The sequence below is a fragment of the Carassius gibelio genome, chromosome A1 (assembly GCF_023724105.1).
Source record: "Carassius gibelio isolate Cgi1373 ecotype wild population from Czech Republic chromosome A1, carGib1.2-hapl.c, whole genome shotgun sequence".
Taxonomy (NCBI): Eukaryota; Metazoa; Chordata; class Actinopteri; order Cypriniformes; family Cyprinidae; genus Carassius; species Carassius gibelio.
This window is the reverse complement of record NC_068371.1, coordinates 27,339,832-27,411,920: the sequence shown is the minus strand read 5'-3', so window position 1 is coordinate 27,411,920 and position 72,089 is coordinate 27,339,832. Positions and strand designations below refer to the sequence as shown.

Sequence of the window (72,089 nt, the reverse complement as noted above, 5' to 3'; positions counted from 1 at the left end):
TTCGTTCTTTGCCTTTAGTTTGAGATCTAATGGACATTTTCCTCTATTTCCCTCTGCTTTGTTAAATTTGGAATATGCATATCGCATAATTTAACTTTCTGCCGTACTTACTAAGCCTGTTTCCATACTCAGATTAACAAAGTTGTGATTGGTGTACAGCTCTTTCCTAAGGCAAATGTCAATGTCAGTATGAGCAGCTCAAGTCTTATAATATGGACTTTAGCACTGTATGATGCCTGCTTGTGTAATATTGTGGGTATCGTGTGCAAATATTTTTTTTTTTTTGGTTAATTTATTGGGTCAGTGATCCTGCAAAAAAGTGAACTGAAAGAAATAGAATTGGAAAATGTGCATTCCTTTATTTAGTGCAATTAATTATTTAAAAACAAGTGTTAGAAAATGCATTTAGCCAATGCTTCCTCAACCCAATGACAGTCAATGCACCTTGCCGAAAATTAATACAAATTGATGCTAAGTATCATCTTAGCTCTGGGGAATCTATCCATTTGGATTATATGAACTCAGACAGATTAATTATTTTCATAAACCTCTCTGTTTGTGTTCCTCTAAAGAAAAGAAGTCATATGCATATAGGACGGCATGAGGGTGAGTAAATGATCAGAATATTATGGGTGAAATATCCAGCTTGGATATCATGCCACCATAAGTAGTGTATCTGACAAACTAATAATAATCAAAAGCAGGGTTTTATTTGAGACATTCGAGCCAAAGTAAGATAACTGTCATTGCAGATAACTGGAGCAATTGAGTGACATTGTGCACATTTTATAAACTAAACCCATGGTGACTGGTTTCTCTCCACCCCCATGTTTGTTCTTTGTTTTTTTGTCAGTCAGTGGCTAGTAATAACCAAGAAACCAGCCTTTCTTCCCAACTCATTTTCTTCCTCAGCTAACACATCTAGTGATCTGAAATTGGTGGGAAACAGTTCCCCTTCTGCTATCCCTCATATGGTTTCCTGTCTTTCTTTCCTTCTCTGTACACCCACCATCCCCTTCCCTCATTATTTTTAAAGAAGATGGTTCAGCATCAAAACCCTCTCCAGTGGATGGAGTTTTCACTTCAAAGTACAGTACCTCCTATCCCTTAACCTGAACACTCATCCTAAACAAACAGTATCAAATTAAGCATTCAAGATTACCCAAAAATGAAAAACAATTTCATCATGTACTCACGTTGTTAAACTGTGTTACTCTCTTGCCTCTCGAGACCACTAAAGGAGATGGGATGTTCATTCTGCTCTTTTCCATATAATTACAGTGAATGGTGAGTAAAAAGCTCTGTGAGAGGAGAAAATGTAAATTTAAAGGGGTACTTCAATTCTTCTGCTCAACCCAAAAAATGTTTTGTTTTTTTTTAAAAAATGTGGGTAACCTTACCTGTTTCTGTTTTTCAATGACTTTCATAGTATGTTTTTCCCCCATATCCACATAGCCCTTACATTTTTTTTTTTTCTTCTGTTCAAGATAAGAAATAAACTCGAGGGTGAGTAAATAACACAATTTTATTTTCTAGGTAAACTATCTCTGGTTAGACAGTCCTTTCTTTCCTCTATAACTCTCTAATTTGTGTGACTGAATATGTGCATACGCTAATGTGCCATATTGTTAAAGTTATAAGACATGAGAACCAATGACATTTGTCATCATTGATGTTAAACCTGCTGTGACACAATTTGCTGTGCCATATCTGAATACTGTAACAACATGAGAAATTGATGACAGAATATTCCTTTAAGAAAAGGAGTAGGCGATAAATAATAGACATTAATACTCATTTCATTCACACTAACAGATATACATTTGTCAAGCTGTTAAATGTAATTTGCCTGTGGAAATGTAATTTCCCTTGAGAGACTTCATTGCTGAATATTGGTGTTGGCTCTTTAGCATATGTGAGCAAATTATGGTCTTCAATAAGGTTGTGTGCTCCATATGGCTCAATATAATATCACATCTCTGTTATAGTGGCAATTTTTTAAAGTAATGTCATAAAAATGTCATGTTAACATTCATCTGAAGACCTATATAAAATGACAAATATAAAATGTGTGGATCTTATCTTATCACAAGTTTGAAAGCCCATTGTTATGTTTGCAAATTGTATAAATGCAACCGAAAACAATAACTACATTATTTCCTGTTTTTATTCCATCTCAGACAAGCACTGTTAGACCAATGAGGTAGATCAGGTTAAAAATGCTACTTTTAAAACATTTTGTCACCCTAACAATAAACAAAACAGTAATATTTAGCAAATTTCTATATTTTTTATTAAGTATTATAAAGTTTTTATGAATATGGAAAATACTAGTTTATATATGAAGTTACTGGAATCTTAAAGGGTAGATAATGTTATTAAAAGAAAGAAAATCTTAAATATATTAAAGAGGGATAATATTCAAATTGCTTTTTTACAATAGACTCATCTAAATAATTTAGTCCTTTGCAGGGACTGGGCTGGGCAGATCTAATATATATATTTTTTTTCTCTGCATAAACTTGTGGTGTTTGTATACTGTTACGGAAAAACTTTCTGTTTACATTAATAACACAAGATTAATTTACATTTAATCATTTAGCAGACGCTTTCATCCAAATTGACTTACAAATGAAAACAATAGAAGCAATCAGACCAACAAGAGAAAACAGTATATAAGTGCCATGACAACTCTCAGTTAGTCTAGTACAGAACAAGTACCCAGGTTTTTTTTTTTTTTTTTTGAAGAATATGATAGACAAGAAAAGGTAAGTGCTAGTATTAGTTGGTTAAGTGCTGGCAAAAAAGATGGGTCTTTAGATGTTTTTTGAAAATGAGTAAAGAATGGGAAGTCATTCCACCAGCTGAGCACAGTCCAGGAATAGGTCCGTTAGAGCAGGGACGTATTAAGACAGTGTGGTGCCCCTGGGCACTATACCTCAAAAGCTCAACCCCCCCAACTTTAACTTCAGTTGTAAACAGGGAGAGTGCAGTCAATCGCTTCTGTGTCATTGTCGTCCTGAGCTCATTCTTCACTCATTTGAACTAGTGAGTTTAGGTTTATTGGTGCCATGCCAGTGGTCGTCTTGTAGGCAAGCATCATACCTTGAATTTGATGTGAGTGTAACCTGGCTTCTGATTAAGAAGGGCAAATTAGCCTAATAAAGGGTTTACTTTATGGCTATTTTGAGCAGCGACTTTAATTGTTTTATTAATCCTACCATGGATAAATCACCCTTGGTTACTTTAGTTTCTAGTTTGATAAGAGATGCCGGTTATGAACATAGTCTTCTTGATATGGAGGTTCCACAATCCCACTTCTAAAAAAAAATTCTCATCAAAAATCCTCAGATTGATTATATATTTTCAATTAAATTCAATTCAAGTTTATTTGTATAGCGCTTTTTACAAAATAAATCGTTACAAAGCAACTTTACAGAAAATTATGTTTCTACAATATTTAGTAGTAGCTAGTAGTTTGTGCACATTTGACAGGATTTTAGAAAAAATAATAATAATAATACAAGACGTAGTCAGCTAGACGATGAACTATCAATATTATTAAGTTATTATATGATTCAGTCACACATTTAGCAATAATTGTTAGTTCTGTTTGTTAATTCAAGGTTAGCATCATCTGGGGTCCTCTGAGGGTCAGCATCATCTCTTCTCAGGTGTTCTGGATCCAGACTGGAGCTTGTTTAAATCCGAAACATAGAAACAAAATACAGACATCATTAGCATAGCTGCTGATCCAACAAAGTAAAATTAGTTTAACCCAAGCTAATGAATAAAAATGCAACTTTGAACAGATGCAACTACACTCACAATTAAAAAGAAACATTATTCGAATGCTTGGCGAAAGAGATGTGTTTTTAATCTAGATTTAAACAGAGAGAGTGTGTCTGAACCCCGAACATTATCAGGAAGGCTATTCCAGAGTTTGGGAGCCAAATGTGAGAAAGATCTACCTCCTTTAGTGGACTTTGCTATCCTAGGAACGACCAAAAGTCCAGCGTTTTGTGACCTTAGGGTGCGTGATGGGTTGTAACGTGGTAGAAGGCTAGTTAGGTACGCTGGAGCTAAACCATTTAGGGCCTTATAGGTAAGTAATGATAATTTGTAACTGATACGGAACTTAATAGGTAGCCAGTGCAGAGACTGTAAAATTGGGGTAATATGATCATATTTTCTTGACCTCATAAGGACTCTAGCTGCTGCATTTTGGACGACCTGTAGCTTGTTTATTGAAGAAGCAGGACAACCACCTAGAAGTGCATTACAATAGTCCAGTCTAGAGGTCATGAATGCATGAACTAGCTTTTCTGCATCAGAAACAGATAACATGTTTCGTAGCTTGGCAATGTTTCTAAGATGGAAGAATGCAGTTTTTGTAACATTGGAAATATGATTTTCAAAAGACAAATTGCTGTCTAATATAACACCCAGATTTCTGACTGTAGAGGAAGTAACAGTACATCCGTCTAGTTGCAGATTGTAATCTACAAGATTCTGTGTAGTGTTTTTTGGTCCAATAATTAATATCTCTGTCTTATCCGAATTTAATTGGAGAAAATTGTGTGTCATCCAATCTTTTACATTTTTAACACACTCTGTTAGCTTAGATAATTGGGAAGTTTCATCTGGTCTCGTTGAGATATATAGCTGAGTATCATCAGCATAACAGTGGAAGCTAATTCCGTATTTTCTAATAATATTACCAAGGGGCAACATATATATTGAAAATAGAAGGGGACCTAGGACGGATCCTTGTGGCACTCCATATTTTACTGATGATAAATGAGATGACTCCCCATTTAAGTAAACAAAATGGTAGCGATCGGACAGGTAGGATCTAAACCATCTTAGAGCCTGCCCTTGAATACCTGTATAGTTTTGTAATCGATCTATGAGTATGTCATGATCTATGGTGTCGAACGCAGCACTAAGATCAAGTAAGACTAGAAATGAGATGCAGCCTTGCATATTAAATAATATTTATTTCATGTCATATGGCTCATCAGGTCATTCAAGCAAATATTGGAACCATTGCCATCTCTGACCATGACCCGGTTTCTATTTATGTATGCTTAGGTAGTCCAAAAGCTTCTAACTTTTGGAAACTAAGGCCTTATTATTTGATAGATGACCAGTTTATGAAATACCTGAGAGAAGAAACATTTATTATTTCTTCTTTAATGATTTAGAAGAGAATATCCTCAAGTACTATGGGATGCCTGTAAAGCTTATATTAGAGGTATGATAATTACTTATGTAAGCAAAAAGAATAAGGATAACATAGTTAATCAACTTCAATTAGAAAAGCAAATATCTCATTTACAAAGGCAGTGTCATATTTCACAGTCGGAAGATAGACTTACCAAAATAAAGCACTAAACGACTTAATGATATCACAGGCTGAGAGAGAAGCTCTTTTTGTGAGACAATGCTTCTTTTGAGATAAATCACATCGTGTGTTGGCAAAACTTAAAATGAACAGACCAGGTACAAATTTGATTTCAGAGCTGAGAGACAGACAGGGGAGAAGATCTATTGATGATAAAGAAATGTATTTAGACAGTTCTATGTTGCACTTTATTTATTTATTCATCTGAAGATAATTCATAGTCTCTTATATATATATATATATATATATATATATATATATATATATATATATATATATATATATATATTATATATATATTATATATATATATATATATATATATATATATATATATATATATATATATATATATATATATATATATATATATATATATAGTGTTCCCAAGTATAACCACTAGACAGCTCAATTTATTAGGAGCCCCTCTCTCTTTGCTAGAAGTTAAATCTGCTATTTCGTCTTTACAACCAAGGAAACCTCCAGGGGTCTCATTTATAAACGTTGCATACGCAATTTTGTATATGCACATGTCGGGATTTATAAAAAATAAACTTGATGTAAATATGTACACACCTTATGGACATTCTAGACCATGCGTACGCACTCTTTTTCCTGGCATGAGAAAAGGAACGATCTTAAAATCTGTTTTCAATTCAGTATACACATTTACATTAAATACTCCACTCTCATTAATGGAGATAAGCACTGAAAATACATCAAGTCATAACGCAGAAGTTAAACAAAAATTATATGAATTTAGAAATATTTAGTAGATGTGCTTGATCACTTTTCCTGTTGCACGCTGTTTTATTGATGGTGAGGAGTGCTATAGATGCACAATAATTCATCTTTAAACTAAACTGCAGATCTCATGCTATGCAAAACTATTTTAGTGAGAACAATGATGAATGATGTGCACTTACTTCAATATTATGGGGACACTGCTGGATTCAGTGATCCAATGGTCCATCGTCCGGTTTGAATAGGTCCAATGATAATAGCACAACAATAGTACAACCACAGCTGCCCAGAGGTGTTGATGTAGCGTGAAGTCATCTCTACAACATTATGAAAAATGGAACTGTACCTGAAGGATACAACTTGAAGAAAATATTAATTTGCATGTTTTCTTTTTAGAATAGACTACGTTGTCTGTGAATAGCTGAGTCAGACAATTCTATTTACACTGCAAAAAATATAGGCTAAAAATAACTAAAAGATGTTCACCTTATCAGCAAAACTGCATAAATGAAATTTGATTTGAATGGATTAAAACAATTGAAATACTATTTGGCCATGTGGAAAGGAATGAGACCAACTATATTCCAAAATATTTATCTGAGAACTATTTTAAGCAGTTTTGTTTTAGGGATTTTGGTCCCACTTTATATTAGGTGGCCTTAACTACTATGTACTTACATAAAAAAATAAGTACAATGTACTTATTGTGTTCATATTGTATTGTAAAACACTTTTGCTGCTATTGAAGTGGGATAGGGGTAAGGTTAGGGAGAGGGTTGGAGGTATGGGTAAGTTTAAGGGTGGGTTAAAGTGTAAAGTATGGGTCAACAGTGTAATTATAAATGTAATTACAGAAATTAAATACAGATGTAATTACATGTCTTTTTTTTAAATATAAGTACAATGTAAAAACATGTATGTACACAATAAGTACATTGTACTAAATTATTAATTAAAATGTAAGTACATTGTAGTTAAGGCCACTTAATATAAAGTGGTTCCGGGATTTTTATTTTTATTTATTTATGCTAAAACATAACAAGGATAAGGGACCATTTTTAGCAATTCAAATTGTTTATGGCACAAATAGCATTGATAGTCCATATTTCCTTAATGTCTTGTAACTTTAACGGTGTTAAATATGGTGTCACGTGGATGAGAATATACATAGAAATGATATGCAGATGAGGTTATGCATCGTAAAACTAGGCATTGTAAGCTCCATATATGGTGATTTCGGGGTGGAGTGGGGTTGGAGATGTACGTACGCACAATCTTTCCCTGACTGGGATTTATAAAGGGATTTTTGCGCAGGTTCTGGTGTAAAATCTAGCTTTTCTGTATGCGTACACTTTTAGGATGAAATATGGAGAGTTTTATAAATGAGACCCCAGGCCCTGACGGTTTTCCAGTTAAATTGTTTCAGATATTGCATTACAGGCTTGGAAAAGCATTTTGAAATGCATTTTTAAGCCCCTTTCAAAGTAACTTTGAGGCTGACAAAATTTTGCTTTGGAAATAACTTCTTTAAATGGATTAGCTAGTTGTATATGAACCCTGATAATAATGTTGTTTCAGCATCATTTGGTCTTCACAATGGAACACATCAAGGTTATAAGGATTACAACAGAATGAGAAAATTCATGTGTCTATTTGGGGACAAACCAACAAAAATAATGCTTTATGCAGATGTGTAATTCTTGCTCGTAGTCAGCCTGACAATTCTTTGCCGGAAATTATTAAATGTATGGAAAACTGTGGGTCTGTCTCTGGATTTAATATTATACTTTTTTATACCTGGGCATACATATACCACCAACATTTATATCATTATATTCATCAAATATAAAACCATTGATAGCACAGGTTAAGAATGATTTGATATGTTGGTCTAGGATCATTTTAATTAAAATGTTTTGAATCCTATACCATTTTTTTTTTTTTTTTTTTTTGCCTTTTCTTTGTCTTTATGTAATTTTAAAGTAATAATTTATATGGGCAGGCAGGAAGCCTAAGATTAAGCTGGATGTTCTTTCTGAATTGAAGAATTTCTCTCTTATATTTTTCAAGCTTGGTCCGCTATTAAAAGATTTTCTCATTATAGACAATCCTTATCTATTCTCTCCTTGCTGGTAGAAAATCCTGTCTGTGTCCTAAAATAGGAGCATATTTTGTCTCATGGAAACAAGCTCATATCGCTTCTATAAAGGTGAGTTCATGACATTAAATCATGACTTCAATCATCTCTCATTGTCATATTGCACAAATCATTTCTATAAATATTTACATTATGCTAGTTCGGGGAATGGTGAAGATTTTTTTTTTTCCTTTGTAGTGCAGACACTCAAAAGTTTATATCTAAATTGTATTAAATTGTATATGAGCATTATATGAGCATTGAGTATATGAGCAAATGAGCATTTTTTTTTTTTTTTTTTTTTTTTTTTTTTTTTTGGAGTAAAAACTTTGGGGTTGATATTGATACTGTTTCACTGAAAAACATTATTAAACTCCCAGTAATCATTTCTGTCTGCAACAAATTTAGAGAAACGCAGTTTTACTGTATAAAGTGTAAAAATGATCTTGGTACACTTTTGCATTATCCCTGGAAAATTTAATAAGGTGGGAACATTTCTGGCTTTTCATTTGTATGGTAAATTTGTAAGGTTATAAGCCTGGTTTGTAATATGGCTTGTGTGATACTCGCTGATTGATGCGGACATTAAAAAAAAAAAAAAAAAAAAAAAAAAAAAAATATATATATATATATATATATATATATATATATATATATATATATATATATATATATATATATATATATATATATATTAACATAAATATACTGAACATAAATATAGGTGCCTGATAAAAATCCTAATTTTAGATCAACATTTCAGATGGAATATATCTGAAATGTTGATCTAAAATTTGGATTTTTATCAGGCACCTATATTTATGTTCAGTTATTTAACTTTAATAGCCTGGAAAAGGACCTGCACATTGCAATTAAAGTAAAATGACTCAACCTAAGCATAGAAGCTTGATAAAAATCCTTATTTTAGATGAAAATTTCAGATGGCACTTAGAGGCTTTTACATCTGAACTCTTCATTATATATATATATATATATATATATATATATATATATATATATATATATATATATATATATATATATATATATATATATATATATACAAAAATACAAAAACTGTGGAAAATCAAGTGCAGTTGAGCACCATTAAGAATTTCAAAGGATGTGGTGGTTACAGCCCTGGATCATAGTGTGAATATAAATGAGAGATCTATGCCATTACGAAACTGGCAAAAAGTTTTAGATTTCACTGCCCAGTCTCTTTTTTTTTTTTTTTATTATTATTATTTGTTATTTATTTATTTGTTATGTTCAATATAGCATTCAGGGTCAGTTTCACATTAAAAAAAAGAAACAAATATATTTTTTTAAATGATACTGCACATTCCATAATTACAAATAACTTAAAAATTAATTCAAGAAACAGAACTAATGCAGTTTTAACTCAATGTCAGTGACTTAACTAGATTGCTTTGTCATTCAACACAATAATCTTGTTTGTTATTCTAAGTGAGTTTCTTTGGTAGGAGTCCATCTGCAATGACATTAAATTCAGCTGATGCAGCAGAAGAACAAACAAAGACAAACATAAAAACTTGCACATCCATATACAGGCTTCTATTTTACCTTATTTAATAAATGCTTGTATTTAATATTCAATATTCAATTATACTGTCACATATATGATCTGTTTTTGTTTAGTTTTCAGTGTCTCCATTATCCTGCCTAGTTAGTTTCCATGGTTTTTGATCAATTAGCTCCACACCTTTTCTTCTTGATTACGTTCACCATTTATAAGTCCGCTACGTTCTCAAAACTCAGGCAATTTGATAATACCTAGAATATCAAAATCAACTGCGGGCGGCAGATCCTTTTCCTATTTAGCGCCTAAACTCTGGAATAACCTACCTAACATTGTTCGGGAGGCAGACACACTCTTAAATCTAGATTAAAGACCCATCTCTTTAACCTGGCATACACATAACATACTATTATGCTTATCCAAATCCGTTAAAGGATTTTTAGGCTGCATTAATTAGGTAAACCGGAACCGGAAACACTTCACATAACACCGTACTTTCTACATCATTAGAAGAATGGCATCTACGCTAATATTTGTCTGTTTCTCTCTTGTTCCGAGGTCACCGCAGTCACCAGATCCAGTCTGTATCCAGATCAGAGGGTCACTGCAGTCACCCGGATCCGGTACGTATCCAGACCAGATGGTGGATCAGCACCTAGAAAGGACCTCTACTGCCCTGAAAGACAGCGGAGACCAGGACAACTAGAGCCCCAGATACAGATCCCCTGTAAAGACCTTGTCTCAGAGGAGCACCAGGACAAGACCACAGGAAACAGATGATTCTTCTGCACAATTTGACTTTGCTGCAGCCTGGAATTGAACTACTGGTTTCGTCTGGTCAGAGGAGAACTGGCCCCCCAACTGAGCCTGGTTTCTCCCAAGGTTTCTTTCTCCATTCTGTCACCGATGGAGTTTCGGTTCCTTGCCGCTGTTGCCTCTGGCTTGCTTAGTTGGGGTCACTTCATCTATTTAAACTGAACAGAGATGACATAACTGAATTCAATGATGAACTGCCTTTAACTATCATAACTATCATTTTGCATTATTGAGACACTGTTTTCCAAATGAATGTTGTTCAGTGTTTTGACGCAATGTATTTTGTTTAAAGCACTATATAAATAAAGGTGATTGATTGATTGATTGATTTATAAGTCCTTTGTTCTCCCCGGATTCTTTTGTCTGCTATCGTTGGGATTTGTGTTTGGTCGTGCCTTTTCTCTCCTGTTGATTACTAAAAGAACTCTTTGATTATACTCCGTCGTGCACTTTGTTTTGCAAACCAACTCGTGACTTATTAATCAGATTTTTTTTATTTTTGTTTTACAGAATTTATTTATAAAGAAAGAATCAAAGGGTATCTGGTGTTTATTTGATTGTTAACCTAAATATAGTGCAGTATCTATGCATTTTATACCATAAAATCAAAATTATAAAACATTCTCTATATTTCTAGGTAAAAAAAAAAAAAAAAAAAAAGATATTTCCAATGTGGTCTCAAATGCTTGGACCCCACTTGCATGTACATGCAGAGCTACTTTTAGAATCTTTTCAGAGACATGAATGCGAAGAGAGAAAAAAAAGAGAGATGAAGAGAGTGAATAAAAATGACCCCAGGGGACAGTCTGGCAGAGAAAAGAAAAGATCATCATGTTGATCACCAGCACACAGCAGGGAGGACGCAAGAAGTGTGGCAAAGATGACACGCATGAGTACAGGACCCACAGCATATATGAAAAAAATCACCTCAGGAGAAGAAAAAGAAAGTGAGATTTGAAAGAGAGAGAGAGAGGAACAGAGAGCCCTATCGATTTCAGATAGCAGCCAAAGCGAGCAGCTTAGATCCAGATAGCCGCCATCATTAATGTCAGCCCAAAGTTCACACGGATCAATTTTGTAACTAAATAAAAACTGGAGGTAATCTCCCTCAGTGCCCCACTGAACACCATCAACCTCTAGCTAGAGGGCTGTATCAAGGTAACCTTTCATAAACTGTGCCCACAACCATAAGCTGAAAATATAAAGAATTCAACGGACACCTCAGAAGGATCATGTGGTGTTAGGGCTCTTTTGCGCTTTTATTTTGGCATCTGAAATACTGATGTTAAGATAAATGCCCAAAAGAGGCCTAACATCACATGATCACACAGAGGTTATTTTATTCAGGCTATTTTGTTGCACCTTGCACACTGAACTCAATACAAATGTATTGAAAATAAAGAGTAAACATTATTATATATATATATATATATATATATATATATATATATATATATATATATATATATATATATATATTATGCAATATAGGCATATATGAAGTAACACAAAAAAACTGGCGTGAACTACTCCACTATTTACAGTTACTATATGCATCAACAGTAGGTCTCTATTCAGTAAGCCTAAATAAATCCAGATGATTTAAAGGGATATTTCACAAAAAAAGATGAAAATTATGTCCTCATTTCATCACCTTCATGTCGTTCAGCCAGCCACACAATTGCAGTCTTAGCTGCATTACATATGAGCCATGTCTCATTATAAGAGGTTATGGATTTTATTCAGATTTTTGAGTTCCATGCATACACATCAGACATAAAGTTTTATTTAATACAAGGGGTCATCTGAACTGAACAGGTAACCCTCAGGACACAGTCATCAGAGAAACATAAGCAAGACTTTTAATAGTCATAAAAAAGAAATTAAAAACTTCAGGAAAACTTTTTGCCTTATGTTATTAAGTACATTTCCAAGTCTTTATATTATATGGGTAAAATGTTTAAAACATGAAAATGATTCCTAATTTCACAATTAAACAAAGATGAGGGTAAATTAATTTAATTAAAACAAAATCATTTCACTACTTCAGTTTAAGTGGGTATTGCTATTTATGCCATTTACTGTAAATGTCCTTTACATCTAAAAAGTTCTGTTGAAAATATTATTTTAATTGATGATAATTAAGATTCCAGTATCATCTTGTTAGTTGTAAATTAACCAAAAAAAAAAAGTATTATATAGTAAAGTATTATATTATTAATATTTCAATAACAAAATTATCTTTCATTCTAACTCTCAGTTAACTTGAGATCTTTACTTCCATACTGGTAGGCATATTGTTAATATTCTGGCCATTGTGTAAAAAAAGTTACACATTTATGAACTTTGACTGATTGAACAGAGCACGCCTCTTTCAAAAAAAAAAAAAAAGAAAAGAAAAAAGACAAGCAGATTCATTATTTTTTTTTAAGTTAATAAGAGTTCAAATGTTTCTGCAGTTCTATAATTAATTCACTAAACTTTTACATTAAATGACTGGCCTGCTTGTTACATAGGGTTGTTGATTCTAATGACAATGTAGCTCTATATCTTTTTCTTAAACTGGAGTTCTTAGAACTGATTTTGGCAACCTTGAAAATCATTGGTTCTTAACTGACATTTAATGTCATTATACGGAGGACATGTTTTACAAGAAATTAGTTCTAAGATGCACATTTTTATCAGTGAGACCCTGAAGGTGAGCCAAGCAAATATTAAGATAACAAACCGTTTGACAAAGGCCCATCAGAACCATTACTGAGGGGATTACACAGCATGTAAATTATGCCATGCATCGCAGTCGGCAAAGAAGAGCCAGACAGACCAATGACCATTAAGCTGACAGAAACCAAATGAAGAGTAGAAACACCACTGAACTCTACTCGTTTCTCCCCAAGCCAGGTGATTCATATTCCCCCAATGATTCCATCCTCGCTACATCTGATTAAAGGCCACTTTTTAATATCTTAAAACTGTGCCAGAGTCTTTAGAGCAGAAGCTTTAACAATGAGAGCAAACCATCATTAAAATCAGGAAAACCATAAAATATGGCAGGGAGGGAATGTGTTTAATTTCTTACCTAACAGTTAAGTCAGGCTGGATCTTAATAGAGTGTCACTAATTAATCAATGTGTAAATGACAACAAAAGCAGAGACTGATTAGGACAGAGGAATGACCTGGAAATATATTATGTGCCATCTGCATGCAGAAAACAAATAACTATCCACATATCAGAGCAAGCCAAGGAATCTAGCTTGTCAATTTAAATTTACCTTCCAATGACTGTGGCCAGGGTATTTACTTACTTTTTGGGGGGCAGCCTGTGTCTGGATCAGCTGGATTTCTGCAGCAAGACAAACCACAATAAGAATTGATAAAATGGCAGACACCAACATTACTTCATTAAATTAACATTTTACCCCAAGAAATTAAAATGCTGTCCTCATTTGGGAGTATCAGAAAATAATGATTTATGTTTAAGTTATTAAACAGTTTCATAATACTTAGAATAACTTTTTTGCACTTTATAAAGCAGTTTTAGAACCCATTTATTGTATCAAACTATTTTCCTTTTGTGTTCCACCAGTATGAAGGTCGTTAAATAAATGACAGAATTTGTGTGAACTAGAACATTAATTGTCAAAATGATGGCAACTTCAAATATTTTTAAAGAAATAAATACTTTTATTCAGCAAGGATGTATTAGTTTAATCAAAAGTCAAAAGGAAATAATATAAAACAATTATTTTACATTTTAATATTGTTTAAAAATATTACTTTTTATCAAATAAATGCATCATTGTTTAGCATAACAAACTTGTAAAAAACATTTTACAAACCTCAAAAAAAAAAAAATCTTACAAACCTCAAACTTTTGAAAGATAGTGTAACAATCTAAAAACTTCCTAATCATGGGATGGAGGAGGCGGGAACTGGTGGACATTTAAATAAAACTTTAATAACAAAATAAACACAAAACAGCACGACCCACTCATGGACGACTGTCGCGCACAAACAAAAACCAAACACAATATAAAACCCAGGCCTGGTCCTCTCTCATCCTTCACTGTCGTTGCTCCTCTTTTGTATCCTTCCGATCACGGTGGCCGCGGGAACCTGGGGGTAAGGACAGACAGACGAGGTGAGAGAAAAGACGGGAGGATGAGGAGCGACAGAGACGAGAAAAAAAAAAACATTTTTTCCGGTTCCCAGACACACTGCCACTCGGCCCCCCACCAGCCGTGTGAACTCTTCCGTGGTGCCTGGCGGTGGCACTGGATGGCCCTCTGTGGATGGCACGACACTCCTCCGTCGCCCGGTGGACAGCAAAGTCTCCTCCGGTTTTGGGCACCCGGCAGGAGTCCCCTGTTCCCTGGCGAATGGCGCCGACTCCTCTACTCCCTCTTGGAGGGAGTGGACCAAGAGGCTTGCAGGACCACATCGCGGGCAGCTTGCAGCGAGTTCGTCTGTCCCCCCCGGCAACTCACTCCAGCCCACCGCCTCAAGCGTCCATGGCGGCAGACTTGGCGGCGCGGCACGTCCCTCCTTCCTCCCGTGTTTCGGCACCAGTGTAACAATGTAAAAACTTCATAATCACGGGAAGAAGGAGGCGGGAACCGGCGGACATTTAAATAAAACTTTAATAACAAAATAAACACAAAACAGCACGACCCACTCATGGACAACTATCGTGCACAAACAAAACCCAAACACAAAATTTAGTCCAGGCCTGGTCCTCTCTCGTCCTTCACTGTCATCGCTCCTTTGTATCCTTCCGATCTCCTCTGTGGGACTGGAGACTGGAAAGTGAGTGGAGCAGGTGTCGCTCATTTCCAATCAATCCACCGGCATCTATCCGTTCCCTCGGCTCACGGCCCCGCACCACTCGTCACAGATAGTATACATGCACTTTACATTTCTGAAATATATTCTTAATCCAGCTAGACCTGAGGTTCATGCTTCAAACTTGTTGACTGTATTGATTTGTGTGGAAAAAAGATAGCACAGACACTTCAGGGATTTTAGAAACTCATACTGTCAATAGGGCAATCTCAACAAAATATTTATGTACAAACCAGCAAAAACTTGAAGCCAAATTCTGGACTTGCGGTCTATAACCTTTGTGAAATAAATTAGATACTGTCTGCTTCAATATTGTTACTAAACCCTGGCTCAATAAGAATCAATCTTAATTTCCAGGAAGGAAAGGTTTTCTGCATCAATATCGCTCACTCTCTGTGACTTGCATGTTGCTTTTATTTATTTTTTTACACAAGCAAATACAAGTTTCTCCTTCAGCTATGCAGCTGTTTTGTGCACCAGACTGCTCATTCACATTTTGTCTGATTAAAAAATGTCTACCCTCATCTTCACCTTTAAGATTAGCAAAACTTTAAAAGTGGATGCCTTGTAGCAAGTTTGAAGCTCACAACTATGTGTAGTGATAATGAAGTGCATATACACATTGAACAGTGCATTTAAAATTATCCTGGACTTAACTTATGAAATAAGAAAGTTACGATGGAAGTACACAGAGTCAAGCAATAAACATTAAACTGCAAGCTGTTTAAAAAACATAAGCATAGGATCTAAACATAAGAGTAGTTTCATTGAATAATTTGTGAAATGTTTTAACCTATACAATTATTAACATTTATAAATGATTTCATGTGACTAGATTGAAACCATGTCATGTGACTGCAGTTTTACCTATTTCTAAGAGATCAAATAACACATCAAGACCAACTAAATATATCTTATAAATAATTACAAGATTTTAAAAAGATATCACTCAGGTATGAACATCAAAATTTGCAGCAGCTTACTCATTAAACATAATCTTTAAATGACTGGACTGTAAACAAAATATATAATTCAAGATTCAAGATAATAATTAAAAATGTTTAGATAAGGTAACAATTTGATGACTTAGATTTAAGCATGTAAAAATAAAATATAAAACAAGCTTTGGTTTGCCAGAAATGATCATGCAATCATTTTTTTTCCCCCAGACATTATTAGTTATATTACACATAATTTACTGTAAGCATACAATAGCATTAGCACTTCAGAAACATTACAAATGTAGGAGAAGGCTTTTATACTGATAACTGTCTCTCACACAACTGAGAAATGGTAAGATTCACTCACTGAGATAATACTGAGATAAGCTTTTGAGACACAAAGGTCAGTTATTGTATATTTAAAATCAAGAATGGACATTGAAATCCATTACTTTAGCATGTGGTCTGGTCATTTGAGAACTCCAAAATAAGATAAAAAATATATATTCTACAATAGAGTTGATTCAAAGCAATTAAAATACAAAACAGAAGCAAATATGTATATCAATACTCTTTTATCAATTTGTGATAGCAAAGCTTAAGAACCCCCACAAAACTCGGACTCACTCTTTTCAGGTTTTGACTTGCTTTGAGTTAGAATCCATGCCATAGCGAATGTTTTGCTTGTCTCTTTCACTCCATATCGAACTATTTCAGGATATCAGCTCAGTGAGCTGAGAATTCAACTTGGCAGCCCTAAAATTTTACTTTATTTACAAGCAGCCTTTCACTGGCAGTCAAATAAAGGGTCAATTTCACAGAAAAGACAAAGTGGCAGTACGGTGAGACTGCCACACATCAGTATGGATCTCTGTCAGACATCAGTAGAGCTACAGACAGACAAGACCAAAAGTTCAAGAGATGGAAGCATTAACCATTTCTCCGATAAAAATGTCCAACGAGTATGAAAGTGTAAATTCTGAAATTGTTTTAGTCCCTGTCACTGGGGTGACATAATCAATCTAAGCCATCACCAAAAATGATATTTTTGTAAACCATCTGACATACACAAACTTCAATGACAAGCTACTTGAGAGCATAAGGGCAGGAACCAAAACCTGCCTATTTGCTCATCTGGCCGGAAAAAAAAAGAAACTGCTTGAAGTGAAGCCTCAGATGAAAATGTAAAACCTTACGGGCAAGACTCAGCCACTTGACAAATAACTTATTTTGACCATGATAAAATTGGAATAACGGAAATTTAGGCAGTGTAGGGGGTAACGCATTACAAGTAACGCAAGTTATGTAATCAAATTACTTTTTTCAAGTAAGTAGTAAAGTAATGCCTTGCTTTTCTATTTACAAGAAAATATAAATATAATATATTTTCAAAAAAAAGTAACCCTATTTATTGACTGTCCCAACAGTCTCCTGTCCCCATACTGGGAGAAATCGGAAATACAGAGGTGTTGTGTCAGGTTTGAAACAAGTGGAGGTTGAGTAAATGATGACAGCATTTTCATTCTAAAAGTGTATTACTCCTTTAAATATTGGTCTCTTCTTGTTTCCTCACAGTATAACATTGGAATGATTTTATGACACTTCTGTGGTGCTTTTTATTTGAGTTTTTATTCCTTAAAGGAAATCTGCACACAAACACCAAAAATACCTGCTTGGTTTCATAAAAGGCATTTTGCAAAAAAAAAAAAAAAACTTGTGCCTGCTCTGCTACAGATTCATTTTCATGCCTCCATTATATGCAGTTTTTCTTCAATTCTTCAACTTTATTATTTAATTTATTCTTGTGTACTTGAGTACTTACATACCATTATGTGTCTGCGTGTAATAACAGTGTGACTTATATTGTTTCATGACTGTGACAGTTTCTTTGACATGAAAAGGCATCAGTTATTCTCTTTTAAAGACAATGCACTCTGTCTCCCCTCCCAAATCTCTCTAGATATATTTCTCCTCTCTAAACTTTTCCCTTTCAACATTTTCAACTGAACCTTTTCTGCAACTTGCACAAGAAAACGAAAAAAAAAAAAAAAAAAAAAAACTTGTCAATGCATGTTTGCCTTGTAGCTGAGTTGAAGTAGAGGTGATTATAGGACAAAAATACATTCAGAAACTTATTTGAAAATAAGTATGTATATGTAAAATAAAAATGCGGTTCATGACTTGTATGTTTTTGGTTTAGAATAAGGTGTTGCCAATAGACAGTGCTGAGAAATAACATAACTATTTTTAGTAGTCTAAATAGTTTTCAAAATATCCATCTGATCTATTATATATTTGAATGCATCTGAAACTATTGCAAATAGAAGTGTGCTGTTTTTATAATTAATGTAAAATCGTTAACATGATTGTTGTTATATCATATAAATATATTTTCTATAGCATTTGCACTTCAAAAGTGAAAAAGATTTTGATTAAAACTCAATAAATTGTGTCCAGTTAAAGCACAAGGACAATTCTGCCATTATTTACTCACCCTGTTGGTAACCAAACAGTTGATTTTAGGTGAACTATCCCTTTAAAGGACCTAGAGCATACACTTTCCCTAATAAATGCATGGCCTATACATTTTAACCAGAAGTCTATAGACATGTTGTGAGTCAACGGTCCATACAAATAATTATACCTCTAATTAATAGGCCTGCAATGCATAAAAAAGGATTAAGAAAAGATTTTAAAAATACGCAACGGTCAGAAAAAGAATCTTTAAAAAGAAACTCCTAAAATACTTAGACCCAGTTCTTTTTCTCTCCAGGGGTAAAAAAAACACACACACAAAATAAGACTAAATTATGAAGGAGCCCCTGTGGAGTAAACTTCAAAATCAACACAGTCTGCACAGCATAATCAGTCCAAAAAACAAATCTATTGTGGCTGGAATGGTTTCAAAAGCAAAACACAACAACCACCAAGAAACAACACATCATATTCAAGATTCCAAATATGAAATGTAAATATTTCCTTCATAGCACTAATGGAAGCATCATTTCATTTGATGGAAAATGCACCAAAGATACCATTTATTTATTTATTTTATTTCATTTTTTTGATAATGACAAAACTTCCAAACTTAAATGAAAGCGTCTCTCTTGTTTCAGTGTTAAAAGCATCTCACTTTAATAGCTCTCTAAGCAAAGAACTCTTCATTTGACTCTCTAGATCAAAGATACATTTGTGGTTATTTTGACATTGTTGTTGTATTGCTTTTTTGTACAGGGTGAGAAGTTGGCAAGGAAATGGTGCTAATCTAATTTCATGAACTGATGAGATCTGCCTCCCTGCCACATGACTGACGAGCTCATCATGTGGATGGATAAGTGATGGTAAGTAAACTGTATATAATGAAAAACTGTCGCCTTGATGCAATGCTATCGCTTTCTTTTCACGGGCGAACAACAAGCCTTGGGAACCCTCACCAGAACCATGATGAATGGAGATCCCTTAATCATTGACTAGACTGCAAAATGCACCATCAAATTAGCTCAGGATATCACGAGGAGAGAGACGAGGCAAAAAGTGAGAGGGTGAGTAAAAGATGAATGATATCCTTGAGGCAAGATGATGGAAACCCTCTCGCTATTTCATGTTTTCAGAAGTGTCACCTTTGAGAGACAAACCGGTGTTCCTTTTGCATCTTTATTAAATTGCATCCAGGGTGTTTTGCTGCTTGATGAAATCAGCATGGATGTGTGTAGAGGTTAAATTGCATTAGCATGCAGCTGTGCGGGGAACAAGGCGCTTTGAAACAGGATGTGATCAGGCTCTGATGCTTTTGCCACCGATGTAAACGCACATTGGTCTAATCACAGACTGAACTCAGAAACTAACCAGGGAACTCAAGTATAGCCCACAGTGTTTTGAAGTGCAAAAACAGAAAGTATTTAATCTTATTCCAGTGCTAAGTGGGCAGCCAAGGCCGCGTGCTTTATAGCTGTTTTATACAAGCACTTTACTTTTTTTTTTTTTCAATTCCATGAATTCCTAAAGCTTTGAAATAAAAATGGCTGGGGACTTGGGGTAGGAGAGTTTTGAAGCCAGTGCCAGGAGCTGAGCAATGCTTAATGCGAGTAGTTGAAGCATTTTGGCTTTAAGAAAGATGTCAGGCTCATTGCTTGACCAGACCACGGAGGGGAAGACTGTATTTCTCCAGCTCACTGAGGTGAGCACAGCTAAGAAGAGACTAGATGAAGCACTGGATCACAGCACGGCTTGTTGTAGCCTGCAGCTGCTGGTCTAGGGTTGAATATATAAAACAATTTAAAGGAATAATAATTTCATTAGTGACTTTACAGTTTAGTTTGAAGCATAGGTATGCTAGATTTTGTCATGCATGTATATTCCATTTCGTTTTCTAAGTTATGCTTGTAAAATATCATCTACACTTACAGCCTGTTGAAAGGACAGACATTATGATCACTGTTACGTGCTAGCTTTATTTTTCTTTAAAGTCTAGGGGAACTAGGCATAGCAGTAACAAAGTTTTGGAGAGAGAGAGCACAGGTCCTTCTTATCTCTAGTCCCAGTAACACACATCCCAAAACTAGTAAACTTAGAAAAAGTATTTATTGAATCAAAAGAAAAAGGATAAGAGGAAACAAACTTCAGGAGGGGGCAAAGGCCAACAAAACAAACAAAAAGGTTTCTAACTCAGTTTTAACCATAACTTACCTAAACTTTGAAACAAAGAGTAAATAAATAACAAATAATTTTAATAACTACCCATAACCAGGAGAAAAGCAGATTCAAACAAAAATGGCACCCACCTCCCTACAGGTTTCCTTAAAACAAAATCTTAAGTTCTAAACAAAACCATAAATCTCCAACTATATCTACAATTGCCCCAATAGTTAACAGATTTCCACAACATAACAACATGAAGCTATCTGGAACAAGGAGAAAAGAAGTCCATATGGCAAGTTGGCATCTGCAACTCACTCTCACTCACTCTCTCTCTCTCTCTCTCTCTCTCACACTCACTCACTCACTCACTCACTCACTCTCTCACTCTCTCACTCTCTCTCTCTCTCTCTCTCTCTCTCTCTTCTTCTAGAAAGTGCATCCGCCACCACATTGTCTTTTCCACGGATGTGTTGGAGGTTAAGGTTATACTCCTGGATAATTAAGGCCCAGCGCATCAAACACTGATTGGAGTTCGACATGCGGGAGAGAAAAATCAGTGGGTTATGGTCAGTGTACACGTCGATAGGTATGGCACTACTTCCCAAATAAACCTTGAAATGCTGAAGAGCTAGAAGCAAAGCAAGGGCCTCTTTTTCAATTGTGCTATAGCGTTGCTGGCATTTCGAGAACTTTTTGGAGAAGTAGCAGATAGGGTGGTCAATTCCATGGGAGTCCTCCTGCAGCAGAACTCCCGCAGCACCAGTACCACTGGCATCCACTTGGAGTTTGAAAGGCAGATCAAAGTTAGGGCCAGACAACACTGGGGCATAGCAAAGAAGATATTTTGCGGCCTTAAAAGCATGATCACACTCAGTGTTCCACTTAAAACTCTTTGTAGTACTGAGAAGGTCTGTGAGGGGTGACACAACAGTGGAGAAATTACAACAAAATCCCCGATAGTACCGACTCATACCCAACAATCGGCATAACTCACACTTGTTACGGGGTGTAGGAAACTCAAGTATGGCCGCAACCTTGGCCTCAACTGGCTTGACACAACCCTGGCCAACTTGTTTCCCCAGATAGGTTACCACAGCTTTTCCTATCTCACATTTGGCAAGATACAAGGTTAAGGAGGCTAATATAGACTGAATACTAACTTCAAAGTTTTGACGTGATCTTCCCAAGTTTTTGAATAGATGACTAAGTCATCTAAGTACGCATCACAATTTGTACACTCCTGTCAAAACCACCTGCATAATCGCTGTGTTCAGGGGTGTTCAGGGGTGACAAATGCAGAGATCTCAGATGCCCTTGAAGTTAGGGGGAACATGGTTGTTCTACCGGGCACGTCAGAAAAGATTGAAGGATAGTCCTGAACCATTTGAATAATCTGCTCACTCTGTCCTTTTGTCAGGTGTACAAGAAAGCTCTGCAGGTCACTCAATATGGCAGAGTTTTGAAGCCATTTAGCTACAACTTGCACATCCTTCCCAACAAGTTCATCCTCTGGAATCACACCAGCAGTAGAAACAGCCACAGATGGAACAAGGAAAGAAACACATTTCTCCCCACGCACAATAAACTGCTTCAACATATTTATATGGCATACATAATAATTGCTCACTTAGCAACTTCAAAGGACCATGGACAGTGTGCCCAAAAACAAGGTCAGCAGGGCTAAACCCAATACTCTCTTGCTCTGCTTCACGGACAGCAAACAGAAGGTATGGAATTCTGCCTCTACCTCGTTATCCTCCACAAGTTCATCATGCGACACCAAAAACGATTCAGAGAGATCCACCATGTCTCCGAATTTAGCCGACTGGGCACGTGTCACAACGCACGCAGGGAAAGCTGCAGGAAATTGATGGGCTAGGTCAAGTTGATCACACAATTTAGGGGTATGGACCACAATTGGTCGGGGAAAAACTTCGCCCCCAGCTAGGTCATTTCCGACAATCACACCCACTCCCTCGACAGGTAACTGAGAACGTACACCAAGTTTTACAGTACCCGTTACAAGGTCTGATTTCAAGTAGACATTGTGAAGAGGAACATTTATACACTGCATTCCAATTCCACATATAAGCACGTCTGAACCAGAATAAGTCTCGGTAGACCGGGGCAATAATTCTTCTAAGATAAATGACTGAACTGACCCAGTGTCTCGCAAAATGGTGACAGGTTTACACTCAGAGTCAACTGAGACAGACACTGAACCAGTCAGTAAGAAAGGCTGATAGGACAGAGCGGTGATATGGCTTTCCTCACATACGGGATGTAAAGTCAATACATATTTTCTGATTTGTAGGGTTTAATAAACCATTCATTACAGCAGGCAGGCAAAAGTCTAACAATGAGAGACTAGGAGAAAAAATATAAATTTTTGTTTCAATATGCATTAAAATACAAGTCAGCAGAAATGTAGAGATAAAAGTAGAGATATTCAGTACATGGTGGGAAAAGGTCCATAGCACAATGTAAAAGTAAAACTAACTCACTAAAATGCATTAAAACTTAAACAAGTAAAAACAAAGGTTTTTACCAGGTTTTAAAAGTACTTCATTTAGATCATGCATCACATGAAAAGAAACCCATCTATACTTTTACCTCATAAATGAGTCTCAGACTGCGTCAAGTGGGGGAAGAAAGAAAAAAGCATAAGGGAAAAGTGGACATTCAGAAAGAAGCTACAGTTCATCCAGCTGAATATGATCATAAATGAAATATAAGAGTGAAATTAGGTTTGAGGTCACTTTTATTCCTAAAGGAATTTTTACTATAACAATGTAAAAGTGCTATTAGCCATTTCACTAAATTCTGCCAGTCTGAATTAGACTACCCCCTCTATCCAAAAACTCTGCCTTCCATAGACATCAGATACACTCAAAATGAACCCCAACGCTTAAAATAACTGACAGGCAGCAAACACCTCAATATCTTGTGATTGGTCAAACGACTGCACCCTGTGGTCAGATTTATTTTTACTGTTTACAAAGCCTGTAGGGCTGTCAGAGGCAAGTAGAGATATCTCCGGACACATATTCGATTGATATATAACAGCTCGAAAATATCTTGGCAAACAAACATTCGGTTCCATAGTTCTTAATAAATATTTACAATTTATTGTGGATAATAATTTCCAGGTGATCAAAAGTTTTAAAGGAATAGTTCATTTAAAAATACAAATTTGCTGAAAATGTACTCACCCTCATCATTTGTTGCCTATAAGCACACAGCTTTGTAGGGATTAGCCTACAATCCACACTAACAAGTAATCATGTGGATTACTTCGATGTATTTATTATTGATATTACACCTGAAAAACGAGGCTTCAAAGCTTGTATTGAGAACGTCATGCACTTCCAGACGGAGCTCCTTATAGAGGTTTGTGTTGTTTTAGTGAAGTGAAGTCACTGGTGATGGTCGAAGCCTCGTTTGATTGCAGTGCTTTGAGAACGGGTTCACTTCTCAGTGGAATACTTTTTTTTTTTTTTTACTTTCACTTCCACTGCCCTTTGTCCAGTCCACCTTAATCACTTTCACCTTTTATGCAGTCTAAATAACTCCATCATAGTTATGCTCTTCAGCAAAAGCACAGCCCCAATACAAAATTATGAAACATTATGAAACAACACTGAACATAAAAACTTCAAAGAACTAGTTTATGTATGCATGTTTGTTTGTATATTTAAATGTATCAAGACTTTTTGAACCACGTAGTCACTCTCCTGATTTTTTTTCCTGCACCTTATTTACATTGACAAGTTGGTGTCCCTAACTTGCATTTGAAAGTGAAAGTGAAAGTAAAGTGACCGTGGCCAAATATGGTGACCCATACTTGAAATTAGTGCTCTGTATTTAACTCATTTAAGTGCAAACACACCGCAGTGAACACCATGAACACACATCCGGAGCAGTGTGTAGCAATATTGCTGTGGTGCCGGGGAGCAGTTGGGGGTTTGGTGCCTCAATCAAGGGTCTCACCTCAGTCGTGGTATTGAGGGTGGAAGAGAGTGCTGCTCATTTACTCCCCCCACCGACAATCACTGCCAGACCTGAGACTCGATCCCGCAACCTTCCGGATACAAGTCAGTCTCTCTAACCATTCTGAATCCGCCCAAGATGTAGATGAGTTTGTGAGTAAATTTCCAGCAACATTTCATTTTTGGTTGAACTATTCTGCTCTCCAGATATTACTTTACTCTAAAAGTTGGCGGCTATATCTATTTGAGTTACCCTGGGCCACTAGAGTAATACAGCGCCTTATTATGTCATTTCAGCGAGCAAAAAGTACTGTCGCACAGATAGCAATAGTACAAATGATAATAATACAGAGGCTCAGCAGCACAATAACAGTACTGTCCCTCTGCACTCATATAAAATGAAGGTATAATGGAGTTTCGCAACAATAGGTGATGTAGTCATTTAGTGGTAGATTTGAAGTCGATTCTGTTAAAATTAATAAAGAACTTCAGTGAAGCTATCACAGCCTATTCAGAAATGCATTAGGGAGTTATTTCTATTTAAGCCATGATCACATTTCTCAAGCGAACTGTCACAGTGGAAAAACAATAGCTTATTCCTACAGAACTGTCTCGCTCGGTACTCATCAGCTTTGCAAGTGTGAAAAATGAAACCTTATTTTCAGCACAGAGCAAAATCATCATCTCTAACTGGCTTCAGTAGGAGCAAATGTTTATCTTTTCCCACTCCTGCTTGCCCTCCCTCTCTCTAACCCTTCTCTTCAATGATTTTTTTTTGTGCTGCGGTAAGTCTGAGTCACTGCTATTCGCATACAGCAATACCTCATGCAAATTGCATTTTTTTTTTACCAGATTTTATCACTTATCTCTCTCACAGGTATGTTCATTTAAAAGGATTGTGATGAACAATTGAGGCACCCAAGATGAATCATATGGCCTGTATATCACTCAATGTTTACTTCTAGAACAAGCGGCAGTATCTAATTACATAGATAAACACCCAAGAATATTAACTACACAAACTTGGATTGATTATAACACTTAATATGTTAGTTCACCCAAAAATTGTCATCATTTACTCACCTTCAAGTTGTTCCAAACCTGAATGAGTACAAAGGAAGATACTTCAAAATTGTATTTACAAAATGTATTACTTATTATGTAAGATGCATTTGAAAATACCTATTATATAAAATGTACACGTATTATTCCTATTTATTATTTGCTTATTTAAATCTAGAAGCAATATAGTTATGTAGCCTATATATCCATTTATAATACACATTTTAAAACTGCATACACCTACTGCTGCCATAATAAAGACCCATTTTGAATGTTTGCGTGCTTTTTCTTCTCTTTCTGCTCCCAGTCGCTGTGAGAAGGTATGTATTATTCTTTCAAATACCTTCCAACATTTCAGAAATAAACCTGTATGCAAATTACACCGAAGTACAAGAGTTACAGTGTTCCGGAGTGCTCAAAAATGGTTTAAGCACGGAATTTTGAATCGATCTCTTCTTTTAAACTCAGAGATGTTGATTTGGATGGCAATTAAATTACCACACACACAACCTTGGTGTTTGTCAAAAAACAGTCGTTAATTCGCCCGGGGATTTTTACGGGGGTGGTGAGAGAAAAAATACCAACATTGTGGATTCGGATGGCAATTAAATCACAGGCTACCCCTGTAAATGGTGAAAATCACTTGTCCCCCTGAGAAACAATTACCGCCAGAATAGGGCTCTACTCGACATCTTTATCCAACTGCACAAGTATCACACTTGTGAATTATGCACAGACATGAGTTTTCCAAAACAAACCCCCTTGATTAAATATGACAATGACACAGGAGTAATGTGATGCCATGATTCTCCCAAATTCAAATTCAGGCATAAATTTTTTTTCAGTTTGGTGCATTTGCTGTAATCTTTTCCCTTGTGCAATAGGAGATCTTGGAAAATATATATATTTTTTTATTTTCGCTTACTGAATATTTTGATATTCTTGGTACTTTTTGATATTCTTGGTACTTTTGCATATTCCCAATAAACATATCTTAAAAAAAAAAAAAGTGCTAACATTAAGAAACATCCCAACCTCCCTGCAATCGCCGCCCAAAGCCACGCCCCCTGAACGCATTTATGCTCACAGACCAGAATAGGCCCTTTTCACAGTGACGTCAGCTAACTTCTGCTTTCAGTGTATCTGTACCTCCGTTATATATTCTGTTGAAACATGAAAGGTGTTAGTTAAGAGTAGAGTAATAATGTTAATGTACTTACAGTCTAATTGTTTTGCAAACGTTTTTCTATACAGTATTGTTCAAAATAATAGCAGTACAATGTGACTAACCAGAATAATCAAGGTTTTTCGTATATTTTTTTATTGCTACGTGGCAAACAAGTTACCAGTAGGTTCAGTAGATTCTCAGAAAACAAATGAGACCCAGCATTCATGATATGCACGCTCTTAAGGCTGTGCAATTGGGCAATTAGTTGAATTAGTTGAAAGGGGTGTGTTCAAAAAAATAGCAGTGTGGCATTCAATCACTGAGGTCATCAATTTTGTGAAGAAACAGGTGTGAATCAGGTGGCCCCTATTTAAGGATGAAGCCAACACTTGTTGAACATGCATTTGAAAGCTGAGGAAAATGGGTCGTTCAAGACATTGTTCAGAAGAACAGCGTACTTTGATTAAAAAGTTGATTAGAGAGGGGAAAACCTATAAAGAGGTGCAAAAAATGATAGGCTGTTCAGCTAAAATGATCTCCAATGCCTTAAAATGGAGAGCAAAACCAGAGAGACGTGGAAGAAAACGGAAGACAACCATCAAAATGGATAGAAGAATAACCAGAATGGCAAAGGCTCAGCCAATGATCACCTCCAGGATGATCAAAGACAGTCTGGAGTTACCTGTAAGTACTGTGACAGTTAGAAGACGTCTGTGTGAAGCTAATCTATTTTCAAGAATCCCCCGCAAAGCCCCTCTGTTAAAAAAAAGGCATGTGCAGAAGAGGTTACAATTTGCCAAAGAACACATCAACTGGCCTAAAGAGAAATGGAGGAACATTTTGTGGACTGATGAGAGTAAAATTGTTCTTTTTGGGTCCAAGGGCCAAAGGCAGTTTGTGAGACGACCCCCAAACTCTGAATTCAAGCCACAGTACACAGTGAAGACAGTGAAGCATGGAGGTGCAAGCATCATGATATGGGCATGTTTCTCCTACTATGGTGTTGGGCCTATTTATCGCATACCAGGGATCATGGATCAGTTTGCATATGTTAAAATACTTGAAGAGGTCATGTTGTCCTATGCTGAAGAGGACATGCCCTTGAAATAGTTGTTTCAACAAGACAATGACCCAAAACACACTAGTAAACGGGCAAAGTCTTGGTTCCAAACCAACAAAATTAATGTTATGGAGTGGCCAGCCCAATCTCCAGACCTTAATCCAATTGAGAACTTGTGGGGTGATATCAAAAATGCTGTTTCTAAAGCAAAACCAAGAAATGTGAATGAATTGTGGAATGTTGTTAAAGAATCATGGAGTGGAATAACAGCTGAGAGGTGCCACAAGTTGGTTGACTCCATGCCACACAGATGTCAAGCAGTTTTAAAAAACTGTGGTCATACAACTAAATATTAGTTTAGTGATTCACAGGATTGCTAAATCCCAGAAAAAAAAAATGTTTGTACAAAATAGTTTTGAGTTTGTACAGTCAAAGGTAGACACTGCTATTTTTTTGAACACACCCCTTTCAACTAATTGCCCAATTGCACAGCCTTAAGAGCGTGCATATCATGAATGCTGGGTCTTGTTTGTTTTCTGACAATCTACTGAACCTACTGGTAACTTGTTTGCCACGTAGCAATAAAAAATATACTAAAAACCTTGATTATTCTGGTTAGTCACATTGTACTGCTATTATTTTGAACAATACTGTATATGCTTTAGATAGGTGGCTTGATTTCCTTGCTTGCTTTCAGATATGAATGATAACAATTAAATGTCCACACAAAATACATACTTGAAACCTTTACACTTATTTTAGTTTGGATAATTTGTGAGTACACGTTGTAATTCCCTGTGTAGTTCGGGAATAAAAAGACAAACATTCTGATTTTGTTTTTATTATGGGAAAATGACATGGACACAAGTGTTTTTTTCCACATCGATAAAGGCAAGTGGTCTGAAAAGAAACTCATTAACCAGTTCAAAATAAAATTGCTTAATATTGAAACAATACAAAAAGGACAGACGCGTAGTTCTACTGATCTTTGGACTTCTTCAATTACTTAAATTCCTCCATTCAGTTTTGCTTTAACTACATGTATACCCTACCGTGTTTTTACTTTGTGAATTATTATTAATTATTATGATTGATCATATTTTATTTTTGTCATAGGCCATATGCAATGTGATCTTTAAAAAACAGCTATGACCTGCAGTGACTGCACTGCTCGGTTTTCAACTCAGCAAATCTCGCAGATCGGTATTCTGTAAGTTCGTTTGAGATGCCAGACACTTCTCCCTGAATTAGGATGAGAACAGACACCAGCAGTCATCCTCTAACCGTATTTGTGGCAGTTGTACAAGCGTCTGCATGAACTCCATGCTGGTAGAAGATAATGCTTTACTATGCTGGCAGAAGTAAGAATGCCCTACTTCGCAGTAAGCAGGTAAGCAGAATCATACGGTGACAGGCAGGTAGGAAAGCCATTTAAAATGCTTTGACCGAGTGATTTGATTGGACGTACATTTCTTGGTCCTATGCCTATCACAGACTATATAAATACAGATAAATACGTTTAAACCACTTAATGATTGCTATAGGGATGTTAAGAGACTTTCAACCAGCATAACAAAAACCGTCTCTGAAGACAATCACCTATTGCGCCTTTAATGTAACCGTTAATGTGCGGTTAATGTTTTTCTCACGCTCTTCAGAAACTGAGGCCCATTGCTTGCACACAGCAGCTGCAGCGCTCAAAGTGACAGACTTAACGACCATTTGAGAGACAAGAACCCACATAGACTTATCACAGAGTGAACAGCACTTAACAATGCCTTATAGCATTTTGGGATTGGAGAGGAGGTGCATGGGAAATCAGAACATCTATTGTGCCTTTAGACACATAAAGAATGGCTTGTAGTATTTTGCATGCATGTCCAAAATCGTTCTAAATATATTAGTAATTTCATCTTACTAGGTCTACATTTGCACAAATTTAGCTTGCTGGAAGGTATCTGGTGTCTGGCTTTTGTTAAAGAGCAATTTTGGTTGTTATTATGAATAACAATGTTATAAGTGCATTGGTGACTCTAAATTACAGAACTATGATGTCTTCTTTTCTAAACACATACAGCCGATTTCCCTGTAGAAATGAAGGGTGGTGTTGTTAAAAGATGTTTGGGATTTCTTTACTAAAACTGAATGTTTGGTGTAGTGGCAGCAGCAAATATTTTCAGTAAGTATTACTGAATTTATATAATGCAATGACATGAGCACTGAGGATTCAGCCCAGAATCTATAATTGTTAATTTAGCTGATGTTTTTATGCAAAGCAATAAAGCAGTAAATATTAGGGGTGTAACGATACGCGTATTCGTATTGGACCGTTCGGTACGAGGCTTTCGGTTTGGTACGCGGTACGCATTATATATACCGAACGGTTCGTTGGAGTAATTAATTATATTTGAAAAAAAAAGAGAAACATAATGATATGCGTTCAACAAGGTAGCCCAATAACCCAAACGACGTAACAGGCAACGCCCCTGACACTCCCGAAGAAGAAAAAAAACACCAACTTATATGTTTATGTTAGGCTACTCAGTCAGGCGCTGGCTCACTCAGTATGCGATGAAGGCTCATTGCAAAATGGCCAATGCGTTTAACAGACCAGAAATAGAAGATCCTCCAATAACCAACAGGTCTGGTGTTTGGGTGCACTTTGGATTCCCTTTAAGCTATAATGGTGATGGCAAGAGAGTGGTGGATAAAAAAACAACGGTATGTCGCATCTGCAACATGACAATAGGGTACACCAGCGGGAATACTTGAAACATGTCAACTCATTTACGCCGACATCACCTTATTGTGTCAGTATCTGGGAAAAGACGAAAAAAAGACATTTTGCAACGAGCCTTCATCGCATACTGAGTGAGCGAGTGCCTTAGGGGTCGTTCACATATCGTGCCTAAAAACGCGCGGAAAACGCTAGTCGCGCCTCTTTCTCCTCCTTTCCAAAGCGCTCGGGCAGAAGCGCCCCTGAGGCGTCTGTCTTTGCTAAGCAACAATGACATGCTCTCTCCATGAGACGCGGAAATTTCAGCAAAGGATAAATGGATTTGCAGCTCTAAAAATCACTTGCAGTAGCTCTGCTACTAAATTTATTTCAAAATGGCAATCCATATACAACTATGATCAGCTGTTCCTTCATCTTGGCTGAGCTTTCAACGTTGTTACGGGAAAGGATGAAGCTGATTGGTTAGTTCTTGTCACATGACCGCTGTGCGCTTGCGGCATTCTGAAAAGTTGAGATGTTTTTACATTTTGCTGTATCTAAAACGTACCGAACCGAACCGTGACATCAGTGTATCGTATCGAACCGAACTGTGAATTTTGTGAACCGTTACACCCCTAGTAAATATATATATTTAAGTGATTTAATTATGGTACACAATTGCAATTATTGATTGATTGATACAATCTATAAAGATACTTAAAATATATACAGAAAGTGTTTTTTGTTGTTGTTTGTTTGTTTTCCTGGAAGAAGTAAAATGTTAAAGACCATTGAAAAAACTAAATCACTGAAGTGACCGAATGAGCATTAAGAATATAATAATCATGATCATAGTATTATATTTCTGGTTAAATCATATTCTGAATAAAATGAATGAAAGAATGAATGAGTAATAAGAATAATAATAGCAATAATATAAAAGTTTTATTTAACCATAATTATATACAAATTATAATTCTGGCAAAATTATATTCTGAATAAATAATATATTAAATATATAATATTTAATATATAAATATTTTTAAAAACGTTTTCATTTTAACACATTTTTAATGAGATAATGGAACCTATAAATAACACGTTAATTTGAATCTGGAGTTAAAACCTACACACATGCATCTTGACAGGTGTGTAGTAGCTTTGAAAGAGTTCAGCAGGTAGGCAACAACAAACCTCAGCTAAAACTTGACGTGCAGGAAGGAGAAAAAGAAGAAAACTTGTTATTTTCATTCATATTATCATTTGCCACCCTGCCAATGCACGGCTCTTCATAGCCAAATCGAAAGCACTGAGGTAGGGGAGAGAAAAAAAAGAAAAGAAAAAGTGCAGTGCTTCATTAGCTATGCGAAAAGATAACGAGTGCCATGGCAGCCAGTTCTTGGCCACTGTAAAGTTCCAGGAGAGCAGATACCCTAAGCCCCCAGACAAATAAAGCCAATTCAACTTCCAATCTTTATTATGCCAATTTCTCTAATGCAGATTGGTATGTAATTGGTAACAATATGTACACAGCATAATCTTTTCTTAGGCTGACAGTGACGAAATGGAGATAAGAGTACAAAGACGTCTGGTGAAAGAGGACATTTATAGGCTCCATTAGCATCTATGTTTGGGTTTCTACAAAATGTTGCTATTTACACCATTGTATGAAGCTAAAGGAAATCAGACCTTATGGAACGCATTTTTTTCCCCATGTAGATTTTATAAGAATTCAAATGAATCAACTACGAAGTGAATCACAAAAATGTAAAACTGATGTGAAGCCAAAATAATATTACAATATGACAAAAATCTAAACATTCAAGACTGTGTACTTATTGGCGTAGGTGAAGAAAAGTACTGCAATCCCATTAAGCAAAATATGAATATATTTATACAAAATTATAGGACGACCGACTTATTTAATTTGCAATGCTTCCCTCCAAGGGTTCCCTCCAGGTTTTATTGGGCACAATTTACTCGCCAGGTCTCTCCGATTAGTGGAATTTTCTGTATTATGGGTAATGTAGTTTTTAATGAATTCCACATTATTCTTTTAAAAATAAGTTGAAATAATGCAAACAGATTTCTGTAACAAAAGCACATGCCATCGAGCAATAACCACAAAACAGGTTTGTCTTTAAAGGTTTATAAGTTATTATTAAAATCAATTTCTAAATGTAGAAAATTTCTAAAGATTTTACTTCCAGAACATGACTGTTGTGCCATTATATTGTTCCTGAAAATTATTTATATATAATTATTTTATCTTATGATTATATATGTATACATTTCAAAGGAAATGTAATATACTATGGTTAAGAGTTCAAAGAGGCAAAAGAAGCGTGTAATATGACCCATAAGATTAAACTGAAATACTCTGCTCTCTCACTTTTTCACAGATTTGAAGGGTGAATACTGGATCTACAAAGATGAATGTCATATTACTCAACTTCACTTTATGTAAAGGCGAGCATATGAGTGTTAATAATAAGCAGTGCAACCACAGGAAGTACAGAGTTAGTCACAAACTTAACTTTCTGTTCCAGTTTAAGAAAAAGCTCATGAACAACTGGTACAACCATCAACCCTGGTGAGCACTAATAAGCTCGAGTCTTATTTCTAAGAATAAAAGACGGTACCCATTCACAAATTTTGCGCCACTGTAGCATTAGATATCACAGAGTCAGCAAATCTGTGATCATTTTCTCAAAGTACGTGTCCCAATTTCTGTTCACCACAAAGGCAGATACAGAGATGTGATGCGTGTCAGTTCAAGAGCTCATCTCAGTGTTTTTCCCACCCTATTCTTCCCATTACAGTTCAGCTGGAGGGCTGTAACGATACAGTCAGAGCGTGATACATTCGGTGACACTTCCATGCTGACCTCCTCCCACTCCTTCCATACGAACTGGTGTTTTTGAAATCGGAGCAAAGTTGCACATTTGTCTGATACAGACAACCTGAGCAACTCTGCATAATTGAGGCTGATAAATATGTGATTTCGACTAAGAATATTCATCAACTCTGAGCACTTCTGAAATGCACCTGGCAAGAGAACAAATTTGCATTTTCATTCTTTATCGGAATAAAATGTGAATGCATGTCATTAGGCAGGAGAGATGCAATTACAGGGCGAAAGGAGAAAGTCCTCCCACACACATTTTACCTTCCAGTGAGGCATGCCAGAATTAATAAACCTGTCTGCAAATGAAAATCCTTGCTAAAAGCCTGGGACAGGTGACATGTAGTTCTGCTCTTTTCAATGCAAACTAGATTTCAGTAATTCAGTCCATTTAGCGCTTCAATTCCGTCATGCCACAGTAAAAGTTGTCGCACGAAAAAGAGTCCATCTTGTGTTAGCTTCTGAGCGATACAAAAGCTGTGGATGTCCAGCATTAAGATATTATGATATTTATCATAAAATATGTTTACACTTAGTCCACAAGACAAAAAAATAAATAAAAATAAAATAGCTGAAATTATTAAAATAAAATATTAAAAAATGGTTTTTAATACTGTGTGTGGTTACCTGGATGATCTACAACTGTTTTTTGTTTTGCAATGGCTGTTTACATAAAAGAGGGTTCAAATACGAAAACTGAAGACTCTGCTGGATATGGAGGATTTTTCTGAAGAAAATAGCTCAGTTTAACTGTACAGAACAAACAAGGGACTCATGAACAACCATAAAAAAAAAAAAAAAAACAGTTGAGGATCATTCAGTGAACCACAAAGTATTAAGAACCAAGGGTTCACAAACTTTTGAATGGGGCTATTTCAATAATTTCAGCCAATTTTTTATTTTTCTTCTTGTGGACTAAATGTTAACATTTTATGAAAAAACATCTTACTCAGGGCAGTACTAAATAAAAAATAGCATGCATTTTCTATGATCTCTCTTATTTTGTTAAATTTACTGACATTTTCATAGATTCTGCAAGGGGTTCACAAACTTTCAAGTGACACCGTATATGCTCGCGCTGAGCTAGAGTGAACTGCAAAGTGAACTCTGAAAAGGAATGTCAAAGATTTTCAATTGCAGTGCAAAGGCAGAAGAGCATTCAGCATTCAGAATCCAGTTCAAAATTCACACTTTGCAGCATAATGTCAACAAATGCATCATAATGTTAAATGTAAAAAGAAATACTACCACAAGATAGAGCATAAGAGATATATTTTGTGTTTAAGAAGGAGAGAAAACATTACGACATAAAGCAACAACATGACTGACATTGCTCCGGCAGTGGCTGGATTAGAAGGTGGATATGTTCCTGTGCCGTACACTTCTAAGACAAAGGCTGTGATTGACTTTTTATTATTATTATTTCTTCTGATGCAAATATGGAATATTTACTCCGTTGAAAACATAAAGTGTGTGCACTGTTGAGCCTGGAGGAAGGTGATGGGCTCCAGCAGGGATGAAGGTCCTAAGTTTGTTTCTCACACTCCCTCTAAAAAGTTACAACATCTTCCTCTTCTCAAACTCCTGCAGAGAACAGGGAAGAATAAACAGGGGTCAAACAAACATGTACAGCAGGGGCTGCCTTCACTGCGTCCATAGCAGGGGTCTGTTTACAGTTGGTTTGTGAAAGTCAACAAAGTTTACTGCCACAATTTGTTAACATTTACTATATTGATAAAGAGTATACTATGCTGAAAGTGCTGAAATACAATACAAATAATAATTAAGTCTAAGGTAATGGAGTGAAACAAAAAAAGCTACATTTGTCAAGCAAGGTCGATTGATATTTTAAAATCTTATCTTTTAGTCTTTTTATTAATAATTAATGTGCTGTTTTAAATGTATTTTCCCTATTGATTGTACTTTTTTGTTTGAATTATTAATGTTGTTTTAATAAGTAAATCATATTCAGAAGCTTCTTTTAAAGGCACTTTATAAATTAAAGACTACTTTGATTATTAAAACAACAAGAAGAGTGAAATGAAATGGATTTGAAAGGTAGTTCACATTAAAAATTCATAGCCTCATTTTGTTCGAAAATGGTTAATTTTACGTCTTCAATGGAACGCAAAAAGAATGTCCATGCTGGTCTTTGACTTAAATTAAAAGAGGATGAGGATCAGACACACAACAGGACAAAAAGACAACTTCTGTGTTCCAAACAGGAAACAAACTCATGCAGATTAATAACTTCTAAATGATGATAGAATTTTCATTTTGGGGTAAATTATTCCTTGAAATACAACATACGATTATCATTAAGAGTAAAAATTATTTGGTGTTGCTTATATTTTGTGTTACCCACTGTACGCCAGGGTAAGACACACCTTTTCCTTTGAACAATAATTATTTTTTTCTTTTCAATCAAGCTTGGAAAACCATTCTTTGGAAATGTGGTTTGTACAGTATTTGTCGCAGATGTTTTGATATCTTAGAAGAACATGCAGCCTTGTCTGTTGCACAAAATCTTTCAGTGTGTGTGTGTGTGTGTGTGTCTGTCGTTTTTTCAATGGTTAGTCTTCTCAAAATTCTTTGTTTCAGCTTGGTGTCACCAATAGTCTAATAGGAATCTATATATTCAATATACATGTATTTAAGTATACATATTTGATTTTTTTTAAATGTGTACGTTCCGACAGCTAGAAAGTCCTCTGCATTAAACAAAAGATGGCTCTGTGAATCTCAGGATCTGAGGCTGTATTAAGGTTAATTGCAAAGAAAAAGCTGTGGGTAAACATAAAGCTGTGAGAAATGCACTGTATGATACAAAGACAAATGTAGATTGTTCCAGTCAGAAATAGCTAGTTACATAGTTAATTTACAAAGGCTTACATCTACAGGGTGATCAATTGTGCTTTTGAAAATGCATTTTTCCTCAACTAAGGGAGACGGAATGGCGCATTTCGCAGAGAATTCCCTTATGCAAATATCATGTTTCAAAATATGAAGATGCACTGTAAAAATACTTGAAGCTCTATTGCCATCTAATGGTCAAGCAATGCCTTCTCTGCTGCAGACTGAAGTAATCTGGATTGCAGGAAACTGCAGGTAACAAGAAATTATTTGCTGTGGTTACATCATTAGTAAAAAAAGAGGGGAAAAAGAACAAAAGTGTATTTGTTTTCAGGATTAGTTTTTCCCAAGTAAAAAAAAAAAAAAAAGATGTCACTGGTTACTTTTGAGCAATTTAAATGTGTCCTTGCTGACTAAAATAATTAATATATTTAAGGAAAATTGATCTATCGGTTGTTCTATCTAAAAGTTGCAGCACAAATATAAAAAAAAATAGAGAATAGAATGGAAAAAGCTTCTAAATGTTTTTGGCTACATCATCCAAGGAATACTGGGAGATAACGGGTTAATAATCAGGTTGGGACTGGGGCAGGTACGCCATGAGTGAGTTGCTGTATATGTGTGAGTGTTAACATGGAGGAAAAGTGGGGAAGCACACAATCGACTCTGAGGCGTGTGTATGTGCCGTCATTATTAAATCGACCAATGAGATAAACACAGATGTATGAACACAATGGGCTGCAAAATTAACAACCAGCCAGAGTGTTTTTCATCATTACTTCCAATGATTACAAATTAGAATCCAGTGGTGTGGTGGAAGAGGAGAGAAAATGGTATTGATGGAGAGGAAGGAGCGTTTGCTAGCGCTGATAATGAAAGGCTAAAATGATGAATGAGTGTAATACACCCTTTCACTTTTTATACATCTTGTTAAAACTCCTGACTGTGATACATTGAGATAAAGAGGCAGAGCTGCGAACTCACCAATATAAATGGAGCTTTGTTCATTTCCTCTTTTGCAGTGTAGCTTTCTATTGAATATCTTACGGTAAAAACTGCTGTGATTGTCTAAGGGGGCTCTTTATATTAGTCACTGGTTTGGCCCACAGAAAACTGAATTTTTCAGAGCCGTTAAAGCCTTCTAAACCAATAAATGTACTATAAAAGAGTTATCAGCAAACTGACAGCACGGTGTGACTTTAAAATACATTTTAAACAAAAGAGAAGACAAATTAATTGATTTTTTATTTTTTTTTACTAAAAAGAATTTCTTTAAATGCCTGCTCTAAGCATGTTTGAGTTTGCAGAATGAAAAGCATTGAGCATTTAGTGAGGTAAAACACAAGGTGCCATCTCTGTGGTTACAACTCACACTGAGAAAAAACGGTCTCACCTTGTACATGGTGCTGCCCAGCTGAGCCGGAGACATGCTGATGACGACTCCAGCTGACTGCAGGGCGCCGATCTTCTCTTTGGCACCCCCTTTGCCTCCGGCAATGATGGCTCCTGCGTGCCCCATCCTCCTTCCAGGAGGGGCCGTCAAACCGGCAATGAATGATACCACAGGTTTAGCATTGGCACCCTAAAGAGTAAAAAACAATGACACAAGGACTTTAAAATGCATACACACTTTTTTGTCTTGAACAAAATTAATACTTACACTCAGCTAGGATGCACTGACAATGTGACAAGAGACAACTTTGACAAGTGACAATGATAGTGAAGTGACAGTAATGCCATTAATGTTACAAATTGCTTCTATTTCGATTGTTTGTGAACTCTACATTCAAAGGATCTTGTAAAAAGATGTTGCACATACATATTAAGCAGCACAACTATTTTCTATGGAGACCCTAAAGGGACACGGTGATGGCAGAAAAAAAACAACAACTAATATTTCAGTTCTTTTGCTTTTACTACTTTTTGAGTTCCCCTGAGAAATCTTTACATTTGTTCGCAAAACGTATGGATTCCTGAGATACTTTGCGTTCACTCACAAAACCTTGCGTTCCCCTGAAATACTTCTTTCAAAATCATTTTAAAAAATGTATCTTTTTGACCCCAAACTTCTGTATGGTATGTGCGGTTTATGTACGGTGTGTTTCTAAAGTTAAAATCTTTTGTTTTTGTTTGATCCGTGCATTATGTGTCTCCATAAAAATAAGCATAGTCACGGGGGTCCTAAGTAAGGCCTACAAGAATAATATTTGTATTTCCTCAAACTGCAGCTCACAGACTTGTAAATAAGAGGTAAAAATAAGTGCAGGGGCTTTTAGACGGTGCATACTGTTCAAAATTGGCATTAAAAGGTAGGCAGGCATATAATAGCTTGTGTGGGAGTAAGCAGATGGGCAGACAGTGGCTCGAGTATGTCATTTAATACAATCTCACTTTCATGGAATGCAATTTGTCATGTCCAAGCCAATTAACTGTCATTGATCGTCTCATGGACCATCATGCTCAGGTCCGTTTTTCCCCCTCATTCCCACTATATTCTGTCCTCATGAATGACATCGTAATTCCTGAGCGGGATGTGGGTAGTAATAATCGCAAATGCAGCCGCCAACAGATGCTGAGGCTGAAGCTACTGTGTGTACCTTTGAACTCTGATGAGGCTGAAACAAAAAGTCAATGGTTGACTTGTTAGCATGAGCCAGCCCCATCATTTGGGGGGCTAAAATCAACTTTCTCCACTGACAGTCACTCAAAAAAAATTTGCATTCAGATTTTTTTTCCCCGAACAAACTTTTAACATTGTACGAATATTTAAGTATAGTAGATATTTTAAGTTGCATACCTTTGGGGGTTCCTACCAGCTATTGCCATCAAAATCAATGCTAATAGATAGATTTCTCTGGTATTATAGACCTCCTCAGGCGTAAATGGAGCCAGCACTAATTCAGATGTGCTCATTAGCATCTCACATGAGAGTAGGTTTGTAAACTTCACTGAAAATTTTTGATTTCACTAAAAACTTTAAATGGGAATGCCAGCTGGTGGAGGAGATGAAATGAATGTGACTGCCAGTCAAAGACAGTCTGACTTAATACTTGACAAGCTTCAACTACCCGCTAACATTATAATGCTCTACAGGAGCCGTCTTTGGTTCAAAGCTCAAAGTGTTCATGCTAGCACAGGCGACTGCAGACTAAGGCCTAATCTGAGAAGATTACGATAATGAACGGAGGTAATTATATTTTGCTCATGCACAAATCCTTGAGACAGTGTTGGAGTGGAACGCCATCCATTAATTTACTGCTCCCTTTTTTTGGCTGAATGACACTCTCCAGTCAACCCTATTTTAGCTCATTTAGCAATTACATGAGTCAAAAAAGGTAACAGTTAACCCAAAAATGCAAATGCTGATGTGAAATTATGTGTGAAAATTCTGAGTAAATTCTAGAGTAAAACATAACAGCACAAAATTGTCGTTTTTGAGTAAAATATTCCTTTTAAAGTGTATAAATGTAATTTATTTTGGCAGTACAAACACCAGAAAAATAGCTGACAGGTTTGCAACAGACGTTTGCGGAGAACACAATCTATTGGGTTTCCATGTTAACAGTTGGAAAGCTTCCTCTTGATCATTCAGCAGCTACCAATAGTGCCGTAGTGACCGTGGACTGCAAGTGGATATTAATGGGCAACTTTCCCTAGGTGACAAATGTGACCAATAAGCAAAAACAAGCGTGAAGCTGACAAGCACTTGAGAGGAATATTCATATCAATATGCTAATTTGGCTGAAAAGCAATTTTGCAGTTTGCCTTGGCAATTCTGACAAGATCTTACTGGTGTATGCATGTTGAAAGTTGATAACTTGCTCGCACCATTATTTGCACAATGCCACTACAGCTAGCACCAGATATGGATCCAACAGGCTGTATAAATGTGCTGTGAAGTTATGGGATTGGACCATGAGCCCTTTGTCACTACTATTATTCCAAAAAGAAAAACAGACATTTCTTCCTAGGCCAGTCTAAAATGGTTCATACAGCAACATAAAACATGACTTTTTCTAGAGCTAATAGTTTACAAGCTCCTGTATGGATCGCCACTTCCATTACCGCCTGGAACCTGATGTATCATCCCTGCCCGTATTTCTTAATGAGACCGGCATGCATTTAACAGTCTGATCAATACAGGTCTTGTTAACAGCGGCAAAGAAGGAAAATGCCATAACCGCCAAATATTTCTCCCAAGGCTCAATCTACAAAATGTCCCATGACCATGTATTGATCTCCATTATTCATAGCCAAGGCCATCTTTGGTGCATTCACTTAAAAAACTACCTTGTTGAGGAAATGAGAAAAGTTCACCTGAAAGAAGTTATTTCACACAACTTGCAACTAGTCTTTAAGGAATAGTTTCCACCAAATCAATTCTCCAATTTAACTAAGAGGCAGGAAAAGAAGTAAGTTTTACAGTCCTAATGTGTGCTCAAAATGTTACACACTCCCTTATCTCCACACAACAGTGCTTAACGGCTTCTGCAACTGTGAAACATAGAAAATTGCAGGTTTTGCTATTTTGGTTCAGTTCAAATGTGGCCACAATAAAAATGAGCTCCTTAGTATGGTCTGATTCACAGAATGGAGAAGAGTTTATTTGTACCTCCAAGCACTCACTTCAAAATGAGGCACTTGTTCATGTTCTTAACAAATTCGGAGCGATTTGCTTGATTTTCTGTGGTTACTATGCCTCACCGCTATCACGCTCTCAGACTGAATCAGTCCTCTTGAGAAAACGGACATTCATGCATCACTTTGCCACAATCAGAACTGCTGAAACTGTTCCATTAGTACTCATTGTGCCAATGCTTTATTTTTTTATTTTTTTTATAAATCACAGACAGAAAATTATCCCAATACAAGACACTAGTTAGTGCATCAGCTCTCCATGACTCTCAGACTGGAGGAATAAATATGCCATGCTTAATGATGACACAAACCAAAGTGCTTTTAGAATGTGGAGGAGGTCTTTGAGATGTTTGGACCAGCCAGGCTGCATTTCAGCTCTATAGACTTTCAATTCACAGCCAAAACAGATCAAACAGCAGCTAGAGGCTGTTTTCTCATTCACAGAAACAATGTGAGCTCCAGGGGTGAGTAGCTCCTGCTAGCAAGGAAAGGGGATCCTGTTTGTTGGACAAAAATGCTGATATCCAGATGAAGAAAAATAAATGTCCATTTACCAAGGGCTAAGAAGAAAAACTAAGGGATTCATGAATGAATAACAGTGATTCTTTGAGTGGGGGTGTCTGTAGAAGATCCTAAAGACACCAATGGGTTCAAACCTGTATAAAAAATGCATATGACTTGTGTAAGTCTATGCATATTGAAAGCCTTTAGAAAAATAAATGCGTGTAACCAAGAGACAGAGATATCAAATCTCATTTACATGTGTTTAAATATGGCACATTTGATGTCATTAATGCCAAACTTCATCAGTTCTCATTTTCATAAAAGATCATAACATACTAAATTTGAACATACTTATTTGAAAAAACATATTTTAACTGCAGTACCGTAGAGATGTTTTTCAGTGAATAATGAGTTACATTTTCCTGGTTCTCACACAAAATTGTTCTGAGACTTTAAAAGACTTTTATGATACATTTATTGTGTTTATCATTTTGGAGCATGACAGAACATACAAGTCAAGTCAGCTTTATTTTTGTCAATTTTTCCACATGTACAGCACATACAGAGAGAATTGAAACTGTGTTACTCTAACAGTCATGTGTCAGCAGAGCGAAAAGAAGGGGGCTCAGCACACATCCTTGGGGGACCCTAGTGTTCAGTGTGATGGTGCTGGAAGTTTTACTGCCGACCCGTACTACATGAGGTCTTCCAGTCAGAAAGTCCAACAGCCAGCTGCACAGCCAAAGTGCTGAGCCCCAACTGGACCAGTTTGTGAATGAGCTATTGAGGGATGATTGTGTTGAATGCTGAACTGAAGTCTATGAACAGCATTCTGACGTATGAGTCTTTTTACTCTAGATTTGTGAGTGCTGAGTGGACGGCAGTTGTGATCGCATCATCGGTCAAGCAGTTGGACCGATATGCAAACTGAAAGGGGTCCAGGGAGGTGGGGAGGGAAGACTTCATATGGTGCATGACTCACTTCATGAGAATATGAGTAAATGCAACTGGGCGGTAGTAATTGAAGCAGGATGGAGACTACTTCTTCGGGACTGGAATGTTGGTGGTAGCTTTGAAGCATGTGGGGACATCAACCTGACTTATTGAGATGCTGAAAATGTCTGAAGACATCAGTGAGTTCTTTCAGTACATAGCCAGGAATGTTGTCAGGACACGGACCTTTTGTGCATTGATCCTGCTGAGGGATCTCCTCACACGGTCTCCTCACGCTGGGACACCATCATCACCTGGTCGCTGGGAGGAGCTGGAGTCTTCTGTGCAGTTTGGTCAAAACAGACTTGAAGAGCCTGGCTTGTGTGGGTTAGCCGTTAGCCTAGCCCGGATACCGCCACGGTTAACCCTCTCCTGCTTACTCTCACACTGCTTGTGTCGCCTCTGCTGTGGGCAAGTTGCAGTACTGGGGGTCGGTGATGGTGTAAGCCTCCGGAGCAGACCGAGATCCCACAGTTCTTCTTCGTGCACAGAGTTTATCTCTAAAAATTTGGTTCTGCCGACATCGAGCAGACACTCACGACTGTATGCATGCTTAAAGACAGGTAGACGTGATGATGACGTACAAAAACACTGTGACTCACAGAACAAAAAAACACTGCTCTGACAGGAGAGAGAAGCTGCTGCGTGTGGACGCACCACCATCAACATGGTGACATTTTTTCAACATTTATTGAAAATATATGGAACTGCACAGAAAATAGCATTGTGACCATCATGGCTAACATCACCCTTTATGAATGACTGAAGAAAGAAAATAATGTGTGTTTGTATGGAACAACATTTTTGGGTGAACTACTGCTTTAAATGTTCTTGTATACTATGGTTGCACTGTGCAGCGATACTTCAAAAGTATCGCGATTCTCGGATATTAAACACTCCATGATTCCTAAATTTATTAGTATCGATACTTCAAAGAATGACTACATTGCAGATTTGTAGGAGACATATTTCATGTTGGTGTGTGCAACACACGCTTTCAGTGCCTCCCTATTGACGTCTGTGTTTTTTCTCCTCAAGCATGCAGCAAAGAAGCTGCAGGTTGCATGTGACAAACACTGCAGCAAGATGGCTGCATGTGCAAGCACAAATATTGAAGTAATTTCAAATTTCAGAATCAAGAGAAAAAAAAAAAAAGAAAAAAAAAAGGGGCATCCTTCTCGCTGGCCGAGGCACTTGTAGGGGATCGACGGCCTGGCATCCTGGCCCGGCAGCCGTATAAATGGGTACGGTTCCCGTCCGGACCGGGGGTCCAGTGGCTCACGTCTCTGATTGCCGCGGGAGTCCCTCAACACACCCTTCCTGGACCCATGAGGACACCAGTGTGCATGCACGGGAAAGAGACGGTCTCCCGAGGGGAGGCCTGTTGGGCTTTTCAACAGTGGCGGTGATGAGGCTCCATTTCCATCAGTTGTGCCCCTTAACACGCCGCCAGCCCTCATCCAGCACCCCTCCTCTCGGGAGCCTGGTGAAGGGCAGCGATTTAGGACGGGTTGCCGATGATAATTAGGAGGAGGCAGCTGACTCGTCACAAGTTCACACATGTTCATTTATTAGTGTGTTATATGATTAGAGTGTTGTCACGGTTTTAAAATAAAGCACAGCAATGATATTTGAGAATGTAATGTTCCCTTTTCCGAAAAAGTATCGAAATCGCAATTTTTGACTTGGTATCGGTATCCAAATAATAATTTTGGTAACACAACAAACTCTACTGTATACAGCTAAAAAAAGAAAATTATAATAATTTTGCTGTTTTAAAAAATGTGGAGGAAGCACATTGACAAATCAGTTTGCGTTGTCTTAGGTGGGTGAGGTAGTTAAAAGGTTAAGTTTTACATTTAAAAGCAGTTTTCTTTTTAGATGTAAACATATGAGAAGCAGCTTACAGAGTTGTGCTGTTTCAGGTACTCTGCCGCATTCTCTTCTGCATCTCCTCCAATCTCTCCAATCAAAATGATGCCCTCAGTTTTTGGGTCCTGCAGGAACACCTCCAGGCAGTCGATGAAGTTAGTGCCATTAAAAGGGTCTCCACCAATACCTGAAAGAAAATAAACATTGTTCAAATATCTTTCTGTACCTAACACTCTATAGACTTATAATAATTAGATTACTGATTTAATGTATGTATGTTTCACATACCAACACACAGTGACTGGCCCAGACCCACTTGTGTCGTCTGATGTACGGCTTCATACGTAAGAGTGCCTGATCTAGATACAATGCCTGAAATTTAAAAAAGATGGCCAACAAGTTAAATGTATACACTTGAGTACTTAATTTTTGATTAATTAACAAATTTATAATGTAATTAAAAATCTCATTTTAATCAGACATTCATAAATTTAATACATCAACACAAGTACAAGTCTCTACCTTTCTTCCATTGATTATATGTTCTGCAGATCATAATTTCCTGTCTTGACCATTTTAGAGAAGGCAAAAATCCAAATTCCTAGCACTTTTCAACATAATACACTTTTCCTGCCATTTCTGTTCCTTTAACTCCAGTGCAATTAGGGGGCAACCAGGCAGTATTTATGCATTAAAAATTTTAATTAATATAGATTATTTGTTATTATTATTTTATTTTTTTTACTTTGATAATGTCAAATTATACTCAATGAGAAAAGTATTGGAAGGGGCCAACCAAGCCTGAAACCTTTCCAGACAGACATCTCATGAAATCACAACTTTAATTACAGAATCAAGCACAGAGTTCAAGTCTGAGTACTATTCTTCAGACCTCTTCAAAAACCTGTGCCATCTGTCTAGTGAAGTGACTTGAAAAGGAACAGCCCTGCAGTTTAAAATTCCCTGACAGATGACTGATGAGAAGCGATCTGAACCCCTCTCTTTTTAGCAGTCTGAACACTGTGCTACGGTCTACATCTGAGTTCATGTTCAAGCAGAGACATCTCATCATCCCTGACATGGTGAGAAAAACTCTAACAAATCCAATGTATTAAAAAGTGTCCATCTCAAACCGAGACCCTCTAGCTCTGGCTTTGATGCTTCTTTTATGAACGAGAAGACATGAGGTACGCTAGGATTTCAAGGATCTCTTAAAGTTATATTAAATCAGCATGTTATGCTTTGCACTGTAAAAATCTTCTGGAAGGATGACTGAGTTTGCTTTGTCATAACAATGAAAGGTGTCGTTCTGTGGAGCTCTTACCAATTCTTCCTTTCTTGTGGATGTGCCCAGGCATGATCCCAATTTTACACTCGCCAGGCTGCAAATAATAATAATAATAATAATAAATTAATAATAATAATAATAATAATAATAGAAATAAAAATAAACAATAAAAAATATAATAAAAAAAATAAAAAATTTCAGTTCAGTTTAAATCATACATTTTACTACAGTCAATTAAAGTTACAAGCAGAAAGGGTTTAGAGTCGACATGAATTCATAACTGATCAAATTTAATTTGTTGGTGCACAAAAAAAAAAAAAAAAGAAATGTTTATCCAAATGCACTACACTTCAATTTTTTTTATATATATGTATTTTATTACTGTGATGGCAAAACTGGTTTTTGTCTTCAGCGTCTCATGATCCTTCAGAAATCATTCTAATGTTCTGATTTGGTGTTTAATAATCATACAGTATTAATATCAATCCTGAAAACAAGAAGGAAGTTCAGCAGAACAGCATTCATTTGAAAGAACAGTATTTATTTGAAACAGAAACCTTTTCCAACGTCAAACTGTGTCTTTATTGAAAAAAAAAAACCTTACTGACTATAAACTTTTTATTGGTATAGTATAAGTGATTTAATTTTGAGAGAGAGACAGTTGACAAAGAGTGGCTATTTTGTGTTAGAATTAAAACCACATTTTTGCTAACTTCATCAATATCCTACTCTTCAAAACATCCCCTAGTTGGGTTTCCACAAACAAAGCTGTGTCGGTACAAACGCACAAGTGCAGCACTTACGTTGATGACACCGGGACAGTTGGGGCCGACGAGGCGGGTCTTGCTCTGGCGGAGCAGCTTGTGTTTGACCCGCACCATGTCCTGCTGAGGGATTCCCTCTGTGATACAGACGGCCAGTGGTATCTCTGCATCAATGGCTTCGATGATGGCGGCTGCTGCGAAAGGAGGCGGCACGTAGATCACGGTGGCATCAGCCCCTGTGCCATCCTTCGCCTAAAAAACAATTCAAGAATCATGCATAGGAACCAAAATACAAATTGGGTCAAAATCCAATTTGGGGTATTTCAGTTGGGCTTTATGCGAAAGTGTTTAAACTGATAAAGACAACAAAGCGAGCCTCTGGCCTTTAACACTTCTGGTACTGTTGGTGTCACTTGCTCTAAATAACTCCCCTAATAGTCTCAGAGAATCAGAGCAGCTGTCCTAAGAGTAACTGTGGCTCGCAGGATCCTGTCAGCAGTCACACACGCCATTACCTCCTTCACAGAGTTGAAGACAGGCAGACCCAGGTGTGTTTTGCCCCCCTTGCCTGGAGACACTCCTCCTACTAACTGAGAGCCATAGTCCAGAGACTGCTGACTGTGAAACGTGCCCTGGAGACAGAAAGAGGAAACAGAGATCTTTCAATCAAGGACAAAGAAGAATTTGACAATGTTCAGCAATGACAGCTTCTATTTACATTAAAGGGGACATATAATAAAGAACCAAATCTTACTTTTGAGTGAAAGAACTTGGTGTACTATGAAAACCTACTGTAATTGAAACGGAAAACTTCCTAGCCAGTTCAATCATTCCTGTACACCAAAGGAATGTGTGAAAGTTCACCAAACCTTGAACCACTGCTGGTTATGTGAAGCATCTGCTATTCTAAAATTCTTAGTGTTAGAAGGAATGGTTGAAGTTTACTTTTAGCAAGGTCCCAGTTTATTATTTTTTTCAAATTGAGCTTAACCATTAATGCAGAACCTTTTTATTGTTTTGTGAACCTGCCACAACTGATGTAACGCTGAAAGAAGTTGTTAATAAAGTAGGGCTGGATGATTTGGCCAAAATTTGTATCACAACACTATATTTTTAGCATACTCCAGTCACATTATCCTTCAGAAATCATTCTTATATTCTGATTTGCTGCTCAAAAATAATTATTACGTTGAAAACAGCGGTGTAGAATTTTTTTTTCAGGTTTCTTTGATGAATAGAAAGTTCAGAAGAACTTAGAAATGTCTTATCATCACTTTTGTTCAATCCAATTTTGAGCATCCTTGATAAATATTTTATTTTTTGAATTTCTTTCCAAAAAAAAAAAAAAAAAGAAAAGAAAGAAATCAAAGCTTTTGAATGGAATAGCATATAATGTTACAAAAGCTTTTTATTTCAGATAAATGCTAATCTTTGGATCTTTAGAATTATCAAAGAATCCTGAGAAAAAAAAAAAAAATAATCAGCAAATTAACATATTAGAATGATTCAGTAATGATGCTGAAAATTCAGTTTTGATCTCAGGAATAAACTACATTTTTTTAAAAAAGTAGTTATTTTAAATAGTAAAAATATTTCAAAACTGTTTTTACTGTATGTTTTTACTGTACGTTGGATCAAATAAATGCAGGTTTGGGGAGCAGAACAATTCTTTAAAAAAATAAATTAAAAAAAATTAAAAAACCTACTGTTCAAAAACTTTTGACTGGTAGTGTAAGCTGATCATTCTTATAGATTGAAAAAAAAAGTATAAAGAGTATGAAAATTGCTCTGAGTTGCTGCAGAGAGAGAAAAAAAAAAGTTGCTGGAAACGGACTTGAATGCAATTTCATTATGTGATGCACTTTAAAATCAATGAAAATGAAAATTACAATTTTTCTATGATTAGGGATATGAACAGTCAGTGGAATTTGTACATTATGAACTTTAACCTTCATTTCCCACTTCATCCATGTTAATTATTACAAATTATTTTGAAACATCGCAAAGTCCAAAGGCAAGGGTCACCAGCACCAGACAATATCTACACTGTAATGTAACACATATAATTAGAACGAATTAGAAATCTGGCACGTTTCCGATCTATTTCCCCTCAGCCTGTCCTCTTGCCAACTTTTCTACCATCATTTGTTCTCATGCTTTCATTAACACTGAAGTGCTGTGCTAACTTTGCCATTTTTCCTGCATGCTGCCTTTTATAACTGCGTGGCGATTAATTTGAGGTATGGTTTGCTTATGTAGCCAAACAGCAAAGTTAATATGCCGCAATGACACTGTAGTCATTCCTCATCCCTTTCTAATTATAATGAGTGTTCATTAAAACTTAATCTAATAACCCTTTATTACAGTAAAGGGGCGTTTGAAAGAGGGTGAAGGAGAGCACGAAAAATGCAATGAGAGACAGGACATAAATCACAGGGGTAAGAAAAGCAAGGGTACTGGATACTGGAGCATAAAGGGCCTAGGGGCAGACATCAAGAACGATCTAGAAACAATCCTCATCTAGAAAAGATTGTAAAACATATAAAACTCAACTCATCTATAACAGTATGTTTTAAAGTAGTCATATCAAATTGTATAAGTCATGTCATATAAATGGTCTTATTTCCTAATTTTATTTATTTATATAAATAAATATATATATATATATATATATATATATATATATATATATATATATATATATATATATATATATATATAACATCATTACATCATATTTATCCGCATTTCTTGAGAAATGCAATATTGCTAATCCAGCACTACCATTCACACAGCAGTTTTTTCATGTTTACCTGTCATGTGTCATTTAACCATGTTGTGTGTAAGAAACAGACACTGACACACTCAAAACACACCATTGGAGAAGCCACAATTTCGGACAATGACTTTTGCCTTTCAAAACTGTTGACCGAAACAGAAAATGTATTTCCGGCTGATTATATTATTATATTTTTGGCTGCCAAAATTTCAGCGCATCACTACTTGTAACCAATAATGGTCTGTTATGGTGAGCAGCTGATCAAGTTTAAATACAGTGAGATTAACTGTTGTTGCATGCCACCACCAGCGAGACTGCATCCAATTAGTAACCAAATGAAAAAGAGGTAAATCCAGACCTTTTGATATGGGCTGAAATGCAGGGCACTGTGGTGAACGCAGACTGTGGCTACACACCTGTTTTCCTGTGAAGCCCTGACAGATGACTTTGGTGTTCTTGTTGATGTAAAGGTTCTTCCTGTTGCCAGTGTAACAGTGTCTCACTCCAGCCTGCTGCACTGCCAATACAAACACAACAGCAGTGGAATAAGAACCAAGAATCAGAAAATATGTCTAAAAGTTTATTGACGATTTAAGATGATTTTATTATTATTATTATTATTCTTAATGAAGGCTGCATGACCAAATGTTGCGGTTAAATCTATAACGTTCTATAAATCTTGGATTTTATATCCCTCTTCATTATATTTGTGTCCAGCTGCTTGCAGTTTATTTATGAATCTGTCTTGCTAAATCCAAATGTTTGACCTGTAGGGTAACAACAAAATTAAGTCTGCAGGACTCCATGCTTTTGAAGTCAGCTTGGCAGCTACATTAGTAAACTTGGTGTAGGCCTAAGAAGTTTTTTTCACATTACTCTACATGTTCCCAACAGGGTCTGATGTCCAGAGGTTATGACCTCAAATAGTTTGGATATAAGACAGGGGTCAACCACACAACATCGGCTGAAAAGCACCAAGCTGCACTATAAAGTCCAATATGTTTATAAGTGATCAGTGAAGACTTAGCTCCTGAATGATGCAATAGAAGAGAAAGCAGAAAATATGACTTCAAAGAAACAGCCTATTGACCACATTTAGATTAGATGGTCCATGCACATTTCTCTAGGTTAAAGTTCACTTTAAACAACTAAGACAATCAGTTGCTTATCTACTGTACTCAATAGCAAAGCTATTTTGTGTGAATACCTAAAGATGTAAAATAAATGCAATGTAATAAATGTAATTTCATTAAGTGTATGGCTGGTTCTAAAAAGGTATAGTATGCAGTGTATCTGAGAGAGAGAAGTTAGTCAACTTCTGTGAGTGAAAATTCCCTTATTGACAGACACTTCAATTGTGCAAGACTGGAAGAGTTAACAGAGAACCAAATGTTTAAAATATTGCAATACTCACAGAGATTACAGTAATAGCAATAAAAAAAACATTAACATTATAGCAACCACAAAGCTTGTCACACTAGTCGTCATGCATTAATACCTCTCAACATGCCAATTATAAAGAACACTGTCGGGATAAGAGTAAATATCGATCATAACTGTAGCAAAGACATAGACTCTCTAATTTCCAACAAATGAATAAGCACTTAAGTTACATCAAAAGATACTGCTGTCAGTCTGCAACTTTTCAAGTTCATGGAACACTGACCTTTTAAATTATTTATTATAAGTGAACATGGCGATGAGTTTGAAATTAAGCATATTTACCAGTAAAGGTCACGTTTCAGAAGTTCACTGTTAAATATGTTACACTTGTACTGAGAACACCACCACAGCTGCATTAGCATTAGCATTAGCTAACTGTGTGTGTTTAATGAAAATAATAAGCGATAAATGACTCTCTCGAGTACATAAGCTGATGGAGTAATGTTAAAACAAAGACAGCGATGTGTTTCAAATGTAACCACAGTCGCGTCAGTTTTACTTACAGAGCAACCGGGCAAACAACCTGCAATGAGACATCTTCGGTCATTCACCAATGACACCGGAGCATAGACAGCACCACCGGAGACACATGGACCCAAACGTCAGCGCACATAGTAGTACTGCTAGATGCCTGAAGATAAACAAACGCCTTCATGGAGCGTAAATTATATCTAAAACACATCATAGCATTAATGTGACTTTTGAAATAAATTTGTTTTAAAATAATCTATTAAAAAAACCGCAAGGAAGCTGGAGAATGTTGTTCTTGCATGACTGGCTTTACTAATATAATATAATATAATATAATATAATATAATATAATATAATATAATATAATATAATATAATATAATATAATATAATATAATATAACTAACATTATTTCTTATGAAATATTATTTTGTTATTATCCAGACTCTTTTTCCGTTCAAGGGTCATTAAAACTAAAAGTAAGTAGAGCGGTGAAAGCAACCAATCGGGCGCAACCAACTCTGCAGATGCTGATTGGTTGACGCTTTCACTGCGCGTCGAGCACTTACGCTTATTCACGGTCACAGCTACGTATATTCTTCCAGCCTTGAGGAGCCCCACTTCATCGACCGACCGATTACGCAAGTGACGTAGAATGTCCCAGGAAATATCCTGCTGTGTCTCTCAATTAGAAGCGCTGAAAGTCATTCAAGATGGTGTTAGAAACTATCTCCAAGATGATCAAAACGCAACTTCCAACCTACCTCAAGAAACTACCCATTCCAGATACAATCGGCGGCTTTGCGAGTCTCACAGGTATGTGTTTCAGCATACAGTATGCCACAAGCGTAGGTGGAAAGTATGCCTGCATACAAAGAGCGATGTAATTGTCTCGGTTTTCCGTCTGTTAAACGCTAATTAACTGGTTGGAGGGGGGAAATGAAAGTTTTAATGATATTCCATCTAACATGAAAATTCTTGAGAAGACACTAAAGATGCATTGCACAAGTGGTTCTACTTTGAAATACAAAATATCCACACCAGTGAGTTTATGTCTAAGAAGATGTGAAGAACAAAATACGCAGAGCATCTGACAGCATGCTTTTCTTTATGATAGTATTAGAAAAGATGGCACAATAAACGCAGAACTATTTGCATCTGTAAATGTGTTAAAGTAGTCTGTACAGACACCTAAATTAACCCACCATCAGTAGTTCATGACAGGTTAATTATCACTAAGGCACATGTCTGTAAGTACTTTAAGTGTGTTGATCATTGGATATTACTTTATCTGACACTTATCACAGTGAGTAGATGATCCCTCACTGAGTGGATTGTGAAGATTCATTGTGATAATTCAGTGTCCAATCTAAACTCTATGATGACTGTTGGTCGTGTCTCAGTTTCAGAGTGGTTGCGGCTCCTACCCTTATTGGGGATATTAGCTCTGTTGGGTTATCTGACCATCCGGCCCTTCCTACCTAAAAAGCAAAAGCAAAGAGACAGTCTAATAAATCTGAAGATCCAAAAAGAAAACCCTAAAGTGGTGAATGAGATCGACATAGAGGACCTGAGGACTCCAAATGTTTGCTACTGCCGATGCTGGCGATCTAAAACGGTAGGAGGAAAAATACAGAGAATATGTTTTTGTAGATTTAAAATGATTTTAAATGGGTCATATCATGAGAAACTGTAAAGCAGATCAATGTACTATGAACATATACTATAACAGAACCAAAGTCAAGTCAAATTATGTATAACGCTTTTCACAATACAGTGTTTTGAGCAGCTTTACAGAAAATCATGATGAATTGGGACTTATTGGCACCAAAAAAATAAGAACATTATATTTCAATCAAAGAGGGAAAAAAGTATTATAAGAAAATATATGTCCCCATAAAGTTTATTTTTTTCTAGTGAAACCAATAACATACATGTTAGAAACAAGGGGGGAATTATTATTTTTTTTTTTCTACTTCCTATATCTAAGTGTCATTTTTGTCAAAAGCCTCAGGGTGCCTAAGAACTACTCTCTCTATCAGCGCTAAATTTGTTCTTTCTTATCTTGCAGTTTCCCGTTTGCGATAAATCGCACATAAAGCATAACGAACTGACAGGAGACAACGTTGGTCCACTTATTCTCAAGAAGAAAACTCTGTAGCCCTCCTGCTTTGGCCCATATTAAAAACATATTTTCTCCACTGAAAAACCTGCTGTAATTTAGTTTGTTGTACTTACCCAAAACTATTTCCAACTTTTGATTGTGGTATCGAGACACCTAGAGCTCTCAATTTTGACTGTAATCCTCAAGAAATCGTGGTTGATCTGATAGATAAATTGGTAAATACTTTACAGTAAGTTTCCATTAGTTCATGTAATGTATTAACTAACATGAACTCACAATGAACAATACATTTATTGCATTGACAAAGATTAATAAACAATGTTACTAGATGAACATACAGTTGTTCACTGTTCGTTAATCTTTATTAACTAATGTAAACAAGCACAACATTGATTTTAACATTGCATTAGTAAATGTTGGAATTAACATCTACTAAGATTCATAAAATGGCGTAGAAGTATTCTTCATTCTTAGTTCATGCTAACTAAAGTAGATAAATCAAGTTAACTAATGAACCTTATTGTAAAGTGTCACCGATTTATTATATTGATTACTTTTTGTTAAAATGCTCTGGTGTGTTTACTTTTTTTATACTTGGCAAATATAGTAGATTTTTGTGTGCAATATACCTTGGCCATAAGGGAGAATGGCGATTATCGTCACCGATCAGTCTTTGTAGCCATGAAGACTGTCTTTTCTATTCTTAATCTGTATCTAGATTCAGTTTGAACGTTACGTTGCCTTTTACTTTTCCTGTTTTATTGTCATGTGATAAAACGTTTTTATGAGACCACACGAAAAATCAAATTCTTTCAACTTTTCAATGTGAAGTACATTTATTGGGATTAGTTTTTGTTGTTTTTACTTATTTGCTTATTATGCAGAATTATTCCTAAGCCGACAAGAGTTGTATAATGCCTGCTAAATTATTTTAAAGTTTCCAAGTGCTGGATACTAAACTTGACTAGTGTTTGCGTACGTAGCCATTTCACATTGCATTTGATTATAACAAAAGCTTTGGTCAGAGCTTTTGTTATACATTATTCATATATTACAATATTTATCATAATGTAACAAAGAAATGTGGCCTCTTTTTTTACTTCCAGCTGAACCAACATGCTGCGACAATTACAATTCATAATACCGGTGCATTCATTGCTATTCAAAATAGTTTGACAATCCCTTGTTTCGTTTTTTTTTTTTTTTTTTTGCCACGTTTCATATTTGATGGCTTCTGTTCATAAGTGTTTTCATAAAAGTTACATGTATGTATGGTAACTGGTATGTGCCAAATGACTTTTATAAAATAAAAGGTAACCAACTTATTTTACATCCCTGATTTTTTCAACTCTAAATGCTGTTTTTGTTTTGCGTATTATCTGCTGTTTTAATAAATAAGTGTGAGTGGCGGATATGTGATGCCATGCTAACAGTCTGCTTGTTTGTTCCAAGTTTCTGTTTCTTTTGTGTACTTTTTCTTAACCACACAATGGTGTAACTCTACCACACGATGCTTGAAATGTCTTCTCAGAAAGTAACAGTGCTGCCTCTTTGCATCTGATTTGCATTAGATAATATAAAAAGATATGCTTTCAAATATGAACAGGGGGTTTTGCCTTTCGTTTACTAAAAAGGCAAATGTCTTTCATTTTCTGCAGCCATACATCTTCAAATAGACTACACATACACCATAGAAATCAAGTTCTTAAGAATAGTCATTTAATTGCTTATATTAACAGTTACTGCATGAATCATTACAACTACTGTAACACATCACAACACAAAACCTTGTAAATTTCAAGCAGTAAACATAAACCACTAATACTATTCACAAAATAAGTTATATCACCAATTACCTTTCCCATGATTCTATAGAACATTCAAATACACATTTCATGAAAACGATCATAAGGAAAAAAATAATAATAAATACGGTTCATGGAAAGTAACATGACAAACTGTGCAATGGCGAGGTAAATCTAGGCTGTCATTCTACTAATCATACTGTCATACTAATAAATAAAATAAAAAATCCACTGTAAACACAGAATGTAACCATTTTTACAGCAGTATTTGACTGCATGTGTAACAAGGCTGACAAGATCCCTGCAAAAACACTGATCAATCTCAGAATGCAGATCCATGACTGTGTTCGGAATAGTTACTACACATACTTGTCCTACTATTACTGCAGTATGTAGAATACTGGGATAAACTACATTTGCCAAAATGAAATACTCTTATCCTGTAACATACTCAACTTGACCTTCCAGTTCCATGCTGATGTGAGTCAAAAGAAACCTCTTTTTCTAGCCTCACTATTTGTTTAGAATGTTAAATGTTTTTTTTTATTTAGATGAATCAGCATCAGGTATTATGATGTCATAATAGCATAATGATATCGTTGTCTTTTTAGTTCATGCCACTTACAGTGTAAGCCTAATATCTGTATACTTTAAGAATGTATTTACACATTATATAAGGAATCATAATCATAAAATACATATATAGTTTTTCTAAAGGCAGAGGACGTTGACATATTATAAGACAAGCTGTGCATATAAATATAAAAATATAGAAGGCTGTATACAGTATACGCTGAACAGTGCTCAGTAAGTAGTAAGCTAGTATTCCATTACGAACATAGTCATGACAGCACTGACCACTACACGACTACTGCAGACTCATCTGTAATATATATATCTTATCCAAGAAATACTATCAACCCAAACATAAGCCAGTTAGAAAAAAATAATAGTGTTCATCCACCTTGGAAGGTAAAAAATGAGAGTTGGGCTCCTTCATTTGAAAAGCATCTCCCACTTTTGCAGTCTGACTTCAGTGGCTCGCAGCAATGAGTTCGAGAATCCAGTTTGAAAACCAAAAGGATAACCAGCAGCCTTGGATGTCGGGTTGTCACTTCCCAGATGCATTCCAGACACATCACAGGGCACTCTCGAATGTCATCGGGGTCTCTGATGCAGATAAAGCGCCTTGACTGACAGCTACAGTTCAGAAAATGACAAGAAACACAAGCATACACATTCATTAAACACAGTAAAAAATTATAGTACCATGCAAATGTCAGAGAGATTTCCTTAAGAAGGGCTAATTCATATTTTCACACAAAGCAGGTTTATGTATTTGAAGCAAACTGAATCTACTGGTTAAGTCATAGAAGCTGAAACATCTTGTGTTTTTTTAACACATTAGCAAAGTGCAATAACCAGCACTGTACAAACAATAAAACAAACACAGAGTGAAAAAGGACAAAGGGTGACCTGCTAGCATGCAAATTCAGCAAGCAGTGGTGACGCATCTCCATGTTCATCTCATGTCGCATGTTTATCAGAATCGATTGGCTGCTATCCATTTATTTCTGGTGGCAAGACACTTGCAGAAATCTAGTATCATTCGCACAGCTATGCAGTTTAGATCGGACCCTTAATGCGGTTTCATGCATACCTCACATTTAGCACTTCTCATGTAAGAGCGACTAATGTTCATGTTGCTAAGCTACATTTTTGTGCCAACTCTGACTTTAGAATCCTGCCAGTGATTCCTAAAAATGTAGCCTAGGTAGGCAGCTCACTAGGTTGTATATGTTTCTCACCCCACTCAGGGTTCTTTGGTTTCCGCAGGAGTCGAGGACCGAGCAGACTGATGAGGAGCGCTCCAATAGGAGCAGTGATGAGAATGGACAGCACCGCCACAGTCAGGACGTCCATGCCGTACTTCTGCAGCTCAAGGTCATTCTTGGAGCGCGCCATGTCCAGAGCTGTAGAGCCTATCGCAGCCTGAAACCAGTCACACAGCATTCATAAGAATCTCATATGCATTTCATTTTTTTTGCCATTTAACTCACACATGTCTAAAATACATAGAAGGACTGAGTAAAAGATAAAGGCACAGTAAAGCAAAAGGTCTATTTGTTAGACTCGAGAAGTATACCTGTACTGTTGCTTTAGGCATCCAGGCTAGAGCGATGAAGACTTTCTCTTTCAGGTTAAAGCCGGCTCGCAGTACCACAACAAAAGTGATAAGCAGGCGTACCGTGAGTGCGATGAACAGGGCTGCTATACCCAGAACTGAGGACACATTACATTTGAGATGATGAACTTCATCAGCTATTTTACTGTAACGTGACAAAAGGGAATTGACGAACTGGGAGTATGAGACTCACACACAGTCGTGACCTCCAAAGATGTAACGATAACCTCCGCACCGATGAGACCAAAGAGAAGGGGCTGGAACACGTGCCAAAACCTCTCCACCACCGCTTCCACTGGAGCCTGAAACACATTCAAATTAGACACGTGATCTGAGAAAAAAACAGGGAGAACGATCTATTAGTACTGACACAGAGAAAATGAATGCATATTAGGTCTGAGCAAAAACAATAATTTAGTTTTCCGCTCCAGATATACACTTTTTTTCAATTATACATTGATTAAACAATGTGGGTCTAAAATGTAGCCTTTGTAAATAATAATCAACATTTAGTTGACTAGTCACGCACATCCCTAGTGTGCTAGGCAGGAGGGATTCAGACCTTAGCTTTCCCCCAGCCTATTCCAGCCACAAACGTCAGCACCAGCGCACAGAGACCTCCTGCGCCAGGAATCCCAGCCACGTTACAGCCAAACAAAGCAAACACGGCCAGCCCCAACAACAGGAAGGAACGCTTCAGCACGAGATTTCCCTGCGTGGTAAGATAAAAGACACAAATCAACAACAACCTCGGAAACTGTTCCCCTGACTACATACATTTTTGGATCTCAACATGTACATTTCAAACAAAGTTGTAGCTCACGTACCTGGTCTCTGCTGGGGAAGTAACGTAGAAAGTACCCTAAAGCCACACCAGCGGCCGCGCCACCTAATACCTCCAGCGGTCCCCTCAGCACATTTAACCACACGCTGCCTGCAGAGGGCGACAGAAAGACCACTAATATAAAATGAGACCACTGACACCAAGGAAGTCCATAAATCCTGGAGAAAGATCCCTACAAAATAAAAATCTAAAATTGAATAAATAGTAATAAATTGAAAAACTTCAATTGCATGTGTTAATATACAAAATGTAATAATTCATATACAAACACTATTAAAAGGGTGGTCTGTTTTTTAAGAGATTTTAATTTGATATAAAAAAAAAAAAAAAAATTTAGAATTTAGCACAATGTATTCTATCCTAGACGTCTTCCATTTATGTAAACACATTTTGAATTGCTCTGTCAGGCTGGTTAGTTATTGATATCGCAATCCAAATGAACGTTCAATCCAGTGTCAGCTGACTTGGCGCCAATGTTGCCACTGATCTCTCAGTTATCACTTTATTTTAGAAACATACTGTGTATTTGCTACCTTTTAGATATCTTTTGGCATACCTGTAGAAAAGGCTATACCCAAGCAGGTGGTGAAGCAGGTAATGGCGATGATGTCATCAACGCTGCATGCTGCCATGAGAAGAGTAGGTATACCCTGCTCTAAACCGTATCCTTCCTTATGCAGAAGCAGCATTGACGGAACCACAACAGCTGGAGAAACGGCCCCAAGAACAAACCTACCGAGCAGAAACGGCAGTAATAAGGTTGGTAGCAGTAGACATTTCAGAGAGGTTCTTGTCTTATCAAAATCAGTGGTTTACCCTAAAATAAAGCCCCAGACCCATGGAAGACCCAGTATTAAATAGGCGATCACAGCCATAGTGGTTGCCTCGAAAGTGAGAGGGCACATGGACAAACGCAGACACACAGCTTTCAGCTTCTTCAGAGCCTGAAATACACATTAAAGCAATATATTACAACAAAATGTAAACTCATTTTTCATACAGTCTTCATTTAAGTGAAAAGCCTTTGTGAAATGAAACTGGAAATCAAAAAAACAATATGGTGTTTGGTTGAAAGAGAATTCTAAAGAACATGAAGGCACATCCTCTCGGGTTAGCAACAATGTTTTTGGTGTAACTCTCCAGGGGTCGGTGGGGTTTCATACCTTGCCATCTAATTCCAGCCCAGCCTTGACCAGAATAACACCCAGTGCGATGTTCCTCAGAGAAGCAGACCATCTAACATCAATGTAAACCGCATCTGTCACCACAGGGATGTTTCTGAGGATGAACCCTGCCAGCAGCATGCCTGCGGACACACGCAGAGAAAACAACAGAACTGAACAACACAAACAGAACTTTACACTTCTCACACTGACAGTGAAACTGACCACTCTGGGAAATAAACGAAGAAATAACAGCGCTGTGGGAAAATTCAATTATACACTACTGTTCAAAAGTTTGGAGGCAGTAAGAAGTCTCTTATGGCCATAGATCAAGGCTGAATTCATTTGATCATATAAAATGCTATATTACTGCATTAGAAAATACAGCAATATTGTTAAATATTTTTTACAATTTAAAATGTTTTCAATTTGAACATATTTTAAATGTATATTTTTTCTGTGATTCTAATATGCTAAAGGTGGTCAAGAAACATTTAGCTTATTGTCAAAAAAAAACAACAAAGTTCAAAAGAATAGCATTTATTTGAAATGAAAATCCCTGTAACAATAAAAATGTGCTTTACTCTTACTTTTGATCAATTGAATGTTTCGTTGCTGAACAGAAATATAAATTACTAAATAGAAACATTTTTGAACAGTAGATTACATTAGTATCAAAACAATTTAACACTTGCAATGAATTAGAATAAGAAGTTCAAAATTAAGGTTCTTGTTGAAGTTACCATCAGAATGACTTCATATTTAGGGCTATTTTTTGTAATCATTACAGAAATAGTATAATGGTTATATATTTTTAAACATAAAAGCTAGAATACAGTATGTACTGTGCCATACATATTGCATTCCATCCCAAACAGAGACATTATTTTCTTCCCTTTTCACTGAAATTTCATGACATGGGCGATAGCAATCAAAAAAGTTCCATATGCAGATTTCGCTCAAGTTCGATTCAGTCATGTGAACTTCCATGCCGACCAACAGAAAACTGTGCTGTGTGCAAGCATTGCTTTACAAATCACTACATTGTTAACATTAACAACAGTCAAAGTTTTTTTGCACGCATGATTTCACTAATGTAACCACACCTTATTGTTTTCAGAAATTGCTCATACCAAGTAGTGGAGGTAAAGGTGGCACATTTGGAAAGCGTATGCATCCAAACAGCTTTCCCCCGGCTACAGAACAAATAAACAGGGTCACGATGCCAAAAAGGTTTCCGCCAGGAAGACATTCCTTCTCTGTAATGGACCACACAACCCCAAAGAGCACTGCAGCCATGGACACTACAAAGGGGACAATAACAAACAGATACTGTGTTCACAGGAATAAATAACATTTTAAAATATATTAGGATAAAAAAAGGTATATTAAATAGTAATAACATTTCATAATATTAATGTATTTTAGATCAAATAAATGCAGTCTTGGTGAGCAGAAAATCTTACCAACCCCAAACATCTGAAGGGTAGAGTACATGTAATTTCTATAGTTAGGTTTTAGAAGATCATTGCAACTTTTCTAACCTTTGGTGATAATGGTAGCTAGCAGGCCTCTGGGTGGACACGGACATAGTCTGCGCAGCCATGGGCAGCATTTGTACGGAGGGTCTGTGTTTGTATAAGCATCAACTGAAGACACCAGTCGAGGGACATAAATCGTCTCTTCAGTCAGACTTGGGCTCTCGGAGCGCTTTGGAACCACCAGGACTGTCTGACTGACAGTAAGGTGATGCTGCTGGAGAAAAAGAAGAGTGAAGAGAGGAGCAGTGATCTTTGCAGCAAAATCTAAATTGGCAAAAAAAAAAAAAAATGTCCATATATCTGAGACTATACCTATTTGAATGGAAAGAAAGAAAGAAAGAAAGAAAGAAAGAAAGAAAAAGTTTTTTTAAGTCTCTTATGCTATCATTTATTTTATCAAAAATACAGTATAGTCAATAACATTGTGAAATATTATTACAATTTAAAATAACATTAGAATAATTTCCTGAAGTATCTGCTGGAAATTCAGTTTTGCTATCACAGAAATTATAAATTAACTAATATTAAAATAGAAAATGGTTACTATGAATGTCTACTAGAGAAATAATCATTATTACTATATAAAACAATGATTTTGTTATAATATTGCAGCCCTCTAGAGTTTGCAGAGATTACTATGCTCTATTAGTGTTATGCCATTTTTGTGTACATACATGTATGTACATGAGCAGCAGTAAAAAAGACAAATAAACATAAAAGTCATGTCAACATGGAAAACATGATAGGTAAAAATTGATAGCCTGAATGCACTGTAAGTCGCTTTGGATAAAAGTGTCTGCTAAATGCATAAATGTAATTTAATTTAATGTCAGATGCAGATTCTATTCCACTTTGGCACATGGGTTTGATTGACTGGTAGCAGTCTATAGTTTTGTGACTGATGACATAGCAGAAAGTTTGAGTGGGAGGTTGAAAAAAAAAAAAAAAAAAAAAAAAATATATATATATATATATATATATATATATATATATATATATATATATATATATATATAAAGTAACACATTTTTTTAAATGAAGCTTTTTTATTATTAAATTAAAGAATGTGAAATAGTCTCAGATCTCTCAGTGTATTTTATTATATCTGAATGTACTACTGACTCTATGTACTCGATAAAGCATTTAAATGTTTGTTAATTTGTAAATTAACGATATTTTATAGTGTTAAAACTTTTATATTGTCCATTAAGGCTTGAGACCTTTTAGCTACATACTGTAACATCAATAAAGGCAACTTTATATAGAACCAATATTGAAATAATATAGACAAAACCAGCATAAAGTGGGAGATTCTCACTAATAACCTACTTCAGCATGATTTCCCAAGCCGCAGGCTGCATCCTCAGTCCTCTGAGAGTGAGAGGAGGGCTCTGAGTGGGGTCTGGACTGAGCATCCTCCATGGCACCGAAGTTCTGCTTCATCCAAGCTCGAGTCTTCTAGCCATCGCACGCGATCATAGCATAGAGTCTATCAACTCTCCGTCTGTTAATATAAATCGCGATTACAGAGTCCGCCTATCTATTAACTTCAAAGAGGAAATAACACGAATAGTAGAAAAGAGACCGACTGGTTTATTCAACAGGTTAATCGGATTGTGAGCGTACTAAACGAGACGCCTGGGCCATATGGTGCTTCTTCACTAGACTGAAGAGAGCGTAGCATATGGTCTCTGTAGTAAATAACTCACTGAATAGCATTACTGAGATCACAGTGTTCTTAGTCCAGGTGTTCTTATTTACAGCATCGTCTATAGTAAAAGTCTGTCCTTGTATCTTGTTTGTTTTTGATCCAGACATTGCCTTTTCTGTGTGATGAGTATAGTTTTTGTTATGATAAATCAATTAGCCTACCTGACATGAAATAATGAAACTAACAATCTTAGCTTTAATCGATAATGCCATCATATCTCATGCGGAAGTATCTGTCAGCGAGTGACTGAACGACATGTGCTAAGATTTACAGATACAATAAACAAAAATACTGAACATTTCACCGCTTGATCACAGAATGCGCGGACAGATTTAAACAACAAGTCTTTTAGCCGGTAAAAGGCATCCGGAAGTGTTAAAATGACAGCTGGAATATCGTTTAACCGTACGTCCGGTCCAACCCTAATAATAGAAAGGTCCAATCCGGTTCAAGCTGTGCTATTTTTCCCAACCCGTTCTGACAAGTCCCACCTCCTGTGGAGTGATTGGCTAGATCTTACAGCAACTGTCCAATCACAAGACGTCGGGAGGCAAGAGCCTAGTCTATGGTTTATCACGATCACATAATATTGCAGCATCCACAATGTTTAATGCTTTATCCACATTATTTTATGTGCGAGGATTCCGGTCTCACCCAAGTTTAAAGGCTTACTGTTTTAAAATACTCATTGTTTTGATGCAAGGTTTCAGTTTAAAAACATTGTTTCTCAACCTTTATTTATGAATTTGTCTAATAGAAGACATTAATTCCCCCCAAAATGTTGATTACATTTGGCATGTTATAATTATTTAAATCAATTTATCTTTAAACCAAAGGTGAAGATTGGATGACAGGTTGTGCAATAAGTGAGCTTGGCAATGGCATCCACAATTTTTACATCAGTGGCCAGGAATGAAAAGAAAGTAAGAAAGAACGATCAAGAGCACCATTGCAGCATTAAAGTTTTAAAGATAAAGAAAATCAGTGACTATGTTTCTCTGGAGGTCAAACTGTGTGCATGTTAAAGGTTATTTCATAAATTAAACAAAACATCCTCAGAGTCTCCATCCTCCATCAATGATGGCTTCGGTTCCTGTTACATAGGCAGACTGCAGGAATAAAAATTGTTCTATTAATTTTAGACATCCAACTATATTTTTAATCCAAGAGAACTGCTTAAACAGCAACACCCCTTTTCAGTACTACATGATGTATTTTAAATGATACAGAAAAAAATATATACAATGGTTGAAGACTCACCTCATCTGAGGCCAAGTACACACACAGATGTGCCACTTCTTCTGCAGTGCACAATCTACCACTCTTCTGTCTGGCCATAAAGTCTTTAAAAGCCTGAGATGAAAGATAACAAATAAAAAAGGAATAAAAGTGTGTGTGTGTGTATATATATATATATATATATATATATATAGTTGTTTTTTTACATTTGCTTCTGTTGCATGACTTCAACTTGTGTATAATATAAATTCAAGCCTCATTAACTTTCACTCAGAGCAGCACAAGCTTCTCTATAATTGCTCATCTCTAGCTGTGCTTCAGTTAGTTGTTAGTTGTCTTCCCTGAAAGCTCTAAAAGAGTTTTGCATTTTGAGAAAAACTAAGAAAATAAATTAGGCAAGCAGCTTCAGGTTACTTGGCTGTATAGTGCAATGTCTTGGTAATGGAAGCAGTACCTGTTCTGGATCAGGTCTGTCCTGAATTCTCTGTCGTAATGATGGTGTATCTACAGTTCCTGTAAAGGTTAAAAGAAGCAAAATGACTCATATACTCATTAGGTACAGGGATGTTTTCGGTATGTTAAAGGGACTTAAGTTAATATAGGAAACTAATCAGTAAAGTAGCATACCAGGGCAGATACAATTACAGCGGATTCCTTGCTCCAGGAAATCAGCTGCCACTGATTTGGTCAGTCCAATGATGGCAGCTTTAGACGTGCTGTAGACACATCGGTTCACAACTCCTGGACATGTAATTAAGGAGAAGCAATTAGGAGAGGGCAAACTTCACCTGACCTGGCATTTATCCAATTTTACCATCAGCCAAACTGGAGATAATGGGGATAATGCCAAGAGCTACATGGAACAATGTCAGTCATCACATGTAATTAAGAGCAAAGGGCCAAATCTTGATATACAACGTGATGTATTACAGCAGACCATTTATAATTCAGCATGAAAATGCAAATAGGTTGCAACAGAATATAAATATTTTACCTTTGATACTAGATGCCACAGATGCCATATTGATGATATTTCCAGATTTACGAGCCAGCATCTATATGGATATAAGGGAAATCAATTAAAATGGGCAGACTGGTTAAAGTAATGTACTTCAAAACAGACAGCAGGATTATTACATTCATGTAGCTGTCATGGATCCCATGCTGATAATATCGCCAGATGTAAAGTACCGTTCAAAAGTTCAATACGTTTTTTTTTTTTCTTCAAGTATTTTTCAGCATGGGTGCATTAAATTGATCCACAGTGACAGTAAAGACATTTATAATGTTACAAAATGTACAAATGTTATTCTGTAATTTCCACTAATCAAAGAATCTTGAAAAATATATATGTTTTCAACATTAATAATGATAATTGAAGTTTTACTTTAGCACCAAATCAGCATATTAAAAACTCAAAAAGCAGGTGAAAGCAGGTAATGGATATTTAGTACTAATCACAGAACCAGTTTTACTAAAGAGACACGCATTACAATTGCATGTGATTAATCGTGCAGCCCTAATAAAAATTATACTTATTTGACTGACATTTATATTTCATTAAAAATACCCAAACAACAACAATATCTGGAAAGCATTTGAGTACATATATGATATCACAGGGATTAAGTAGTAAACCGCATGATAGGCATCTGTTTTGTGCTATAAACCCAAAGAACAAAAAGGATGGGTATGAAAATATAATCTTTAAACATGAAGGTCTCTTCCAGGGATAATGGGAAAAAGAAGTAGTATCTTAAGGTGTTCTGGAATAATCCTAGACAGGAGAAGGACAAGATGACCTTAGGCAGGAAGGCCTTGATCATCAGGTACATGCTGCGGACATTCACGTTCATAGTAAAGTCCCAATCGGATTCCTCACAGTCCAGTATTGAGCCATGATGGACAAATCTGTGCCAAAAAAAAAAAAAAAAGAGTAATGAGAGAGAGTGTGTGTGCGTTAAATGAACAGTTCACCCAAAAATGAAATAAACTCAAGCTTTTGTGCCATGTGTTCTGAAATGTGATTTCTGAAAGGTAAAACTAGGCAGGATAGACAACAAACAGAAATGCTGTACAACATTCCATTTTTGTGTGTCTATATGGCTTCAAGCATTGATTTAAATGAGAAATACAAACCCAGCAACATTGAAGAGCACATCCACATAGTCAAAGTCCTTGGCCAGGGCCTCCACTTGGTCTTTCTTGGTAACATCGACAACTTTGGTTTTGATCCCTAAAAAAAAATAAAAAAATAAAAAATAAAAAAATAATAATGTGGGAATAAAAGAACTTTCCAGGATTCAAAAGAGCATACAGAAGCCTGAGAAGAGAAACACCTTTGAACTAAAGCAATTTGTTTTCAAAATAATGGGATTATGTGGCAAAGCAGGGCAGTATGAAAAGGGAGGATAAAAAAGGCCCAAAAGACTTTGAAACCCCTTTTGTAGAAAAAAATCTTATATAAACATGCTCAAAGATCAAAGATAATTAAATTAAAAAGCAAACACATGGACCAGATGTCCATCACTAAAGTTAGGATTTGAGTTCAATAACAACTGAATTAAATCAATCAAACAAAAACAATCAATATGATTTTGTAAACACCACCATTATTCAACAGTGACAGTAAAGACATGTTTAAAGTCACAACAAATTTATATTTCAAATAAATGTTCTTTTAATCTTTCTATTCATGAAAGAATCCTGAAAGAAAATGTATTATGATTTACAAAAAACACACACACACACACACACACACACATATATATATATATATACACACACACACACACACATATATATATATATAGTACAATTTTAAAGCATATGTTGTAAATTATAGTAAAGTAGTAAATTACAGTGCCCTCCACTAATATTGTGAAAATGAATCTTTATAAGCTTTCATTAAACAATTCACAAAATTCTAACCTTTCACTGAATAAAGACAATTGAAAGTGGGGGGAAATAATAATAAAATATCTCTGTATTCCCATTCATTTTTATACTTTTAGAACACCAGAGTGACTAGGAGCATGAAATCCTCCAGCCATGACTTCCTGTTCCACAGGATTAAAAGTCTGAGGAACACAAAGGCCAAATTCCCTTAATCATCATAAGAAGTAAAACCAAAGAATATAGTTCTGAATTGCAGAACAAGATTGTTGAGCTGTAAGAAAAGAGCTAAAGCACTGAAAATCCACCTTTAGGGCAATACTTAAGAAGTTCCAATCATTTGAAGATGTTACAAATCAGTCTGGAAGAGGACGTGTGTCTGCATCATCCTAATGCACGATGAGGAGGAGAGTTTGAGAGGCCAAAGACATGAGATATATACATATATACATATATACATATATATATATATATATATATATATATATATATATATATATATATATATATATATATATATATCAAACAGCCCCTACAATAAAAGTAAAATCCTCCTCGCTCATCCAAAAACAAACTCCAGTATATTCAGTTGTCAGGCATGCCTGGAACATTAGACGAACTGGCTTCTATGATCATATGAAAAAAAAAAAAACACACACCGGATGGGTTTGGTGTAAACAGGGATAAAAATTACCCCATGCCTATGGTTAAATATACTGCTGGATCTTTAATGTTGTGGGCCTATTATTTTCTGCCGGGAGTCGTTACTTCAATGACAGGTTAGAGTTTTATGAATTTTTCTGAATGAAAGATCAAAAGGATGAATGATGCAGATTTATTCTCACAGCCATCTTTGCTCATATTCACCAAAGGTGCCAATATCAGTGGAGTGCACACGGTTTATAATCATTGTCACTCAAAATGTATCAAATTAGCATTTTTAGAATAGTCAAAAATCTGTTCAATCTGATCAGTTTGCAAAAACAAAATCGGATATGATAGCTTAAGATAAAGATTGCAGAAATTTAATAGCTCAGAAACAACATGAGAATCTTGTTTATGTTTATAAAAGTTTGTTTCACATAATCCCACTAGGTGGCAATACACAGCCAGTCAATGAGTTACCTGGAATGCCATCCAGCTCTTTAAGTTTCTCCCCATTGATATCTGTAGCAGTGACTTGGGCACCTTCCTTGGCAAAAGCCTGTTGAAATGATGCTATAGTTAAAGTCAGTAAACGACAACGTGCATTATTAACATGACTATGACTGCTTACTGTTGAAAGATGTTTGCTAACTTTCTCAATATCTGAACATGATGTGAGCTTTTCACGATAAGATGGACAAATGTAATGAAAAAATTTTCAACAAATGCATTTCTCCTGATAACAGAAATTTTATGGCTCAAATTGAGCAGGGTTAATGCACAAAGCAGCCTGGGCCGATGTAAAATCCTACCATATCTAGACTTTCAATCAATCAATCAATCACCTTTATTTATATAGTGCTTTAAACAAAATACATTGCGTCACAGCACTGAACAACATTCATTTGGAAAACAGTGTCTCAATAATGCAAAATGATAGTTAAAGGCAGTTCATCATTGAATTCAGCTATGTCATCTCTGTTCAGTTTAAATAGTGTCTGTGCATTTATTTGCAATCAAGTCAACGATATCGCTGTAGATATACTTTCAATATACTCCACTGGTGAGGTTTCATTTGAAGACAATTCGTTAAATGGCATTTGTTCCCATAATGTGATCTGCCCACTGGCTCAGGGCTACAGTGTTTCCTCAATCTGTAGTTTTTTCTCATTTAATACTCATTTGAATATTCAATTGATATGGAAATGTATTCACCTAGCAGGTGTGCATCTTAACCACCTCCAGCGCTCTGCTGATAACATGCTGTTGACTCTTAGAGAATTTGCCTAAATGATCTGAGACACTCTATGCTTCCCCCCTTAACGATTATTCTAGGATTTTCAAATTAAAAATGCTTGTAAAAATAGAAAAATAGGCTGCAAAGGCTAGAAACATTCTCCCCTCAAGCTGGTTTCAGCATTCTTCATAGAGTTACTGTGTCCAAGAATTATGCGTCTACGCTTGACAGCCTTAAAATGTCATGTTGACAGCCCTTACATGGCGAGCTTTTATTCAAAAGGAAAAAAACATAGCAATTGTAAACCCTCAGAGTAAATCCATTTATTATATTCATCAAAGTGGCATGCAGGGCTGTCAATAAGCCACAGTAAAGTGCAGCAAACTTTTAGATTTGTAAGGAGGACGTGAAATCTTTGAAATGGATGAAAAATTAATAGTTACTATAGCAGAAGCTTTTCCAATGCCCTGTGCTGCTGCTGAAAGGACTATCACTTTCCCATCCAAACGGCCCATTGTCTTCAATAAATACCTAAACGTGTAGAGAAAAAAAGCATACATTTTATAAAAGCTACATTTACACGTTTAAAGTCAAACTGAACAGCTCGAAACGTCATGTTGTTTATATCCCAGTTTAACAAAGCCTGGATGAACTGAGTTTATAAAGCAGTTCTCGTTTGGAGCAAATAACCTGATCATCTGTTGATGGGTAATTGTAGGGAATGAATATTCAGGAGTGTACGATTAATCCAGGAGCACATAGATATATCATGAATTATGAGACGTTCAGTTGTTTATGTTTCATTATGTGTAGCAAGCGTGTCACGTGACAAGCGAATGAATTAGAATAAAAAAATAAAAAAATTGCTGTTCAAGTTTAAATGCCATTAATACTTAACAGATAGTGAAAAATGAAAAATATCAAAGCCTGTCTGCAAGAATGACGAACAGTCAAGAACTTACTGACAACTTCTTCACTTACCGACAACTTCTGTGTTCCAGAAAAAAAAGTACACGTGACGGACCAACGTCCGTATAGTTCAGGCTTCAATTTTCTATCAAAATAAAAGTCATTATAAAGTTTAATAAAACACGAATGAACGAAAACATAATGCGATCAATTATTGTACAGCAAATACGTCAACACAAGGTATAGGAAATATGTTTTCTAAATATTTTTAAACAACAACAGTTATGATTATCATGATGATGATTACATTACTGATGAAGTGATAATGCAACTTTATTCAGAATAAAACGATGTCCAATAATCATTCCACTCAAAGAAAAGACATTTGCTTACATTCAGACTATTTGATCTAAACTGCCATTATTAGAAACTGCTAGGTAATTAATATCTAAGGGAAAGAAAAAAAAACTATAACTATATAAAAATAACTATATTTTTTCCACTTATTTTTATTTATGTATTTATTTATTTTGGCAAATTGAATATTTCAGAAGCACTAAGGATGAAGGAAACATAGATGGCTACTTCAGTGCTGCATGAAGTTTCAAGAAGATGGTGTAACACATAACAACATGATGTGCAATGACTGGGTAATAGGGAACTAGCATTAAACAGTGATGCCACAGTTTAATGGGCTTTTATTTTGAAATAAACATTAACTTACATAACTTTATTTTTCTGTCGTTTGAAATCTCAGAGCTGCTTGTGGTGCAAGGGTCAATTACCACCATACCATTATCTTTGCTAAAATTGTAAAAGAGTAGTTCATGATTTATGTATATTAAAAGCATATAAAAATGTGATTTAAATATATATATATATATATATATATATATATATATATATATATATATATATATATATATATATATATATATATATATATATATATATACATGACCCATTATGTTTCTGTTTGCTCAGGCACACCACTTAGGGTCATGATGGTCCAATCAAAAGGTTAAAGGAAAAATGACTTTACTTAAAGACTCTGCTCTGCATTTACTGTCAATAGGTGCTAGGAGCCAAATCCAATCTCCAATCCATTGTCAAATCACCACTTGGCCAATGCAGAGTGCAAAAAACACGAATGCATCTACAACCAAATTGTTTGACTCTTAATACTTTGATGTTGAATTTATCCCATCATCCAATTCACTGAGCTGAAATTAGTGCTTTGTGAGCTTAGAGGCATGAAAATAAACACACAGTACATGCAGAGGGTCCGTGTAGTTCAGTGGATGTCTTATTAAGGTTGTAGGAAACCTTTAATGGCTTATCGATCGTGCAAAAAAGTGGAGGTAAATAAGGTTTTTATGCCTGGGGCTTCACTTTCTTTTTACATCACAGGCTTGCCATTAAACCATCCATTGCTTTGATTTAAAAACATGAATAGATTTATTTATTTATACATGAGCACATTACACAAGAATAAAAGAAGTGAATACATGCAGTAGTAGATAAATGAAAATAGCAATTTTTATTATGACCATTAAAACCATTAACCACAATAATCTTTATTAAAGCCATTAAACCAATAGTTTATGATGACTATTAAAAATAATTAAGCATCATAGATATATATTCTTAATAATTAAAGTATATATATATATATATATATATATATATATATATATATATATATATATATATATATATATATATATATATAGAAAAGCCTCATCATTTTGTTCAAAGTGGATTGGCTCTGGTGTAGTTGGGTTGACGAATGAAAATTGTGCCAACCAACCCCATAATTTTTCCAGATGTTACGTCATTTTAGATATTAAATGCATTGAGTTAAGCACTAAAATAAACAATTACCTATTTTAGCAATTTTTATTTTTATTTATTTGGCACAGGTACAAGTGAGAATTTAAAAAGAAATCACTTTCATAATGAAACAGCACAGAAAAATTTCCAGAGAAATTATAGTTCTATATTTTATACTGCATAATATATTACAATATTTTGTCTGTGCACAGTCTTTCATCACTGTTATGGATATGACTCATTTGTCACATTGCACACAAGCTTGAACCACTGCCTGCAGATATTCATCAATTCCTTATTGTGAGTGTTAGGTTTAATCCTTTTAAATCAAGTTTTCAGTTACATTGTATCTGTTTTACAAATACAAATAATGTGAAAGCAAAA

The 72,089-nt window shown here is 36.0% G+C and overlaps 4 protein-coding genes across 6 annotated transcripts; 1 reads left to right on the top strand and 3 right to left on the bottom strand.

The window, feature by feature from the left end:
- Positions 1 to 35,224: 35,224 nt before the first annotated feature.
- suclg1 (succinate-CoA ligase GDP/ADP-forming subunit alph) lies at positions 35,225 to 51,734 on the bottom strand. Its single transcript, XM_052602692.1, has 9 exons — positions 51,607 to 51,734; positions 50,077 to 50,177; positions 47,397 to 47,513; positions 46,921 to 47,133; positions 46,154 to 46,211; positions 45,118 to 45,201; positions 44,865 to 45,016; positions 38,216 to 38,404; positions 35,225 to 35,553 (listed from the first exon to the last, which is right to left on the bottom strand). Exons 1-9 carry the CDS (start codon positions 51,638 to 51,640, stop codon positions 35,527 to 35,529), a joined length of 975 nt encoding a protein of 324 aa, XP_052458652.1. The 5' UTR covers positions 51,641 to 51,734; the 3' UTR covers positions 35,225 to 35,526.
- A 441-nt stretch (positions 51,735 to 52,175) lies between these two features.
- LOC128017368 (CDGSH iron-sulfur domain-containing protein 2-like) lies at positions 52,176 to 55,133 on the top strand. The gene is made up of 3 exons (XM_052602735.1): positions 52,176 to 52,389; positions 52,977 to 53,191; positions 53,645 to 55,133. Exons 1-3 carry the CDS (start codon positions 52,287 to 52,289, stop codon positions 53,732 to 53,734), a joined length of 408 nt encoding a protein of 135 aa, XP_052458695.1. The 5' UTR covers positions 52,176 to 52,286; the 3' UTR covers positions 53,735 to 55,133.
- Positions 55,134 to 55,395: 262 nt separating this feature from the next.
- On the bottom strand, positions 55,396 to 63,377 carry LOC128017317 (sodium/hydrogen exchanger 9B2). Of its 2 annotated transcripts, none has more exons than XM_052602651.1 (12): positions 62,566 to 63,377; positions 61,240 to 61,450; positions 60,829 to 60,999; positions 59,696 to 59,838; positions 59,349 to 59,476; positions 59,089 to 59,264; positions 58,516 to 58,622; positions 58,251 to 58,400; positions 57,882 to 57,990; positions 57,650 to 57,786; positions 57,312 to 57,495; positions 55,396 to 56,703 (listed from the first exon to the last, which is right to left on the bottom strand). In XM_052602651.1, the coding sequence occupies exons 1-12, from the start codon at positions 62,677 to 62,679 to the stop codon at positions 56,642 to 56,644; spliced, it is 1,692 nt and encodes a 563-aa protein (XP_052458611.1). In that variant the 5' UTR covers positions 62,680 to 63,377; the 3' UTR covers positions 55,396 to 56,641. The 2 variants fall into 2 exon arrangements, with proteins under 2 accessions (XP_052458611.1, XP_052458621.1); XM_052602661.1 differs by having other exon boundaries at positions 61,240 to 61,447; positions 62,566 to 63,376.
- Positions 63,378 to 63,651: 274 nt separating this feature from the next.
- On the bottom strand, positions 63,652 to 70,007 carry bdh2 (3-hydroxybutyrate dehydrogenase, type 2). 2 transcript variants are annotated; one of them, XM_052602705.1, is made up of 10 exons: positions 69,945 to 70,007; positions 69,407 to 69,494; positions 68,207 to 68,285; positions 66,326 to 66,422; positions 65,989 to 66,097; positions 65,181 to 65,241; positions 64,814 to 64,927; positions 64,641 to 64,699; positions 64,208 to 64,300; positions 63,652 to 64,056 (listed from the first exon to the last, which is right to left on the bottom strand). In XM_052602705.1, the coding sequence occupies exons 2-10, from the start codon at positions 69,476 to 69,478 to the stop codon at positions 64,003 to 64,005; spliced, it is 738 nt and encodes a 245-aa protein (XP_052458665.1). In that variant the 5' UTR covers positions 69,479 to 69,494; positions 69,945 to 70,007; the 3' UTR covers positions 63,652 to 64,002. The 2 variants fall into 2 exon arrangements, with proteins under 2 accessions (XP_052458665.1, XP_052458674.1); XM_052602714.1 differs by having other exon boundaries at positions 69,926 to 69,947.
- Between the last annotated feature and the right edge of the window lie 2,082 nt (positions 70,008 to 72,089).

Bases quoted from the DNA above. Each gene is read 5' to 3' on its own strand.
- suclg1 (XM_052602692.1), bottom strand. From the start codon at position 51,640: ATGTCTCATTGCAGGTTGTTTGCCCGGTTGCTCT. The intron at 47,514-50,076 runs GTGTGTAGCCAC...TTCTGTCTCCAG, and splicing joins AGGGCTTCACAGGAAAACAG to GGCACGTTTCACAGTCAGCA. The intron at 45,202-46,153 runs GTAAGAGCTCCA...TTTAAATTTCAG, and splicing joins CCACAAGAAAGGAAGAATTG to GCATTGTATCTAGATCAGGC.
- LOC128017368 (XM_052602735.1), top strand. From the start codon at position 52,287: ATGGTGTTAGAAACTATCTCCAAGATGATCAAAACGCAACTTCCAACC. The intron at 52,390-52,976 runs GTATGTGTTTCA...GTCGTGTCTCAG, and splicing joins CGGCTTTGCGAGTCTCACAG to TTTCAGAGTGGTTGCGGCTC. The intron at 53,192-53,644 runs GTAGGAGGAAAA...CTTATCTTGCAG, and splicing joins GATGCTGGCGATCTAAAACG to TTTCCCGTTTGCGATAAATC.
- LOC128017317 (XM_052602651.1), bottom strand. From the start codon at position 62,679: ATGAAGCAGAACTTCGGTGCCATGGAGGATGCTCAGTCCAGACCCCAC. The intron at 59,265-59,348 runs GTAAACCACTGA...TCTGCTCGGTAG, and splicing joins GTCTGGGGCTTTATTTTAGG to GTTTGTTCTTGGGGCCGTTT. The intron at 57,496-57,649 runs GTATACTTCTCG...GACTGGTTTCAG, and splicing joins TGCCTAAAGCAACAGTACAG to GCTGCGATAGGCTCTACAGC.
- bdh2 (XM_052602705.1), bottom strand. From the start codon at position 69,478: ATGGGCCGTTTGGATGGGAAAGTGATAGTCCTTTCAGCAGCAGCACAG. The intron at 64,700-64,813 runs GTATGCTACTTT...TAACCTTTACAG, and splicing joins CTGTAATTGTATCTGCCCTG to GAACTGTAGATACACCATCA. The intron at 64,301-64,640 runs GTACTGCTTCCA...CTTTCATCTCAG, and splicing joins ACAGACCTGATCCAGAACAG to GCTTTTAAAGACTTTATGGC.